General features: G+C 37.9%; 2 protein-coding genes and 1 long non-coding RNA gene across 3 annotated transcripts; 1 reads left to right on the plus strand and 2 right to left on the minus strand.

The window, feature by feature from the left end:
- Positions 1-4012: 4012 nt before the first annotated feature.
- Positions 4013-5670, minus strand: LOC141627790 (uncharacterized). The gene is made up of 2 exons (XM_074441011.1): positions 4591-5670; positions 4013-4306 (listed from the first exon to the last, which is right to left on the minus strand). Exon 1 carries the CDS (start codon positions 5626-5628, stop codon positions 4645-4647), a length of 984 nt encoding a protein of 327 aa, XP_074297112.1. The 5' UTR covers positions 5629-5670; the 3' UTR covers positions 4013-4306; positions 4591-4644.
- Positions 5671-9482: 3812 nt separating this feature from the next.
- Positions 9483-20304, plus strand: LOC141626263 (uncharacterized). The gene is made up of 4 exons (XR_012535870.1): positions 9483-9593; positions 9849-9916; positions 19763-19900; positions 20114-20304. It is a non-coding gene; the product is annotated as an uncharacterized LOC141626263 (long non-coding RNA).
- A 30506-nt stretch (positions 20305-50810) lies between these two features.
- LOC141627754 (uncharacterized) lies at positions 50811-51341 on the minus strand. The gene is made up of 2 exons (XM_074440976.1): positions 51189-51341; positions 50811-51044 (listed from the first exon to the last, which is right to left on the minus strand). The coding sequence occupies exons 1-2, from the start codon at positions 51339-51341 to the stop codon at positions 50811-50813; spliced, it is 387 nt and encodes a 128-aa protein (XP_074297077.1).
- Between the last annotated feature and the right edge of the window lie 20748 nt (positions 51342-72089).

Consider the following 72089-nt stretch of genomic DNA (forward strand, 5'->3'; position numbering starts at 1 on the left):
CAGATGGTATATTTCTATATCAAGAGAAATATGCAACTGATATGTTGAAAAAATTCAACATGTCCAACTGTGAAGCTGCAACTACACCTATGAATGTCAATGAAAAGTTACAGCGTGAAGACGGAACCGGCCCTGCAGATGGAAAATTATACAGTAGCATTGGTTGAGGTTTGAACTACCTCACTCATACTAGACAGGATATTTCTTTTCCGGTTAGTGTGGTATCGCGGTATATGCATAAACCGACAAAGCAACATCTTGGGGCAGCGAAAAGAATTCTTCGTTATGTGGCTGGAATTTTGAATGCAGGCATATGGTACACTAAAGTGTCAGACAGTAACTTCAAGTTAGACGGGTACAGTGATAGTGATCATGCTGGTTCCTTAGATGATCGTAAAAGTACTTCGGGCAATGTCTTTAGTCTCGGTTCAGGCGCGATAACCTGGAGTTCTAAGAAGCAAGAAACAGTTGCACTGTCCTCATCTGAAGCAGAGTATGCTGCTATATCTTCAGCGTCTCGTCAAGCTCTATGGCTCCAAAAATTGCTTCTTGACTTCCATGTTGAAAGAAATGAAGCTACTGTGATTTATTGTGACAATATGTCAGCGATTGCAATGGCAAAAAATCCCGCATTCCATGGAAGAACAAAGCACATTGATGTCCAATGCCACTTTATACGTCAGCTAGTAAGTGACAAAAAAATTGAGCTGATATTTTGTGGCACTAATGAACAGGTAGCTGATGTTTTTACGAAGTCGCTTCCGCAAGCTAAGCACCAATTCTTCATATCTCAACTAGGTATGACAGATTTGAATCAAGGGGTCGAATCATATAAGAGTAAACAGAGGAAAGTGAAATATTGTATTGATGTGAATTATCAAACTACATAGACAAGTCTATTGATAGTAAATAGACCACAACTTACTTGACTAAAAATAAGGAACAACTACCCACTTCTTAGGCCACTAAACCATGATTATTATTGACTCATGACTCCTACAATTACTCCAACAACACTATGACCATAACTAACAATAAGTACATGTTCCTAAACAATAGTAGGACACTTTGAATTATTTCTCAACAGTTTGTAAATACACCTACAGGTAAGACATGCCTAATCACACATTGAAAGTACCGTCATTAATGGAGATGAAGATGAAGAAACTGAAATATTATTTTACTAGTTTGTAGTTTACCGCGAGAGGATTCTAACCGCACAAAAATCACGCAAAACAGTAGAGAGATAAAGGAGAACTGATAGAATGCGGAATTGTGTTACCTCCTCATTAATCGATAAGCATATTTATAAATACAATCAGCTATGGGCCTAATCTATATAGACGGCCCTAATACCCCCCCTCAAACTGGAGCATGAAGATCAAGAATGCCCAGTTTGCGGAGGAGAATCAAAAAACGAGAAGAAACTAAAGATTTCGTAAATATGTCAGGCAATTGGTTCTCAGTCGAGACATGGTGCGGCCGAATAAGGCCATCACAAATAGCGTCACGAATGAAGTGACAGTCGATCTCGATATGCTTCGTTCTTTCATGAAAAACGGGATTCTGAGCCAGCTGTATAGCAGAAGAACTGTCGGAGAAAACATCGATAGGAGATGAGAAGGATATACCAAGACTTGTTAGTAAGCCCTTCACCCACTTGATTTCGCATAAAATGGTAGCCATTGCACGGTACTCCGCTTCAGCTGAGGAAAGAGAGACCGTATGCTGTTGTTTTGTCTTCCAAGAGATCGGTGATGCCCCAAGAAAGACTACCCAGCCAGATACGGACTTGCGTGTTGTTAAACAACCACCCCAATCGGAGTCACACCATCCACTAACTACCAGTTTGCTATCGGCCCTCAACAAAATCCCTTGACCCGGACTCCCTTTTAGATAACGAACTACCCGAAGTGTGGCATCTAAATGCTCCTTGCGCGGTGCACTCAAAAAACGAGATAGGACATGCACAACATAGGATAGATCCGGTCGCGTAACAGCAAGGTATACTAAACGGCCAACAAGACGACGATACGCCTCAATGTCGTCCAAAACAGCCCCCTTAGCAGCCCCTAGAGTATGATTGACTTCAAGAGGAGTAGACACGGGCTTAGCACCCAACAAACCAGTCTCGGAAATAATATCAAGGGCGTATTTCCGTTGACTCAAGAAAATGCCCTCCGAATTTCGGGCAACCTCAATACCAAGAAAGTACTTCAACACTCCCAAATCCTTCATGTGGAAGCACTTCCCTAGATAATTTTTAAAAGCCGAAATAGCAGCGGAGTCATTGCCCGCAATAACCAGGTCATCCACGTAAACCAAAACATGAAGACAGACATTATCACGGACATAGCTAAAAAGAGAGTAGTCATAATAGGATTGACTGAACCCGTAATTCCGCAGGGAGGCAGCCAATTTAGCAAACCAACATCGGGGGGCTTGCTTAAGCCCATAAAGAGATTTTCGGAGACGACATACCTTGCCTTCGCGACCTGTCCCAAAGCCCGGGGGAAGTTTCATATACACCTCTTCGTCAAGATCACCATGAAGGAAGGCATTGTGCACATCCATCTGATGAAGTTCCCAGTTTTTGATAACTGCAACTGCCAATAGAGAACGAACCGTAACCATTTTAATGACGGGTGCAAAAGTGTCACCGTAATCGATCCCTTCAACCTGATGATTACCAAAAATTACCAAGCGGGCTTTATATCTTTCAATGGTACCGTCTGAGTTGTATTTGATTTTATACACCCAACGGCAACCCAAAGCTTTCTTACCATCAGGGAGATCAGCAAGCTCCCAAGTAGCATTATCTTCAAGAGCTGCGATTTCATCTCGCATGGCCTTACACCAATCGGGACTAGAAAGAGCAGCGCGAAAATTGGGTGGTTCAACACCCGTAGTAATAGCTGCAAGAAAAGCTCGATGGCGCAAAGAAAAATGATGAGAAGACAAGTAATTAGCCATAGCATAGGGAGTACCTGAGGAACGAGGAGAGTCGGGAGAAGAGTCGGAATCGGAGGACGCAGCAGCGGTGGTACCAACAACATATCCTCGAAGACGGGTGGAAGGAATTTTGGGCCGCTTGCCACGACCCATGTCAGCCGTGGTGGAACCCGTACTCGCGGTATCCCCGGCAGTAGCATTTGGACTTGGACCCGTGGCAGCCATATCCGACCCAGAATCAGCAGGGGTCGAACCCACTGTGTCGGACCCATTTGGAGCACCCGAATCAGAGGCTTCTTCTAAGCTCATGTCAACGGTAGAGGAAGTAGGACCAGGAGGCTCAATGTCAAGTTCAGATACGGAATTTGTCGGAGAATGCGTAGCATCCGGAATGTAGGGAAAACTATTCTCATAAAAATATACATCCCGACTGACAAAAATTTCCCGAGTAGCTAAATCAAGTACCTTCCAACCTTTTTTATTTTGCGGATAGCCAAGAAATAAACATTTACGGCTTCGTTTAGCAAACTTATCCCCTTTGGTATTTAAATTATGAGCAAAACATAAGCAACCGAATATCCGAATTTGTTGGTAATTCGGAGCAGTCCCAAATAAATGTTCATAGGGAGTCTTATTTTGTAACAAAGGGGAGGGTGTACGATTAATTAAATAGGCCGCAGTAAGTATACATTCACCCCAAAAATCGATTGGCAGATGAGCTTGAAACATCAAAGCACGGGCGACATTCAAAATATGTCGGTGTTTCCTTTCGACACGACCATTTTGCTGAGGTGTTCCGACACAAGAAGTGCGAAACAAAATTCCATGTTGTCGAAAAAAATCAGCCATATTAAAAAATTTCGTCCCATTATCTGATTGTACATGCTTTACTATAGCTGAGAATTGAGTTTTAACCATAGCAAAGAAGCTTAAAAACATATCTGTAACCTCTTTTTTGTCAAGAAGCAAATAAACCCAGATAAATCCAGAAATAGTCATCAACAATAGTCGAAAAATATCGGGCACCACATGAAGACGGTGACCTATAGGGACCCCATAAGTCACAATGAATTAATTCAAAAATTGTCGAGGCTCTATTATTATTTGAAGCAAAACTACTACGGCAATGTTTCGCCTCATGACAGATATCACAAACAATGTCTGAATTGGAACGGGAATCACTAACAAATGGCAAGAAATTAACTACTTTGGCAGATGGGTGGCCAAGACGTCGATGCCACATGTCGAAAGAATCAGCGCTCACCCGGTTTATTGTTGGTTTAACCACCGCTCCCAGCAAATAAAGTCCATCCTGCTGCTCACCGACTCCAATCCTCGTCCTCAAAGAACGGTCCTGAATATGACAAGAAATATTAGTAAAACTAACAACACAATCTGTCACAGCTACCAACTGAGATACCGATAAGAGATTACAAGTAAGACTGGGCACATATAAAACATTGCGCAAAACAAGAAACTCATTTAAACGGACCGTCCCAGCTATATTAGCCGAGACCTTGTGGCCATTTGGAAGCGTAACCGGATAGGGAGGGATTGGATGCGGGTCGGCCAACCATGAGTCATCTCCGGTTACATGGTGTGAGGCTCCTGTATCAATAATCCAATGAGGAGACATACCACTGAGTCGATCTTGTGTCGGAATAGAAGAGGAGCTGCTGTCCCCTAGGAAATTCACGCGCCCCCCTGTGAGCGAGAAGAAGATGCGCGCTTTGCCTTCATTGCTTCAAGGGTGCGGGGACGATCGCCCCACCAATCCGGAAAGTTCTGAGTTTTTATAAAACAATTAGTCACTTCGTGACCCGTGGCATTACAGTAAGAGCAGCGAATTTTGTGTCGTTCCTGTCGTTCAGCGTCTCTCAATGCACGCCAATCAATAGCATTCGGCGGGTTAGTGACCGCAGCAGTGGGTTTTTGAACGGCAAAGGCCATAACATCCGGGACTTCGGCCGTGACAGAGGGCCCAGCTAGAAGTCGTTCTTCCTGTAGGACTGCGTGATACACGCGACTCAAAGACGGCAGAGGATCGAGGGCTAGCTGATGGTTTTGAATGGGTCCATAAAGTGATTTGTCTAAACCCATGAGAAACTGATGAAGCCGCTCCGTGTCTTGCCGGACAAGAGCCGCCTTAGTGACGCCACAAGGACAGCCGGTAGTAGGGCACGAAAAAGGTGGTTCAAGGGCTCCTATAGCATCCCATAAAGTTTTTAAATTTCCATAATAGGTGGTAACAGACATACCTTTCGTCTGACGACATTCATGTAACTGAGTTTTGAGATTATGAATTTTTGCGCCATCAACGACGGCAAATTGATCAGAAATTTCGGACCATAGAAGTCGAGCATCTTCGGTGTCGGAGACACTGTCCCGAATCGATGGATCAATCGAGTTTAGGATCCATTGAACGACGGTGCAGTGTACAACCTCCCATTGACTAAGCATGAATTCATCTGTGGGCTTGGCAATCGAACCATCGCAAAAACCGTATTTGCGTCTTGATTTCAAAGATCGACGCATTGAACGACTCCATTCATCATAATTGTCGCTACGGAGTTTGACATGGGTGATCGACTGACCCGGCCCTTCTTGATTGACGAGAGAAAAAGGGGAAAGTGAATCGATTTTGGTGGGTGGAGGGTTGACGTCATCACCGGCCATGGCGGCCGTCGAGATGATTTTCGTGGTGTGTTTTTTTTTTTTTTTTTTTTTTTTAGGGTTGTGAGAGATCGTAACCTAAACCTGATACCATGATAGAATGCGGAATTGTGTTACCTCCTCATTAATCGATAAGCATATTTATAAATACAATCAGCTATGGGCCTAATCTATATAGACGGCCCTAATAAGAACGGTTGTATCAAAAATGAGACGCGTGAATGGCAAAGAGAAAGAGAAGCAACAATGTTATGTTGGGTTGGTGCAAATCGCTAGTTGGGGTAGCGATTTGGCTAAGTTTTGCAAAAAAATAAAAAAAAACGATGACGTGGACCCATTGGGAGGAAATAGTTTGAAATGGGCCCTAACGCGTGAATTAGTTTGGTTTTAAACCCTATATTGAGAAAAAATTCAAGTTTGTACCTTATTCTTCTTCTTGCCTTCTCCTTAATTTACTGGACAACCATTTTTTGGTCTGAGCAGCATACCATTAACACGAGCATTGTTACTCTGTGACCAAATGTAGTAGTGGCAAGCATTCAGTATAAGAGCTGTAATCTTCCATTGAATACTCGTGCTTCCAGTTGTAGCCATTACATTGACAGTAGCAGCATTCCTGCCAAGCTAATCTCTACATTCGAATATTTTTACAAGTCAGCGCTCTCGAAATCTACTTACTGAATCTGTTTGTTCATGTTTGGGCAATATCTATACAATTGAACCATGCTTATTGTCCTTATTTGATTTTTATTCTCCTTAGGTTTTTTCTTATTTTGTATACTCTTTATTTATGCTATTGTACTTGAGATGATGTCGTTGATGCTGAGTTTAATTGCCTTGAATTTTACTATTTTCACCTTCTTATGATGAATTTTACCTTCTTATAATCATTTTACTCATCTGTTATTCTTATTGCCTTCTTAGTGTAGTGTCGACGTGTAGTGAATAGCGAACTCAAGCAGCTTCTTCGACCCGTGACTTATTTTTGCCTTTATTCATTATGATAGATTTATATGTTGAGTACTAACGTTATTGAGTTTTATTTGACCTGATAGTACAACAATTCTCGATTTTTTATGATCTTGAAAATGTTGTTTCCATATTCTGCTTTATGTAGTTAGGTTAACAATTTGGAATTTGATCTCTTACTTAGGGGCTATGAATGATGCATGTCACTAAATGCTAGTGTATGGTGTTGGTGTGTATGCTTTGTACTGGAAAGGCTATGCAAATTTCTTTTGCTTTCTCCTTGTTTTAGAATATTCAAATTAACATTTTGTCAATGAAAAGCTCTGTAGGGTGCTTGTGTTGAGAATGGTCTTGATTCAATTGTTAAAGCGTTGCAATGTGATCCAAATAGGAAATTTGTCTTTGCCAAAAAGGTTATCTACTTAGCTCTTGAAAAATAACTCCGCACTACTAGAAAAAATACCTAAGAGACCATTGGAAAGTAGCCAAAGAAACCAACCTAGAGATGGTCTCAAGGTCAAAGGTCTCTTAGGTTAAGAAACCATCTTAAAAAACTGGTTTCTTTTGAGTAAATGTTAAGACCACTTATAATAGGTAGATGGTTTCTTTGGTATAGGATAAGAAACCATGTAAGCTTGAAAAAAGGTTTCTTAGGTTAAAAATAGACACCTTTTAAAGGAGATAGATGGTTTCTTTTCCCAAGATATAAAACCATGTTACTAAGATATATGGTTTCTTTGTCTCTAATAATTAACAAAAAAACAAACTCGATAAAAGCATTAATCTTATGTAGATTTTTCAGTATTAAGAATAATGAGAAAACATTCACACCAATTATCATATATCTAAAATCATCTTTCATTCACATGATGTTTTACAACATTCTATCAAATAATATATATACAAAATACATAAACACTCAGCTAGTCACCTTCGCCAAATTTAATTTGGCCAATCTACGCTCTGATATATAGTCTATTTGATTTTATAGTCTACAACATCCTAATATTACTATAATACAAGGTAGTCAAACCGCTATAACATTTGCTCACCATAGTTCACCAGTCACTTGAAACCGAGTCCCATATAACATAACTCCAAAGCAATCGTCCAAATTGTTGTACTCACGCTCCCTCCGTGTATTGGGTTTTTGGGTTTCTTTATCTCAACTTGTCGGTAGATCACGACTTTACTCCTTGGAATGTCGTAACTTCAAATCCATACATGTAACCTGATTATAAAAAGTTATGATTAACAAAGTTTAGAAATGTGACATAACAAAAATATAATTCTGCACTAATAAGCAACTCTCACAATTTATGGCATGAGAAAAATGGAGAGGGAGCAATCTCACCTTTATCTGCAGTAGTAAGTAGATCTAACCATCTATGACAACAAAATCTAGATGAAGATATATTAGATCAATATATAAACAGAATCAAAAGGAGTAAGTTACTTCACCTTTATGTAGCATTGAACTCCTTTTATAAACTCCAAATTGTAACAAGCTGAATATAACCAAAAAAAAAAACAAATGACTAAAAGTCACTTGAGTGTATCATTATTGCTAGAAAAAGAACTCCATTAAAAATGAATTGAATTTGAATGTTTAACTAATAAGAAAGTAGAACAGAAGACTTGGTAGCCATCAAGCATATGATCCAAGGAATAAATTATTGCACATGCTATACTTCTGTGTTCATTTGCCAATAAATTATTGCCCATTTTGACAATCCAACATTACAACATTTTGCCTTGGATCCAAATTCATGAAACGCATGGCACTGCTGAGCAAACAGAATCAAATATTATAAATAATGAATCACTTCCAATATCTGGCATTGTTTACTATTCTTATTACACCATGCTTCCCCGAATGTATGTTCATTTTACCTGGACACATTACTTGAATCACACTTAATGGTAGACCCAGAAATGCCATTAAGAGACATCAATTATTAACAACCAAGTAATCATATAAGTGACGAGAAAAAAAGAGAACTGAAAATGAAATTAACAAAAATTAAAATTAGGGTTTGAGTAATTGGGGATTTCAGTCAAAGAACCCAAAGAATCAATCCATTAAAACTTACAATTAGAGAAAACGACTAGTAATTTACTGCTAATAAGTCAAATAGAGATTGTGTAACTCACCGATCTGATTTTACAAATAAAAGTTGAGATCTGAGATGTGGGGAAAACCCTTGTAATTGATTGAACTGTGGCTGAGCGCCTGTGGCCTAATTAAGAGTATACCGGTGATAGATGAAAGGGCTACTCACAAAGTCAGCGACGACCGACGAGTTTATGGTCGGCGGCTGCTTGTGGTACTCAGGAGATGGAAGTTGTGAGATGAGTAAGGAGTAAGGAGTTTATAGTTTTCAGAAGGAAGTAAGGAGTAAGGACTGAGGAATATGAAAGACGGAGATGTGGTTTACCGGTTTAGTTTTAAATACTAAATTATATTTTTATCTAAAGAACCTTTTTTTTTAAGTAGATGGTTTCTTTGATATTAATAAGAAATCATTTACCTTTGAAAAATGGTTTCTTAGAGAAAAGAAACCATCTAAGTATTTACTTGGTTATTTATTAATGATCTCTTATCTATATATTCTAGTAGTGCCGGATAATAGGAATTTGGTGTTTAACCATTGCGATGTGTCTGAATAATGTATCAAAAAAACATGGGTTTAACACTTTAAACTGAAGCTTTGATATGTGTTCCTTAATGGACTATTTCTGGATGTGATTTAATATAATTGATGCAGGAGACAATGTCAGTCGATATATGCTTAACGATTGTTATGAGTTTGTTTAGTTATTTTCAGGTTATTTTAGTGTTCTAATTTCTGCGTATCTAGGTTTTTTATGAGTTTCTTTAGTTATTTTGGATTCCACAGAGATTGCCATGCAGCCGACGTAGACGCTCACCCACCACAGTCCCTCCATTCCTTTGTCTTTCTTCCATCTGTGACTTCTTCATCTTTTCCATTTCAAAGGTATTTACCTTAATTTTATCAACATTTTTCTAGTAAATTTCAACAATTCAACTTGGAATTTATGTTGTTAGATACGCATTATTTTTTACTCTATAATGGAGGCTGGAAAGTTAGGGTTGTTGGTAATTAAGTTGTGACGACTCTTAGAGCTTGCGCTTGATAATTTAAGGTCTCTTGGCTGTAAATTTATGCCTTAGGCTCCTTAAACGATCCATGTCATAGCATTTTAAAATTTTGCTTAATTGTTTTATGTAGGAGACTCAAGAACTAACTTGCTGAAAATGGGTGTGAGACAAAGGGCGACAAAATCGCTTCTATACGAGGTACTTTTTCTGCTCTTTTGCTTTCATATTTGTTTATGGTTCACAAATCAACACAAATGATATCATGTTTATATGTGGTGGATCATTTGTTGACTAATGAACATATACGCTTTAGCTTCCAGTTGTCAGTTGTCCCCTTTGATGCTGTTCGGTATGATAGATGAACCATTTCAACCAAAACCTTAAGGTGATGGTTGTGGCCCAACTATTATAAATATTCCTATTACGGTATTCGACAGTTCTATTAAAGCTTGTCCTATACTAATTTGTTCCATCAAAAGCCATTCATATATGGTTGTACTGCTTAAGCCTTAAGGTAGTTCAGTATTTACCTCTACTATCCCTAAAATTAAAACAAAGTTCAGTATTCTTGGTGCCATAGTAAGGATTTTAAACCCCATACTCGAATTTTGTACCTTTTTGGCATCGTATTGATATCAAAACCCTTGATTTCTCATTTGTTGTTTATGACTAATGTAATTTGAGAAAAAAGGTGAATACTAGATAAAATTGGTTAATTAACTTTGTGAATGTTGTGAATACTGCAATTTCGTTCTAGTTCTGAGTATTGTTGGTAAAGGAGAGAGTAAATAATATAAAGAGATAATTATTTTATATTTGATGCATATTACAAGTAAATTAGAGGCCTTTATATAGCCTTACATATGACATTTTAACGTAGAAACTAAATATATAAAATAAATACTTCTACGTTTCTATCATAAACTAAATAACTTATTCTCAACATTAACACACTAACTCATAATATCAATAACTCACCTTTATACTAACGCATTATTATTGTAATAACTTATTTTGAAGCATTATTCAACACACCCCCTTGCTTCAAAGCTTGCAAACACCCATCTGTGATCGGAAATCGTCAACTTTTGCTATTGAAAGTGACTTCGTTAGGATATCTGCTACTTGTTGATTTGTTCCACAAAACTTGAGCTCGATCATTCCTTTTGCAACCATGTCACGAATGAAATGATGACGAATATCAATGTGCTTAGTCCTGCTGTGAAAAACGGCATTCTTTGTCAGTGATATTGTCGCTTTATTGTCACAGTAAATAGTTGTAGGAGACTTTTGCTCATGAAGAAGATCTTTTAGCAACCGTCTAAGGCAAATAGCTTGACATGTAGCTGAAGAAATTGCCGCATATTCTGCTTCAGATGAGGATAAAGCTACCGTCTCTTGCTTCTTTAAACTCCATGAAATAGCTCCCGAACCAAGAGTAAAAACATAACCCGAAGTGCTTTTTCGATCATCAAGACAACCGGCCCAATCACTATCTGTGTATCCAACTAACTTGAAATCTGATACTTTCGAATAGAAAATTCCATATTCGGTAGTGCCGGCTACATACTTCAAAATTCTTCTATCTGCTCCAAGATGTTGTTTTGACGGATTATGCATAAACCTGGAAACCAAGCTCACTGAATATGCAATATCAGGCCTAGTGTGACTTAAGTAGTTTAAACCACCTACCATTTGTCGATAGTATCTGACATTAACATCACCAGTGTCATCATTTGATGACAATTTCTCATTTATATTCATTGGAGTGTTTGATGTTTTGCAACCCAACAAATAAAACCTTAACCAAGTCTACTGCATATTTCTCTTGAGATATAAAAATGCCATTTTCATCTTGCTTCACTTCCAAACCAAGAAAATAATGTAACAATCCCAAATCCGACATCTCAAATTTATTCATCATAGAAGATTTGAACTCAGCAACAATTGAGTCCGACGATCCCATGTAGATCATATCATCAACATATAGACATACCACCAAAAACTCACTACCACATTTTTTCAAATAAAGAGTCGGCTCATTTTCGCTCCTTGTAAATCCAGACTCATGGAAATAAGAGTCGATTTTATTATACCATGCGCGCGGAGCTTGTTTAAGACCATACAAAGCCTTTCTCAACTTGTAGACTTTGTCTTCTTCTCCATTTTTCACAAAACCTTCCGGTTGGTACACATATACTTCCTCATTCAATTCTCCATTTAAAAAAGCTGACTTCACATCAAACTGAAAAACAGGCCAATTAAGTTGCGCAGCTAAGGCCAAGAAAGTTCTCACTGTTTCAAAGCGAGCCACGGGTGAGAATGTTTCATCAAAGTCAACTCCATATTGCTGTGCATATCCTTTAACAACTAACCGTGCTTTGTGCTTTTGTACACTTCCATCTGCATTATACTTTGTTCTAAACACCCATTTCAGCCCTATAACATTCTTCCCTTCGGGTGGATTTACCAACTCCCAAGTAGCATTTTTCTCAATGGATTTCATCTCCTCGTGCATTGCATCCTGCCATTTTTTACTTTCTGCAGCATCATCATAAGTAAGAGGATCTGAGGCATATAAAGCAAAATTACAATTTTCGTACACATCTCGAAGTGATCTAAAACGCCTAGGAGGTGTCTCTTCGGACGAGCTTGAAGATGAACTCGTAGGAGATGAATTATTTAATGGTGAGCTGGGCGGTGTTTGAATTGTGCTAGCAGAAGGATTTGAAATTGGTGAATTATGGCTAGAGCCACCACCATTTTCCAGTGAAGAAGAAGAATTCTCAGGCTCCTCAATTGTTGCTTTTGGCATTTCATCATCTTCGGGAAATAGAACCGATCTATCATCATTACTGTTCCATGGCCAGCTAGCATCTTCATTAAACACCACATCTCTACTTATAATAATCTTGCCACTAACAGGATCATATAACCTATATGCTTTAGATTTCATACTATAACCAATAAACACACATTTCTCGGATTTTTCCTCAAGCTTGTGGCGATAGGATTTTATTAAAGCATAGGCTACACAACCAAAAACTCTTAAATGACTTACCCGAGGCTTAGAACCTCGCCATGCTTCATAAGGTGTTTTGTTAAGAACTGCTTTTGTGGGTGATAAATTTAGAAGATAGACTGATGTAGCAACTGCTTCTGCGCAGAACTTATTTGGAAGTCAAGTTTCGCCTTTAACATACTTCGCCATTTCAACAACGAGACGATTTTTCCGTTCAACAATGCCATTTTGTTGCGGAGTGCGTGGTGCAGTAAGCTCCCTACGAATACCATGCTCTTCACAAAAGTTATCAAACTCTTGCGAGCAAAACTCACCTCCCCTGTCTGTACGGAGTATCTTTATGACCTTTCCTGACTGTTTTTCTACAAGCACTTTGAACTTTTTGAATACTTCAAAAGAATTAGATTTTGAGGTTAAGAAATATACCCAACTCATTCGGCTGTAGTCATCAGTAAACAACAAGAAATAATAACTTCCATTCATAGATGGAGTTTTCATTGGTCCACACAAATCTGCGTGCACTAGTTCAAGGCATTTAGACGCTCTCCACGATTGCCCAACAGGAAATGAACTTCTGCTATGCTTCCCAAGGACACACCCTTCACAAAATTCTAGGTCAAGAACCTCGGCAACCCTAAGACCATGTCTTTCCTTTTTAGGAGTTTTAATCCATTTTCATGCAAGTGACCATATCGTAAGTGCCATAAATCAGACTCACATAACTTCTTAGCCATAAAAACCTTCTTTTCAAAACAATTTATGTCTAACTAAACATCTTATTTTGGGTCATACTAATAGTAACTACAAGCCTGTTTGCCGGATTTCTTATCCAATATTGTGCAGCTATCATCATCAAATAAGACCTTATACCCACTAGACATCAACTGTCCCACACTCAATAAATTATGAGCTAAACTAGGCACAAACAACACATTATGAATTAATTTCTTCTTGCCAGAGCTAGTGGAAAGAGTAATTGTACCTTTACCTTCGACTTGTACTACCTTGTCATCACCAAGGCGTACTTCTGATTTTTGTGAGGTGTCTAAATCCATGAACAAAGACTGTGAACCAGACATATGGTTTGAACAACCACTATCAACAAACCAGACATCATCCGAGACTGCATTGTCATGAAAGTGTGTCATAAAAAGAGTTTCCACCTCTTCTTTTTCCGCAAAATTTGCTTGATTTTGTTTTTGATTTTGTGCCTTTATCCAACAATTTGCTTCTTTGTGACCGAATTTTTTACAATGATGACATTGAATGGACGACTTTTGCCCATGTTGTCGCTGCCCAAAATATTGGCCACGGCCTCTGCCACCGCCACGACCTCGACTACGGAAACCACCTCTACCATTTCCACGTCCACCAAAATTATTATTGTCATTTTCTTTTGAAGACTCTCCCTTCACCTGAAATGCCTTTTCTTCATTCTTTTCTTTTGAACGATTTAATCGTTCTTCATGAGCTTGCAAAGAACTCATTAATTCATCAAAAGAATAAGTTGACATATCATGAGCTTCTTCAATTGCAGCGACAATAGAATCAAATCTAGAAGTAAGATTTCTCAAAATTTTTGGAACCACTGTTTTGTTTGAAATATCTTCCCCATAAGACTTCATTTTATTCACAATTGTACTAGCTCTAGATAGGTAATCCTGCACGGACTCATTATTTTGCATATTTAAAGTTTCAAAATCGCGGCGTAGCGTTTGAAGCTTAACAGCAATTACCTTATCCGAGCCTTTGAATTCAGTTTTTAAAATTTGCCATGCCTCCTTCGAAGTTGCTGCTGATGCAATTCTGGAGAAAATATTTTCATGAACAGATGATTGAAGAAATAGGAGCGCTTTTGCATCTTTTTTCCTATTTTCTTTCAATCTTTGTTGCTCGACATCCGAGTCGTCAAAACCATCTTCAACTAAATCCCATAGCTCTTGAGATTTAAACAAAGTTCTCATTTTAATCGACCAAAACTCATATTTATCCCCATCAAAACTGGGAATTAGTGGTTGAGAACTGGTGGAGACTCCATTAGTGGCCATGACACTCTAAAAAATTATTTTATGGGAAAACTCCGTATATTTCACTCACTAATTTTTTATTTGATCTTACCTGATTTAGACAGAGAGGAGCTGCGTTGCTCTTAAAATTTCTCTCTTGTCTATAGTACTCTTGATACCAAACTTGTTGGTAAAGGAGAGAGTAAATAATATAAAGAGATAATTGTTTTATATTTGATGCATATTACAAGTAAATTAGAGGCCTTTATATAGCCTTACATATGACATTTTAACGTAGAAACTAAATATATAAAATAAATACTTCTACGTTTCTATCATAAACTAAATAACTTATTCTCAACATTAACACACTAACTCATAATATCAATAACTCACCTTTATACTAACGCATTATTATTGTAATAACTTATTTTGAAGCATTATTCAACACACCCCCCTGCATTAAAGCTTGCAAACACCCATCTGTGATCGGAAATCGTCAACTTTTGCTATTGAAAGTGACTTCGTTAGGATATCTGCTACTTGTTGATTTGTTCCACAAAACTTGAGCTCGATCATTCCTTTTGCAACCATGTCACGAATGAAATGATGACGAATATCAATGTGCTTAGTCCTGCTGTGAAAAACGGCATTCTTTGTCAGTGATATTGCCGCTTTATTGTCACAGTAAATAGTTGTAGGAGACTTTTGCTCATGAAGAAGATCTTTTAGCAACCGTCTAAGGCAAATAGCTTGACATGTAGCTGAAGAAATTGCCGCATATTCTGCTTCAGATGAGGATAAAGCTACCGTCTCTTGCTTCTTTGAACTCCATGAAATAGCTCCCGAACCAAGAGTAAAAACATAAACCGAAGTGCTTTTTCGATCATCAAGACAACCGGCCCAATCACTATCTGTGTATCCAACTAACTTGAAATCTGATACTTTCGAATAGAAAATTCCATATTCGGTAGTACCCATTTTACATACTTCAAAATTCTTCTAATCGCTCCAAGATGTTGTTTTGACGGATTATGCATAAACCTGGAAACCAAGCTCACTGAATATGCAATATCAGGCCTAGTGTGACTTAAGTAGTTTAAACCACCTACCATTTGTCGATAGTATCTGACATTAACATCACCAGTGTCATCATTTGATGACAATTTCTCATTTATATTCATTGGAGTGCTTGATGTTTTGCAACCCAACAAATAAAACCTTAACCAAGTCTACTGCATATTTCTCTTGAGATATAAAAATGCCATTTTCATCTTGCTTCACTTCCAAACCAAGAAAATAATGTAACAATCCCAAATCCGACATCTCAAATTTATTCATCATAGAAGAATTGAACTCAGCAACAATTGAGTCCGACGATCCCATGTAGATCATATCATCAACATATAGACATACCACCAAAAACTCACTACCACATTTTCTCAAATAAAGAGTCGGCTCATTTTCGCTCCTTGTAAATCCAGACTCATGGAAATAAGAGTCGATTTTATTATACCATGCGCGCGGAGCTTGTTTAAGACCATACAAAGCCTTTCTCAACTTGTAGACTTTGTCTTCTTCTCCATTTTTCACAAAACCTTCCGGTTGGTACACATATACTTCCTCATTTAATTCTCCATTTAAAAAAGCTGACTTCACATCAAACTGAAAAACAGGCCAATTAAGTTGCGCAGCTAAGGCCAAGAAAGTTCTCACCGTTTCAAAGCGAGCCACGGGTGAGAATGTTTCATCAAAGTCAACTCCATATTGCTGTGCATATCCTTTAACAACTAACCGTGCTTTGTGCTTTTGTACACTTCCATCTGCATTATACTTTGTTCTAAACACCCATTTCAAATTTATAACATTCTTCCCTTCGGGTGGATTTACCAACTCCCAAGTAGCATTTTTCTCAATGGATTTCATCTCCTCGTGCATTGCATCCTGCCATTTTTTACTTTCTGCAAAGATCATCATAAGTAAGAGGATCTGAGGCATATAAAACAAAATTACAATTTTCGTACACATCTCGAAGTGATCTAAAACGCCTAGGAGGTGTCTCTTCAGACGAGCTTGAAGATGCACTCGTAGGAGATGAATTATTTAATGGTGAGCTGGGCGGTGTTTGAATTGTGCTAGCAGAAGGATTTGAAATTGGTGAATTATGGCTAGAGCCACCACCATTTTCCAAAGAAGAAGAAGAATTCTCAGGCTCCTCAATTGTTGCTTTTGGCATTTCATCATCTTCGGAAATAGAACCGATCTATCATCATTACTTGTTCCATGGCCACTAGCATCTTCATTAAACACCACATCTCTACTTATAATAATCTTGCCACTAACAGGATCATATAACCTATATGCTTTAGATTTCATACTATAACCAATAAACACACATTTCTCGGATTTTTCCTCAAGCTTGTGGCGATAGGATTTTATTAAAGCATAGGCTACACAACCAAAAACTCTTAAATGACTTACCCGAGGCTTAGAACCTCGCCATGCTTCATAAGGTGTTTTGTTAAGAACTGCTTTTGTGGGTGATAAATTTAGAAGATAGACTGATGTAGCAATCGCCTCACTTGAGAACTTATTTGGAAGTCGTTTTCGCCTTTAACATACTTCAGCCATTTCAACAACGATCGATTTTTCCGTTCAAAGAATGCCATTTTGTTGCGGAGTGCGTGGTGCGATAAGCTCCCTACGAATACCATGCTCTTCACAAAAGTTATCAAACTCTTGCGAGCAAAACTCACCTCCCCTGTCTGTACGGAGTATCTTTATGACCTTTCCTGACTGTTTTTCTACAAGCACTTTGAACTTTTTGAATACTTCAAAAGAATTAGATTTTGAGGTTAAGAAATATACCCAACTCATTCGGCTGTAGTCATCAGTAAACAACAAGAAATAATAACTTCCATTCATAGATGGAGTTTTCATTGGTCCACACAAATCTGCGTGCACTAGTTCAAGGCATTTAGACGCTCTCCACGATTGCCCAACAGAAATGAACCTGTTATGCTTCCCAAGGACACACCCTTCACAAAATTCTAGGTCAGCAACCTCTGGCAACCCTAAGACCATGTCTTTCCTTTTTAGGAGTTTTAATCCATTTTCATGCAAGTGACCATATCGTAAGTGCCATAAATCAGACTCACATAACTTCTTAGCCATAAAAACCTTCTTTTCAAAACAATTTATGTCTAACGGAAACATCTTATTTTGGGTCATACTAATAGTAACTACGGTTTGCCGGATTTCTTATCCAATATTGTGCAAACTATCATCATCAAATAAGACCTTATACCCACTAGACATCAACTGTCCCACACTCAATAAATTATGAGCTAAACTAGGCACAAACAACACATTATGAATTAATTTCTTCTTGCCAGAGCTAGTGGAAAGAGTAATTGTACCTTTACCTTCGACTTGTACTACCTTGTCATCACCAAGGCGTACTTGATTTTGTGAGGTGTCTAAATCCATGAACAAAGATCGTGAACTGGACATATGGTTTGAACAACCACTATCAACAAACCAGACATCATCCGAGACTGCATTGTCATGAAAGTGTGTCATAAAAAGAGTTTCCACCTCTTCTTTTTCCGCAAAATTTGCTTGATTTTGTTTTTGATTTTGTGCCTTTATCCAACAATTTGCTTCTTTGTGACCGAATTTTTTACAATGATGACATTGAATGGACGACTTTTGCCCATGTTGTCGCTGCCCAAAATATTGGCCACGGCTTCGCCACCGCGACGACCTCGATCGCGGAAACCACCTCTACCATTTCCACGTCCACCAAAATTATTATTGTCATTTTCTTTTGAAGACTCTCCCTTCACCTGAAATGCCTTTTCTTCATTCTTTTCTTTTGAACGATTTAATCGTTCTTCATGAGCTTGCAAAGAACTCATTAATTCATCAAAAGAATAAGTTGACATATCATGAGCTTCTTCAATTGCAGCGACAATAGAATCAAATCTAGAAGTAAGATTTCTCAAAATTTTTGGAACCACTGTTTTGTTTGAAATATCTTCCCCATAAGACTTCATTTTATTCACAATTGTACTAGCTCTAGATAGGTAATCCTGCACGGACTCATTATTTTGCATATTTAAAGTTTCAAAATCGCGGCGTAGCGTTTGAAGCTTAACAACATTACCTTATCCGAGCCTTTGAATTCAGTTTTAAAATTTGCCATGCCTCCTTCAAGTTCTTTGTTGATGCAATTGCGAGAAAATATTTTCATGAACAGATGATTGAAGAAATAGGAGCGCTTTTGCATCTTTTTTCCTATTTTCTTTCAATCTTTGTTGCTCGACATCCGAGTCGTCAAAACCATCTTCAACTAAATCCCATAGCTCTTGAGATTTAAACAAAGTTCTCATTTTAATCGACCAAAACTCATATTTATCCCCATCAAAACTGGGAATTAGTGGTTGAGAACTGGTGGAGACTCCATTAGTGGCCATGACACTCTAAAAAATTATTTTATGGGAAAACTCCGTATATTTCACTCACTATTTTTTTATTTGATCTTACCTGATTTAGACAGAGAGGAGCTGCGTTGCTCTTAAAATTTCTCTCTTGTCTATAGTGCTCTTGATACCAAACTTGTTGGTAAAGGAGAGAGTAAATAATATAAAGAGATAATTGTTTTATATTTGATGCATATTACAAGTAAATTAGAGGCCTTTATATAGCCTTACATATGACATTTTAACGTAGAAACTAAATATATAAAATAAATACTTCTACGTTTCTATCATAAACTAAATAACTTATTCTCAACATTAACACACTAACTCATAATATCAATAACTCACCTTTATACTAACGCATTATTATTGTAATAACTTATTTTGAAGCATTATTCAACAAGTATTAGTGCAATTGAACATCTCAATGTCGACCGTGTTGTGAATTATAATAGTGTTTTTATTAGGTTTAAGCAAATTTTCGCAACGTTGTTATGTTTTCTGAAGTGTTTAAAACATTTGACATGTACAGTTGAGTGAGCTTTAGAATGGGTTTGAGGTGGCGAAGATGAAAGTGCAGAAAGTATCGAAGCACAGCAGAAAATAAAAGAGACCCTAGATGCTCAAGCAGCTGTAGTTCTCGCTCTAATTATACTACTTTCATTGATTCGTAAGTTCTCACTTTTATTGTGATTTCGTCATTCAGTAAACATGCATTGTTTATGTATTTATGTATATGTTCAGTAGTTGTGATGCAAAGGTCAAAAACCTGAAGGATTGAAAATTGAGGGAGAAGAGAAGTAAATTAAAGGATTGTATTTTCTTTTTGTTTGATTTATTTTTGTTAGAATTTGTTTTGTTTGATTTTGTTGTGCATGAACAGGTGAAATGGCCAAGCGGCTGAGATGGTTTTACTACTACGCGTGTGGTCGGCCTAGATGGTGTTGGTCCTAGGCATCTAGAGTATTTAAGTTTTAGATTGCATTTGTATTATTTTTGAATCATGTATGTGTTTTATTTATATTTGATGTATTATGGAAGAATCTATTTGAGAGTTAAGTTAAAATCATTTTGTTTCTATTACATTTTGTAAAAATAAAATAAAAAAATCTAATGCTATTTGCGGCGTTTTAAATAACTTTGCTATTTGCGGCCCCCTTATTTGCTGCTACATCAAAAACGCCGCAAAAGGCCCCTTTTTTGGCGCAGCAAATAAATATTTTGTACTAGTATATATTCACAATAACTGAGGAGGAAAACCCTACCTGGAATGCAATCACCAAAATCAACACAAGCAGCGGATCAAAAGCGTTCCTCTACGAAATCACCCCCTATCAACATATAATCATACAATTACAATCTATCATCAACAATACTCCCAAACACCCCCAATTCACCCAATTTAGGGTTGAACCAAAACTAACGAATTAACATAAAAACGGTAGAAGGATCTTACCCACAATATGACGGTCTCAACGGTAAAAAGAACTCCGAAATCCGACTACTCTAGCCCTTGGCTTTGATAGCAATGAGAGAAAAAGAATCGACGTTGATTTGCTTTCTTTGTAGAAAGTTTAGATTTTAGGTAAAAGGTAAAAAGAACTTACGTAGGTAGTTTATATATCATTTCACACATTGCTATCAAAACCCGATGAAACCAGTATAAAACCCGACTTACTCGATCCAGCAACTGAGGTACTCGATCGAGTACCGCCTACTCGATCGAGTTGCCCTCACTCGATTGAGTATCTATCAGGCAGAACACTCTCCAGAATGTAAAACTAACTTACTTGATAGAGTAAGCCTTACTCGAGATGTGACTCCTATTTACGCACATTTAGTCCCCTAACTAGCCTAGTTCCCATACTTTTTACTATGTATTAGGGTTGTTTCTTATCTTTAGCCTCCTTCTATGCATATTCTATGAGTTTTGGTGTTCTTTGTAAGAGAAGAGCACTAATCATGCCCTAATAAAGTGAAGCGGAGCTAAATTGATAACATATAACGATCAAGCACCGAAGAGGGAGCTAATACCTAAGGCACAAGTCAATAAAGCAAAGAAATAGGCAATGACAGGCGACTCCCACGACCCCTCAATGATCCCCACGGATCTTGAGGCAGTCACAAGAAGAGAAGACTAAGCTGATCCATGATCCGGGCGTCCCGAGCTCAAGTCGGGCGTCCCGAGCTCTAGACGGGCGTCCCTGGACCAGGACGAGCGGATTCCCTTACATCACGAGCATGCCTCAAGAGCAGGTCGTGGGGTTCCTCCTGGGACTTGCAAGGCTCTAATCTTCTTTTAAATGGTCTAATCGTCATTTAAGCCCTTAGTTAACCTAATCCTTGTACTACTATATATACTCCATTTGTAATAATCAAGGCACTAGGCTTCCTTAGTTTAGATTAAGCTTTCTTAGATTAGATTAGGAGTAGATTAATCTTAATCATTCCACAAATTGTACTTTAATCGTTCCTTAATTATTGTTCAAGATTTCTTATTAGGTAATTGAAGATTATTGGGTTATTATTTGGAGAATTGACAACTCTTCATCAATCAATCAAGTTTTCTTCTATTATTCTTTCCTTTACATTTGTTCATCTTAAGATTGGTATAATTCCTTTACTCTTTACTTTATTGCTTATTGTTTTACTCTTCTATCATGTTTATACTTGTTAAGATGATTGACACCATTGTTAACATGTTTTCCATGATAATGATTGAGTAGTTTCCTAATTAGGGATTAGTGGGGGATTATGGGAGTTAATCATGGGAAAGATTTATGCTTAATGAGTTCATATGAATGCTTGCTTATTGTTTTTCCAACTTATGCACATATTGATGCGTGTCTTTTATATGATGTTTTATACCTCATTTAACACGCATTTTTGAGCTCATTTTAGTAGTTTATGCTATTATTCTCCCTATTTCCGTCTACTTTCGTGTTTTTGTACATTATTGTAGAAATGTAAAGAATTCAACGGAAATTGAGCTAAATCCGTTCCCGAGTATCTTGCATTGCATTTTGACGTGGAGTATTCACTTAAGGAACGATCTTGGTGCGCATTTCAAGGCCCGAAAGACAAATCCACGAGATCATAGAAGTCAAGTACCAGCTAGAGCGGTCGATCGACCACTACCTTCAGTCGATCGACCAAATCACGGGTTCCAGAGGCTACTATACACTGCTAGTCAGTCGATCGACCGCCCTTCTTAGTCGATCGACCACATCGCTGCTTCAGACGAGAATTAAAAGATCGAGGAACTTAAAGCCCATTGTGTTTAGGTTTTAATAATAAGTGTTATGTATATTTGCTATATAACGTAACCTAGTTTCTAGAGATTTTCATTCAGAAATTTACCTAGTTTTACATTCAGTTTAGTTTATAAAATAATTAGGGTCGGAAATATTGTTTTGGGAAAGGATTTTCGTTCGAGCTTTTAATCATCCTTCTGCAAATTTCGGTATTCCTTCTGTTCTACTTCAGTTTATTTTTATCGCATTGATAGTATAGAAATCGCTAGCTAGTTTCCCAAAGCCGATTTTGTTGTTTTCTGTTGTCTATTTGTTCAATCGTCTTAATCATGAATTCGATAGTAAATTACGTCAATTTCATTGTTGTTATCATCTCTAGTATGAGTAGCTAAATTGCTTGTGCTAGGATGTAGGGGAATTATAGTGTAGGCAGCGTAGAATAATGCGGACTGAATCGCGTGTCAGTCGATCGACTGACATACTTGGTCGATCGACTGACCTCGTGGGGTTTTACTTTCGTTTTAATTGTTTTAAGTTCTTTATTCGACAAATCGAGTGCACACGACTAGTTGAATATTTAGGATATGACTGACCCATTAGATCGAGAGATAGGGACAGTTGTTAGATCACCAATTAAAATGACTAAACTATGCTGAGATCGAAAGATACGTAAAGTTTAGATTATAAGTCACTTTTCAGGACGAGAGTCAGTATTAGTGATATTAGGGACTTATAGCGAGATCGAAAGATGCTATTTGTTAAGAGTGGACCGAGAGGACCTCTTGTTTCCCGCCTCATGTGTTTGATTTAGACCGACTTAGTTTGCTTTGCCCAAACTATAGTGAACCGACCATCCTAGTACCCTTTCTTTTATCTGTTTTATCCGTTTATTTAGTTTATTGTCTTTTATTGCTTTTAGTATAGACCCAATCAATTCAACCCTCACTTTCGTTACCTTAGACTAAGTTAGACAATTAGAAATTACATTCGCCTCCTTGTGGTTCGACCCTGTTACCACTAGCCTAGGTTAGTTTTAATAGGAAAATATAAATCTTATTTTTGGTACCTACAACGACGGGTATCAAATTTTGGCGCCGTTGCCGGGGAGGCAATTGTTCTAATTTTTAGTTGTTTTTATTTAGTCTTTCTTAGTTTAAGGGACACCTGTTCCTTAAACTTTTCTTATATTCTTTTTGTAGTTTCTTCTTATGCGCAGATCACAGGGTGGTGAACTAGTACCGTTCAATCCTGAGATTGAGAAATCCTTGCGCGAGTTGAGACGATCACAAAGGGTATTACCGACAGAGGAAGAGCTGAGTACTCTGTCATGCTACTACGAGAACGCTCTGTTCGAGGAAGATCCACCTACATCTCCTGCTTCTATTTCTTCAGCTGAGACAGTCACTTCTCCAGAAATTCCAGTCATGGCTGAAGAAGCAACTATAGCAAGTCATTCTGAGCCGACAGCCGAAAACCTTTACAAGGGATTCGAATTACCTGGAGCTGATAGGAAATTCGAACCAAAGCCTTTCTATATCAACCTAGTTGAGAGGAACCGATTCGGGAGCTGCAAATGAAGATGCAGCCAAGCATATGGAGATATTTATCGATTCTTGCTTTATACCCCCGCCGACCGGTGTGACCCAGGACCAGATAAAGGAGACTATGTTTATATTCTCACTCCGTGATGCTGCAAGGGAGTGGTACAGAGACCTGGACCGAGCCGCTCATGGGATCACCGACTGGAACTCCTTAGCCCTGGCATTTTATAAAAAGTACTTCTCTGCCTCAAAGACTAACGCCATTAGAGCTCAGATCACGAGCTTTAAACAAGGGCCGGATGAGAACTTTCATGAAGCATGGGTTCGTTTCAAGAAGCTGGTGCGAACCATACTGCACCATGGGTTCGAAAAATGGAGTCTTTGCAATCAGTTCTATAGCGGGCTGTATGATTACCAGAGGGCTATTTTGGATGCTGCAGCCAATGGCCGATTTGCTGAAAATATGGGAGAGACTAAGGGATGTAAGATCATTGATGACTTAGCCACCCACAAGGCTGAGTATGGGAATTCCCAAGGGAATCAAAGGAGGAGTGCTGAATCTCCTTCTGTAGCTGCACTTGAAGCTCTCACTGCAAGATTTGACAAGTATGAACTAGGAGGAGCTTCAAAAGGAGGTATTTACCAAGTAAATGCTGTGTCAGACGGTCCTTTCGTCTGCAGAAGGTGTGGAGCTGAGGGACATGTCTCAGAGAATTGTCCCAGTCCTTTCGAGTCTTGTGCTGCCTTTCAACACTATAGGCAGACAAACACCTACTATGAGCCTAATGTTCATCCCAACTTGAGGTGGAGTAGCCAGAATGTCCTAAATCCAACACCACCTCCGCAGCAGCAGCAGCAGCAACAAGCCTATGTACCCCCTCATCATAAGCAACAACAATATCAAAAACCTCCCTATGTGCCGCAGCAGCAACAATCTCAAAATTCCGAGTTTGCTGAGTTGAAGAATATGTTGCAAAAGGAGTCCCAAGCTAGAGAGGCTGGAATGAAACTTTTAGAAACCCAAATTGCTCAGTTGGCTAGCAAGAGTACCACTCGAGCTCCGGGACACTTACCGACTCAAACTGACCAGAAAGAGACCCTAAATGCCATAACTTTGAGGAGTGGGTCTACCCTGGAGGGGCCTGCTATGGTCGAGGATGCCACTGTAAAAGATGAGGCGAAACCGAGTCAGAATAAAGTCAAATTTAGTAATACAAAGAAAAAGTCGTCTACAGGGGTATATCGGTCGATCGGGATCGATATACCCGATCGATCGATCGAAGTGCGGTTACTGAGCTTAAGGATCGTAGATCTCAGTCGATTGACTGAGCAAGGTGGTCGACCGACTGAGGCCACTGCTGATATTGAGAAATTTCGTCCTCCAATGCCCAATAATTTGAGAGACCACTTATTTCGGGGTACGACAACTCCGAAAGTATTGGGGCAAGACCCGAGTGCTGATGGGTCCGTCCCGATTTCGAAGTTCGACCCAATGTCGGTCAATGGCTCACATTTGAGACGGTCTGAAGAGGGTTCAAGCTTCGATAAAGAGAATGTGGTGGACTTTCAGCCTAAGTCCAGGGATGCCTGTAACACCCTCATATTCAGAGGAGCCTTAACCAGGCCTTCCTTAGCATATAAGGGCGCTACCATCTCGGTTGCCCGAGAACAGTAATAATCAAACGTCAATAAAAGAACTATAATATTGTATTACAAGTGATTTAAACCAACAAGCTATATAAAAGATACAACTCAGGGACTACTCGCTATGATTATCGAATCTCGTGAAGACTCATCCCCACCTGGACTCCAGCTATCAACAACATCAACACCTGCTAAGACCGACTGCTCACCATAAGGGATCACGGCAGACACATAACAAACAAACAACCATACAAGGTCAGTACTGAGATACGACACGACAATAACAACTACAATTATCAACACAATACGATGCTGGCAGTCTCACACACACAATCACGATAATCCAACCAACCTCTGTCACTGACTGTCCACTGGACCAGTCCTGCCAGTGGGGGACCGCAGCCGTACCCACCAAATCCCCGCTCATCATGCCGAGCGATAACCCTGTCCATTAATGTGCACATCCCCTTCCGTGGCGGGTTCCACGAAGGGCGAAACTAGGGCGTGAAGCCACTCCCGCAAGTGACCCCACTCAGCCGAGGCCACGCCTCACGAATCATAGACAACGATCACAACCACAATCACAATACAATTACTACATCAACGACCACAATACCACTACAACGACCGACACACTAGACCATCTACAGAAACTGAGTAGGCGAACCTACCTTTAAGCAACCGCAACCAATCCATGCCGACAGACAACCTGTCCAGGGACCAAGCAAGCCTATAACCACAACACAATTCTATATTACTAACAAGCAACCCTAACTATAAAGAACAAGGACACGGATGATGATTATGACATACCTATTAGAGAGGAAACTCAGCAAGAGACCGCTACCCGACCCAAGAGGCGCTCCCCTAAAGCACAAGGATCATCAAAAGGCTTCCATGGAGGTTTTGAGGTGAAGGGAAGGGAAAGAGGCGACTGAAGGATAGGAGGAAAGTGGCGGAAGTGATTTGCAGATTTAACAAAACGCGATATAAAACCCTCGCTGAAAACTCGGTACTCGATCGAGTACCCAACATACTCGATCGAGTAGCCCCCTACTCGATCGAGTAACCTAACTACTCGATCGATTGGCCTCTACTCTATCGAGTACCACCCTTAACACGAACCCAAAGATGGTTTTGGCACACTTTTCTAAGACTATTCCCGCTCCCAAGGTCAGTCAATGCTGGTCAAAGGGTCCCTAAAAGGACGGGTATTACAGTCTTTCCCCCTTAAAAAGAACTTCGTCCCCGAAGTTCAACTCACCTCTCGCGCTCAAGACACGGAAAGAACACGACCTCACCAATCTTCCCGCTCAAACCATTACCCCTTGGAAATACCATCCCCCCCCATGTCATCATCATCACCGTCTACACTTTATACCTATCTACTCTTACCACTATTATGCAAGCATTATCACCGTTACTTGTCACTCTACATGTATGCATCAATTCCTACTAATGATTATGTATCAAACATCGACTTTGCCATATGAGCCAACACAAACAACCATCGGTCGTCATGTGACAACAATTTGTCAACCCAAAACGTATCTTATATCAACCTCATACTGCACAATTAACATCACCGTGTTACTCGATTCATTCTATCATTTTCACTACAACGCATGAATTACTCCACAAACGAGGTAACCCATTGCACTTCATACAAGTAAAGTAACCAAGGTACTAGAAAATTTTACAATTAAACAACAAAACCTTATAAGCAACCAGAACATAATTTCGAAATCAGCCTTTTATTTCGCGATGATTTTCGTGACATTACTCTTCCCCTCTAAAAAGGAACTTCGTCCCCGAAGTTCACCACCAAAATTACTACACATATTACCTATTACTTGCATCATAACATTAAAGAAAACTATATTACTTGTTATGGACATTACTCGCTAACTATATACTCGTTAAATTAGAAATCATACACAAGCCACCGAAATAACTAGCCGCTGTCTAGAAGGCACGTTAAAATGGTATGCACAAATGTATGAGAAATGTAATTCCGGTAATGAGATAAGAACAAGGCGGATGCAACATTTAAGCAAAAGAATCTATCACCGGTTCATTAGCTGATATAAATATGCGTAGAGAACTGAAGCACGACTCCCAACATAGAGAATTAACGGTTCAACGATGTTACTAAGCACTAACAACCACGTTAAATATGAAACTTGCAATTATAAAACAATTGAACATTTTTAATTTTCGAAAACCTCCTGTAACAGTGCTACTCGATCGAGTATGTAGCGGTACTCGATCGAGTGCCATGCTACTCGATCGAGTGTCCTGGCTACTCGATCGAGTAGCCTACAGGTCAGAATGCTTTCTATCCCTCCTTCCTGCAGCTACTCGATAGAGTACGGGGTACTCTGTCGAGTACCTACAAAGCCAAGGTGTCCTATAAAACCTGTCGTATCCCACATCCGTAAACATAGTCGTCATATAACTTGAGTCGGGATGATTTCCCGACCCCCAACACAATCCTGCAACGTAGTTAAGTGACAAATCTGGCCTTATGGCCAACAATACAAGTCCAAAATCAAAGTCTCAACAAAAACAACCATCAAAGTCTAACCATCCTACCAATACTACTAAAAAACAAAGATAATAACAAGGAGTATCACTCCTGCTGCTGCTGCTGCTGCTCAAACATCATCTCATCATCACCACCGCCGCCAGAAGTACCTGCTCCCGATGTCCCAATCCCCGCATCCACTCCTGCTCCTGCCCCTGGGCCCACGTACCATGGGGTCTAGCCACCGTAGGCAAAGGACTGAGGTGTCCCCCACGCCGACTGATCCATCCCGTAGGAATGGAAAACCCTTGAGTAGTCCCCAACTCCACTCCACCACACCGGATGCGGTCCCTCTGTCCCTATCCCCTGAGCGTACGCCATCTCGTGCATGTTCCGGAGTGTCAAGGTAGATGACACTCTCTCCGCCAGGTAGCTGGATCGCGTCTCCGGGGTGTCGAGGTAAGGGTAGCATGGGAAAGGCTGCTGCTGCTGTAATGCCTCCGACCGTGGCCTAGTCTCTGAGGTCCTCTCCCTCACTCGACGGGGTCCTCTCCCCAACCTAGGTCTCTCCACTGCCACGACCGATGCATTCTCGCCCTTTGTCGGCTCCGGCATCACCTTGAGAATGGTGTCGTCGATAAGGTAGGTCTGCAGCTGGCGGGGTCTATCTTCCTCTTCCTCCTCCTCCTCATCATCAGAGTCCACCGTCACTACCGTCGGCTCCAAGGGCCCCGTCGGTGGGAGGTGCTGAGGAGCTGGAATTTTCATCCAACTCATGCCCTACACCCTCCACGCTAGGCTACCGTCAGCCAAGGTCCTCAACCATTTCAGGTCGACATAGTAGTTACGATCCATGGTAGGCACTGGGGTAGCTAGAGGCACGTACTCCGAAGACGCCTCAAAAGAGGTTAGCTTTTCAGCTAACCGAGTGGCGATAGCGCCACAACTCAGGTACCGGGAAGAGAAAGAAGCCATCAAGGCAAGGGCAGCACAAACCATAGAAGGAGCATTAAAGACCACTTTCCTGGCCCGCTCCGGGTTGAGGTAAGACATCAGAAGTAAGACCTCAGGATTATTCAGTTTACTTATATCTTTTCTGTCATAGAGGAGGTTCGAAAGAGAACGGAGAAAGACCCTCAAGGTAACATGCTGAACGTCATTAATCAGCATGTTGCTCGAGGTGGGAGCTTGCTTCCCAGTCAAGCAAGGCATTAGGCGGCAGACGCCGCACTCAGCTGGGATGTCGGTGATAGAATCCTTGGGAGGTTTGGCCAACCCAAGGTGAGAGGCAACCAAATCCATAGTCAACGAAAGCTGGTGTTCATCAATCTAAACTCAATATCCGCCCATTGGTCATAGCTAAAGGAGCTCATGAACTCCAAAGTAAGAAAAGGGTAAGTATGTTTCCTCAGCCTATACAAACCCGTAAAACCCAAGGTCTCGAATATGCGACGGACATCCGTCTCTATCTCAAAATCCTCCAACACAGTAGTGTCTATACACCTCGTGGGTCTCATTTTGCGTTTTTGTAAGGCTACAAAACGCTCCCTCTGCTTGAAATCAACAAAAACAACCGAAGGGTATTCGGGAACTGCGGGTACCACAGGTCTACTCCATTCCCCCATCTCAGGTGGATTACCCCTCCCCCGTTTGCTTTGGCGGGTTCCAAGGTTCAGTCTCGGCATCTGCTTTAGGCATATGTTCAAACAACTTGTATAAACATGCAAACATTTACTTCATGTAATTTGAATTCAACATACTCAGTTAGGCACACCAATTTACCAACAACTTTCAGCATGTGAAGCACATAATTTATGCCGTTAACTTTGAGTATTAAGCTAAGTACCCACGTTCACCAGCAGTTTCAAAAATTTTGACATATAGTTTCAGTTTGTAGTCACTCATAAGCCGTAATTATGAAAATTTGACATGTGAACACATTTACTCAGCAAATTCGAACATCCTAGTATGACTCTAAGGTTGTTCCAACACACTACTAAACACATGTGAGGCAAGCATACAAGTTCGCGGAGAAGTAATTTAGGACATATGACCATCATCTTCAATATTAGAAAAAGAAATTAACCCAGGTAAGTTGTCGACGGTCTCTACAAAATGTGACTATTTCGACTGCTCGCATCATTTATCCTCATTATTATCAAATTGGAGTTCAACCTTTAATTAAGCATTCACATACAATGTCAAATTCCACATGTAAATCACGAATTTCCACTTAAGGCACTTTTAAAACGGAATTTTAAGGCAACTTTTTAAGGTGAAAATCGTCAAAATTCTTTCTCCCACATGATATAAACAATGTATGATACTTAATTCCATCATCTAATCAATGTAAATCAATCAAAATCAATTTCAATTTTGTAAACCCTAGAATTTTCGGCCCCCTAATTACAAATTTCTAATCTAATTTACAGCATTTAATCACCAACAAACACGAAAAGTGGGCATGTGAATCATATTTCAACCATTAAAAGCAACAATATAACCATACAAATCGGAAATTTCAGATTACATAACCATCCTCAACAAGTTTAAAGCATAAAAACATAGAAATAGAGAAGAAATCATACCTTAATTAAGTGATAAAGTAAAGGAACGAAAATAAGCAAGGAAATTAACCCCAAGAATCACTACTAACCCAAGAGTATGAGAAGATTTGAGAGGAAATAAGGATTTGAGAGAAGCTTAGGTTTAGGTGTTTCGAAATATAGGGGAAGAAGGTTGAGAAATAGAAATATTAAGGGTTTTAGAAAACCCGTAGGATTCGCTGTACAGTAACCTACTCGATCGAGTGCCTGAGGTACTCGATCGAGTACCACCCTACTCGATCGAGTAGGAGCTAAATCGTCGAGTATCTGCAGGGATTTTCTCACATCCCGACATCATAGCTTCCTAATTAGATCGAGTGAGGTCTACTCGGTCCAGTAAACACCCGCACTCAGTCAAGTATAGTCAAGTACTCGGTCAAAAGTACGAAGTAAATCAAAGATACCTGCAAAACAACACCGCGTGTCGATTCCAAACTAAGTTCAGAATTCGGCACTAATTATCACCTTCGATCACGTTTTACAATCATTAGTCACGCACAACGTATCGCCTTACTAACAAGGCGTATGCCACCTTACGCTACACAACTACCCAACTCGGTTCACCTGCTACCGAATGTTCCATAAACATATTCACGTCATCATATTGTACTTGAACTTACTATACATCTTACTACTAAACTCATATTCACTCCAATTTGAAGCATATAATTCACCTCAATTCTTTCTTTCACTTATCACATAAATACACACTTTTCAAACAATTGTTCAATCATGTCTTACATTCTATCCTAAGCAATTCATCTTGCACTAATCAAATATTACGCAGCGGAAAAATTTCAACTGATTAGCAAAGCATATACACATTGCCATATGCTATGATTCGGATTATTACTCAACTATACTATAACTATCATCATAGTCATTACGGTAGGATTTATAAACTCGCTTACAACTTCCGTCATCATTAACTTTTAGCAAACACCTACATGTTCACTCTTCATGTCACGACATTCGATTCCACATTTTCACGCATCTCTATCACGTAAACCTTCGTCACATATCTCATAACCATCCTATAAGCTTGCTAATCATTCAAAGAACTTCAATAATCTCATCGACAATTACCCTACACGGCCCAAATTCTACCATCACACCCCTACTAACTTCTAACAAAGACCTAACCGGAGGTAGCTCCGGCACGGTTAACATACATATCACACATAGACGTAAGGACTCTACATTCCCACACCATGTGACTGGCTTAAGCGTCATGGGGCCGAGATTTTGAAATGAGGGCGCCTACTCACCCAAAATCTAGCATCAGCTGGGGCTCCCATTACACATACACCAGGTTTATTTTATTAGACTCCCTACGTTCATTATGTTCATTTGTTACAGGTTCCAAAATCGTCGCTCTGATACCACTTTGTAACACCCCCATATTCAGAGGAGCCTTAACCAGGCCTTCCTTAGCATATAAGGGCGCTACCATCTCGGTTGCCCGAGGACAGTAATAATCAAACGTCAATAAAAGAACTATAATATTGTATTACAAGTGATTTAAACCAACAAGCTATATAAAAGATACAACTCAGAGACTACTCGCTATGACTATCGAATCTCGTGAAGACTCATCCCTGCCTGGACTCGAGCTATCAACAACATCAACACCTGCTAAGACCGACTGCTCACCATAAGGGATCACGGCAGACACATAACAAACAAATAACCATACAAGGTCAGTACTGAGATACGACACGACAATAACAACTACAATTATCAACACAATACGATGCTGTCAGTCTCACACACACAATCACGATAATCCAACCAACCACTGTCACTGACTGTCCACTGGACCAGTCCTGCCAGTGGGGGACCGCAGCCGTACCCACCAAATCCCCGCTCATCATGCCGAGCGATAACCCTGTCCATTAATGTGCACATCCCCTTCCATGGCGGGTTCCACGAAGGGCGAAACTAGGGCGTGAAGCCACTCCCGCAAGTGACCCCACTCAGCCGAGGCCACGCCTCACGAATCATAGACAACGATCACAACCACAATCACAATACAATTACTACATCAACGACCACAATACCACTACAACGACCGACACACTAGACCATCTACAGAAACTGAGTAGGCGAACCTACCTTTAAGCAACCGCAACAAATCCATGCCGACAGATAACCTGTCCAGCGACCAAGCAAGCCTATAACCACAACACAATTCTATATTACTAATAAGTAACCCTAACTATGAAGAACAAGGACACGGATGATGATTATGACATACCTATTAGAGAGGAATCTCAGCAAGAGACCACTACCCGACCCAAGAGGCGCTCCCCTAAAGCACAAGGATCATCAAACGGCTTCCATGGAGGTTTTGAGGTGAAGGGAAGGGAAAGAGGCGACTGAAGGATAGGAGGAAAGTGGCGGAAGTGATTTGCGGATTTAACAAAACGCGATATAAAACCCTCGCTGAAAACTCGGTACTCGATCGAGTACCCAACATACTCGATCGAGTAGCCCCCTACTCGATCGAGTAACCTAGCTACTCGATCGAGTGGCCTCTACTCTATCGAGTACCACCCTTAACACGCACCCAAAGATGGTTTTGGCACACTTTTCGAAGACTATTCCCGCTCCCAAGGTCAGTCAATACTGGTCAAAGGGTCCCTAAAAGGACGGGTATTACAATGCCGGCATGCGTGATTTAGAGGAAAGGGCTAAGCTGCTTCTTACAGCCCCGTATCCAGAGAGACTAGTGCCGACAAAGGAACAGGTATCTTTCAGTAAATTTGAAAATGTTGTTCGTAGTCTTAACGTACAAGTGCCTTTCCTTGAATTAGTGAATCAAGTGCCCGCTTATATGAAGTTCATGAAGCAATTGCTTTCTAAAAAGAGGTCACTTGAAACCGTGCATGCGGTTGCACTAACTGAGGAAACTTGCTCTTACTTGACTCACACTGCACCCCATAAGCTAGAGGACCCGGGTAGCTTTTCCGTTCCTTGTAATATAGGTACCTTCTTTATTGAGAAGGCATTATGTGACCTAGGAGCTAGCATTAGCGTCATGCCCTTAAGTCTTGCTAGGAAGCTAAAATTGACTAGGTTTGCAGTCACAGACATGACAGTTCAGATGGCTGACCGATCTGCGGTCCAGCCTATAGGCGTCCTAGAAGACATCCCTGTGCAAATAGGGAAGTTTTTCTTCCCCGTAGACTTTGTAGTCCTAGATATGCCTGAGGATGCCCACATACCTATCATTCTAGGTAGGCCATTTCTGCACACTGCTGGTGCAGTTATTGATGTTGGTTCTGGGACCCTGACCTTCAAAGTGGGGAAGCATTCTATTGTCTTCGCCCAAACAGCTAGGAAGAAGGACCCTATGTGGCCTGTCACCTGTAATACGGTTTCTGAAAAGAAATCATACTTTGTGCTTCCTGATATGCCTGTCTCTACTCCTATTCCTGTCATAACCCCTCCGCCCCAGATTGGGAGAAAATTGGAGGAAGATTTGTCTATCTCTGATATTGCAGGAGCTGGTTTGGGGAAGGAAGAGCCGCAAGTCACTCCAGCTGTGAAGAAGCCGATCATTCAAAGAGGAGGTCTTGGTTGCCTTAGCTATGGCACTGATGAGAATGTTGATGACGAGCCGGTCAAAGTGAGAGAGTCCGATTTAGATTCTGATGAGTCCGAAGAGATCATTGACTGGGGAGATATAGAAGTTGTTGATCCGTTGAGTTCGGCGGATGTTGAAGCTGAGAAGGGTGCGGCCTAGAAGATGAGCATCGTTGAGGCTACCTCTAGTAGCCAGAAGCCAACGAAGTGGGCCATACCATGGCCATTCTTGATCAACTATTAGTTGATCAAATGCTTTATCAAACATTTACTTTATTGCTTTTACGACTATTTACCGTATTTTGTGTGCGCGAGACTTCGCATTTATTTTTGTTGCTTAGGATTTTTAAGTACTTTAGACTTTGGTTTGGGTTTTACGCAATTTTGGGCGCGTATTATTGTGCACTTGCAGGTTTTTAGACCCTATTAGCTCAAGTAATTGAGCAAATACGAAGAAATCAGAAAGTTACAGTAGCTTTCCCAGTCGATCGACTGCCTTCCATGGTCGATCGACTGAGTTGCGCATCTCAGGAGTTTCTGTTCCTGTTCACTTTGGTCGATCGACTGCCATCTGTGGTCGATCGACCACTACCGCTACTGTACCTGTTCAGGACCTTTCCCCTACTGTGTTGGGTCGTTTTGCGGGATTAAGAGAGTTTTCTACTCTATTTTATTTCCCGACTCATTTCTGATTTCTTCCATTTTCGTAGCTTTGCACATAATTACCGCTCCTTCATTGCTTTCTCGGTTTTATGCGTGGTTCTTTGTTTGTTTTTTCAGGTATTTATTGGTAGCATTGCTGGCTACTGAAACCTCCTAGGTCACGCTGGTTTGGGGAGGTTTCCTTTGCTACGCTTAAAGTCTTGTGAGTTTCTAAGTCTTTACTTCATGTTTTATTTATTTAATTTTCTCGCAAATTCCCGTTTATCTTTTCTTCATTACATGATTTTGCACAATGGGGACATTGTGCGATTTGGTTTGGGGAAGGGTTTTGCGTCGCATATCATTTGCTTGCATTCACGTTTACATTTTGTTTTGCATTGCTTTTTCATTTCATATATATATACAAAAATCCAAAAAAAAAATGATTGAAAAATTTCAAAAATTCAAAAAATGCACGTTTATTTTAGCATATAGGTCGGGTCGGAACGTTAGTATTTCAATGATGACATTGCATTTGCACCTGTTTTTGCCTAAGCCTTGCTTGATTAACATGTTATTAGTAGAATCATATAAGTGCATACCTACGAGTTTTAAACTGTTTCTTTAACTTGAGACTTGACTTAGAATTTTGGCAAGCTACATCATATTTCTAAGATTTAGAGCCTATAACTGGTGACATATATGACCAGTTTATCTAGGATGTGAGTAGTATTCCTTATGAGGCATGTTACGTAAATGTGCATAAATATGAACTTAATCTGCTTAATACCTGTATGCATTCGGTTTGTGGTTTTTCGACACATGTGGTAGAGGTTTCCCCTTATTCATTTTACCCATGAACTCCACAATGCCAAAAATATCCTTTTTGTCCTATTTACTACATCCTACATTTAGCCTGTCCTTTGTCAAGCTAGTAGTCTATGTTCTTTGGATTGTTACTTAGTTTTTGGTAGCATTTGCTCTTATATGAGATTTTGTTGGGAAGATGAAATGAAGGAGGAAAGAAGTTGAAAGGAAAGAAAAAGAAAAAGAAACAAAAAGAAAAAAATGATTCGAAAAAATGAAAAAAAAAGAGTTCTTTATCACATTCAATGATCGATCATTGCAATTAAATCGATCGACTGAGGTTCGAAAGAAAAGAAGAAATCAATTCTCATAGTTCATAACCCTTATCTTTTGGCGATTTTTGCTCCCATGTTGCATTAGTATCTTATGGGGAGTTAGTTGATTACTTTTATATCGGGAGATTGTGAGATTTGTGCTTGCTATAGCACCGTTTCGTTTGATTTTGAGCAAGAAGAAGGATGTTGCCATATGGTTCCGTTTTGGTACTAGCTTGATCACTTGTGCCTCCACTTTTCCATAAATGTTTTGCCTCTTCTTACCCATACCTCACATATCCACATATATACCTCGGCATGTGTCATGGTCTTTTGTTGGTTGGAATGCATATGTACGGTTGTAGAGATTGTTTTCATATTATATTGCAGGCATGTTCTTATAGGTCATAGTTAGGTGAGAGTCTGTACAAAATGAATTATTTCTATCCTCTTATATATTCACCTGTGCTTATGTGTGATATGAGCGACCCGTGAGAGTCCAATTTGATAAGTCTCTATAGTTGACAGTTCAGCAATTTTCTAACGACTTTATAACTCGTTTGCATGATTCACATTACTGATTGATTATTAGTTGTTGCATTAAAATGGTTTAGACTTTACATGTTGTAATTCACTCTGAGATTGAACTCGTTCCAATAGGTTTTAGGATCGAGTTTAGTTCTTGCTTGGGGACAAGCAAGGGTTTGGTTTGGGGAAGTTTGATGCGTGTCTTTTATATGATGTTTTATACCTCATTTTACACGCATTTTAGAGCTCATTTTAGTAGCTTATGCTATTATTATCCCTATTTCCGTCTACTTTCGTGTTTTTGTACATTATTGTAGAAATGTGAAGAATTCATCGGAAATTGAGCTAAATCCGTTCCCGAGTATCTTGCATTGCATTTTGACGTGGAGTATTCACTTAAGGAACGAGCTTGGTGCGCATTTCAAGGCCCGAAAGACAAATCCACGAGATCATAGAAGTCAAGTACCAGCTAGAGCAGTCGATCGACCACTACCTTCAGTCGATCGACCAAATCATGGGATCCAGAGGCTACTGTACACTGCTAGTCAGTCGATCGGCCGCCCTTCTTAGTCGATCGCCACATCGCTGCTTCAGACGAGAATTAAAAGATCGAGGAACTTAAAGCCCATTGTGTTTAGGTTTTAATAATAAGTGTTACGTATATTTGCTATATAATGTAACCTAGTTTCCAGAGATTTTCATTCAGAAATTTACCTAGTTTTACATTCAGTTTAGTTTATAAAATAATTAGGGTTCAGAAATATTGTTTTGGGAAAGGATTTTCGTTCGAGCTTTTAATCATCCTTCTGCAAATTTCGGTATTCCTTCTGTTGTACTTCAGTTTATTTTTATCGCATTGATAGTATAGAAATCGCTAGCTAGTTTCCCAAAGCCGATTTTGTTATTTTATGTTGTCTATTTGTTCAATCGTCTTAATCATGAATTCGATAGTAAATTACGTCAATTTCATTGTTGTTATCATCTCTAGTATGAGTAGCTAAATTGATTGTGCTAGGATGTAGGGGAATTATAGTGTAGGCGGCGTAGAATAATGCGGGATCGATCAAGCGTGTCGGTCGATCGATGACATACTTGGTCGATCGACTGACCTGGTAGGGTTTTACTTTCGTTTTAATTGTTTTAAGTTCTTTATTCGACAAATCAAGTGCACACGACTAGTTGAATATTTAGGATATGACTGACCCATTAGATCGAGAGATAGGGACAGTTATTAGATCACCAATTAAAATGACTAAACTATGCTGAGATCGAAAGATAGGTAAAGTTTAGATTATAAGTCACTTTTCAGGACGAGAGTCAGTATTAGTGATATTAGGGACTTATAGCGAGATCGAAAGATGCTATTTGTTAAGAGTGGACCGAGAGGACCTCTTGTTTTCCGCCTCATGTGTTTGATTTAGACCGACTTAGTTTGCTGCCGCCGAAACTATAGTGAACCGACCATCCTAGTACCCCTTCTTTTATCTGTTTTATCCGTTTATTTAGTTTATTGTCTTTTATTGCTTTTAGTATAGACCCAATCAATTCAACCCCCACTTTCGTTACCTTAGACTAAGTTAGACAATTAGAAATTACATTCGCCTCCTTGTGGTTCGACCCTGTTACCACTAGCCTAGGTTAGTTTAAATAGGAAAATATAAATCTTATTTTTGGTACATACAACGACGGGTATCACATATCATGTTTGATGAAATGCTTGATTGACAACCTAGCATGTTTCTCTTATCCTTTCAACAAGAATTGTAAGACATAAACCAACTCAAGGCTTGTTAGACCATGCATATAGTTGATTAGGAATAATTAAGTCGATTGTAGGTGTTGTAAAGTCTTGACCGACTCAGCTCCTGGACCCAAACCTTCCTAGGACTTATTTATGTTATTTCACCATGAATAGGGAAAACCAAGTCGACTTGTAGGTGTTGTAAAGTCTTGACCAACTCGGCTCCGAGACCTAAGTTTCCCCTAAAAATCGTAAGATATACACTAAATTGATTCCAACAATAATAATTGTTTGCATCTAAGAAACTTGTTTGTTTGATCTCATCATGATTCCCTTATGATCCCTTAATTCCCGAGTATTTTTTATCATTTGTTTACACTCTTGTTTCTATTTACTTTTCTTGTTTACATTTCCTTATTATAGCTTAGGACATAACTTCAACCCAAATCAATTGTGACACTAGCATAAATTGAGATAGATAGACTTATAACCCAAAGCACACTATCCCGTGGATCGACCTCGACTTAACCACTTACTAGTTGTTTGTTGAGAATATAAATGTGTTTGATTGAGTGAACAATGACTCGCTCACATCAAAATGGCGCCGTTGCCGCGGACGGTGTTATGTGATTAAATTCTTACTTGTTCGTCTATTTTAATTGTGCTTTAACCTTGAGGAACTTGTTCCTCAAGGTCATTTTTACAGTTTTATTGTAGTTTCCATGTTTGTAGTTGTATCTTTATCTTGGCTATGATGATGACCCAAGGCTTGGTATATGGAGTATGTGGTGGATCTTTTGAGTATGACTATGGGTATGAAAAGTTTGAGGAGCAAGTAAACATAAACCTACCTTACAATTCATACAATAAAAATCCTAACTACTACCTCAAATTTTCCCACCAAAATCCCCACATCCAATATCCACAACAACCATCCACCCAAGACTCACTTTACAACCAATTCCAAATGCCATAATATGACCACTTTCACACCCCCACACAACAAGAAGATGACCCAAACTTTGACATTCAAAATATGGTTCTCCAAATGATGGGAGACCAACAAAACTTCTTCAAACAAGTGCTAGAAGAAAGGCAAAATAGGGACAATGTTCTTCAAAGCATTGCTACCTATGGTGAGGAGTTAGCAATTCGAATTCCCCAAATGAAGGTAACCCAAGCAACCACTCCTCACCAATTATTGAGCATTGACCATGAATGTGAATTTGAGGTAATGACCTTTGATGAAGAAGATGTAAAGTGGGAATAGCCAATCTCCTTGAGCTCTTGTGAGTATGAAAATGTGGTATTTGATGAAGAAGACATGAGATTGAGTAAGCCAAATACTCTTAGCCTTTGTGAGTATGAGGGTGTGTCAATTGATATGAACATTGAGGTGTTGGAGAAAGAGTTAATGAGGAGGAGTGAAGCCCCCATTTTATGATTCGTATGGAGATAGCGATTATGACAAGCCTATGGATGAGGATTATGCGGAATATGTGTCTTGCAATGACTTACGGAATGAAGAAGAGGAATAGAGTTGTGAGATTACCTCACTTGAGGAACCCATCCTTGAGAAGTTAGAGGTATGCTTCCATGGAGAAGATGAATGTCTCTTTCCTATTAACTATGAAGACATTTTTACACCCACAATGGAACCTATGAATGTTGGAAATAATATGATAAACCTTCTCCAAGAGGTCAAATTGTTATATAAAAGGTACTTGGTGGAGAAGCTCAAGAACAAAGCTATGAATGAGCTTACTTGTGGAGACTTGGCCCCCACAATGTCAATTCCTAAGCTACCCCATCATCAATACTCTGAGAATTCTCCTTCTATTCTTGAAGAATTGATAAATCCAAATGCTATCATCATCACCATATTTGAGGGAGACGGGAGAGAATGGAAGCATCTCGATGACAAGAATTCTAAGCTTGCTAGTTTGAAGAGCCAAAAAGTCTATGATGAAAAGGCCAAAGTGAAGAAGCCCCTTTGGAGGATTGGCTCTATTCTATTTTGAAGTGGCAAAGGTCCTACTTATGCTTATTTGAGGCCTATTCAAAAGCGTTTGATCGCCTACTAAGATCATTAAGCTCCATGGACAATGAAATTTGTCATTTGACTTAGTTTGGTGGAGTCCTATCTCAAACCACCATTTGTAATATACTTGCATTTAGTGTAATCTTGCATGAATTCATCGCATGAGAGATGAAAAGGAGGGATCTCATATTTTGATTGAGCATCTTGAAGGAAAATGATGAAAATGAGAAGATAGAAAATGCAAAGAAATGAAGAAAATGAAGGTTTCGAGCTTTGGGCCAATTCTTGCATCAATCCGTGGGGACCGAGGCCAACTCGCGCAAGTTGACGACCAAAAGAAAGAAAAAAATTCTTTCTGCCTGAGAATCCGGGCAGATTCTTGTGAAAACAGGCGTCCCAAGCCTCAACTCGAGCAGGTCAAAACTGACTCAAGCGAGTTGACCTTGAAACTCATATTTTCTTTCATTTGGCTCGTGACATGGCTATATATGCATCCTATCTACCATCTTCATCTTCTACAATATACAAACCATTGAGATCATGATTGTAAGAACCCTTTTTTTCCCTATTTCTCATGTATAGTTGCATTTATGTAGTTACCTCATGATTAAAACCCCCTTTCTTCCAACATTAGCAATATTTTTTAAATTCGGTTTGGGGAGGTTCAACCATGAAGTGACATACATGATAGTCAATCATATAGTATAGCTTGCATTGTAATATATCTCACATGATTCATGTAGTTAGTTGTAAATATACTTGAGTTCATGCATAGTCACTAATGACCCAACCTCATTTCTCCTACACTAGAAATAATGCTTAAATCGGTTTGGAGAGGTTTGATCATAGGTGACCATAGTTTACTAGAAAACTTGCATCATTTAGTGTAGTGTAGATTGCATTCATTTGTTATATAGGTCATATAGAATTGCATTTACTTAGAGCATGTATTCACTCATATCATTGCATTTACATTTGATCTTTAATTTCCATAAACCCAAAAATCCAAAAACATGTATTTCTCTTTCATTCCTACTCCTACATGTACATTGAGGACAATGTCCAAAATAAAGTGGGGGATGCGAATTTATATTTATTTATATTCCAAAATACAAAAAAAAATGAAAAATTTCGAAAAATCCCAAAAATATGTTCTTTAATTTTAGAGTAAATTATAAATAACTCCCTTATATAATCGAGTTTTTTGAAATAACTCCCTTTTATAATTTTTTGTTCAAATAACTCACTTTTAAAACATGTTTTTATACAAATCAATGCCTCTTCACCGGATTGAGACTTATTTATGAATTTTTCGGTCAAAAATTCGTTTTTTCCGTCATTTTTCACTGATATGAGATGTTAAATTACGATTCTGCCCGTTTACTCACTATGTTGTTCTTTAAAATAAGCCAAACGACAAATTTATGCTTGATTCTTCTTCGTTCGGACTGCATGATTTGAGTGTATTATATTTAAGAGAGATTTGGAATTGTTCACATGTAATGAAAACGTAGTAGCGATGTAGGGATTACGTTATAAGAAGGGTAAATCAATCCACTTATAAAAAATAAATTTAGTTTCGGTGAAGAGGCATTGATTAGTTGAAAAACAAGTTTTATAAGAGAGTTATTTGGATAAAAAATTATAAAAGAGAGTTATTTCATAAAAGATGATTATATAAGGGAGTTATTTGTAATTTACTCTTAATTTTATAAAAACACAATCCATAAAAATTTAAAAATTTCAAAAACCAAAAACATGTTCTTTTATTTAGTATTGTAGAATTGTATATACTTGTGTTTTTCTCACATAGATACAACACTACATTTGAGGCATTGACAAAAGAATGTGAAGATTGCTTGGTATGATCGTTCTAATCCCTATTTCGTTTCCTTTTTTTTTCAGATGAGGAGGATGGGCTTATATCTCAAGGAGGATGTGGTGTATTTTGTTGTTGCGATTTGTGTATCTATGTATTGTTAGGAGTTGCATCTAGATTATATGGCATTTTAGTTGATAGAAGCATATGCATTAGAGTTGTATATATGTTAGTTGCATCATGGCATGTAGTTTGCATGGTTAGAAATATTTTGTGAAAATTCCTATTTGGGAAGCTTGACAAGTGTATATAAGGCCCTTGTAGATAATTTTTCTCCTTGAGACTTTGTTTGCTAGAATACTCTCAAGACACCCTAGGATGTGTCATATTAGTATCTTTTAACCCATGGACTAAGGCCTAGTCAAGAATACCTTGTGCTGTGATAACTCCTTGGCTACCATTTATTCCAAGGTGACCTTTGAAGCCATGCAACCGTTCTTACACTTCTATCATCATATTTTGTCAACAAAAAGGGAACGGGCATAAAAATGTCAAATTGAGTTCAAGTACCAAATCAAAATCAAATGTTTGCAAAAAATTGCATCAATGAAAAGAGGAGCAAAAATAGACTTCTATACTTTAATAGAAGTACCCTTGCTACAAATGGGGTTACTTTGAAAAATGTTCAAAAAATGCAAAATGGAAATTGCCAAGTATCAAAATGCCAAACATAAAAAATGGCATGGAATGTTCTTAATCGTCAAATGCTACAAAAATGGAGGGAAAAATAAACCCAAAAGCAAACAACTATCGTGAAACTCAAAATATCTTGATCCCTTTTATCCATAGATGATCCTATTTTTGTTGCATGGTGGAGAGGGGATGACCCTTCTTCTTGTCTAGGCAAGAGGGGGAATTCCGCGAATCTACAATATTTCTAACACTATAAGGAGTTACTCTTGACGAAAGAATTTAGCGATTGTGGACAAGAGTACCCTAGTTTAACACAACTTGGAGGTGACTTATTTGTATCCTCTTAGACTTAGTGACTTTGAGAAATAATATCTATGATGGAGTGTGTACCCTTAGATTGCTTCCCTTTTAGATGACTTCAGCCACTTAGACGAGAAAAGTGGCTATTCTTTTCTAGATGCATCCATTACTTGTTTTACGTGCTTAATGCTTGGATGTATCGCCATTTTGGCAAGCCCCACCTTGCCTTGCAAGAAGGCATCTTACCTCATAGATGTCTTGTTGTGAGTTGAAGGGGCAGAGTGAGACCCACTAATTGTCTCACATCGACTATATTATTATTAGGATAGTTTAAATAAAGGTCTAGTTCTAGTTACCCCTTTACTCGGGACGAGTAAATGTTCGGTTTGTAGATATTTGATGTGACTCCTATTTAAGCAGATTTAGTCTCTTAGCTAGCCTAGTTCCTATGCTTTTTACTATGTATTAGGGTCGTTTCTTGTCTTTAGCCTCCTTCTATATATATTCTATGAGGTATGGTGTTCATTGTAGGAGAAGAGCACTAATCATGCCTTAATAGAGTGAAGCGGAGCTAAATTAATAACATATAAGTATCAGGCATTAAAGAGGGAGATAATACCTAAGGCCCAAGTCAATAAGGCAAAGAAATCGGCAATGACAAGCGACTCCCATGACCCCTCAATGATCCCCACGGATCTTGAGGAAGTCATAAGAAGAGAAGGCTAAGCTGACCCATGATCCGGGCGTTCCGAGCTCAAGTCAGGCATCCCAACGCTCAAGACGGGCGTCCCAGGACCGGGATGAGCGGATTCCCTTACTGCACGAGCATGCCTCAAGAGCAGGTCGTGGGGTTCCTCCTGGGACTTGCAAGGCTCTAATCTTCTTTTAAAGGGTCTAAGCGTCATTTAAGCCCTTAGTTAACCTAATCCTTGTACTACTATATATACTCCGTTTGTAATAATCAAGGGACTAGGCTTCCTTAGTTTAGATTAAGCTTTCTTTGATTAGATTAGGAGTAGATTAGAATAGATTAATCTTAATCATTCCACAAATTGCACTTTAATCCTTCCTCAATTATTTTTCAACATTTCTTATTGGGTAATTGAAGATTATTAGGTTATTATTTGGAGAATTGACAACTCTTCATCAATCAATCAAGTTCTCTTCTATTATTTTTTTCCTTTCCATTTGTTCAACTTAAGATTGGTATAATTCCTTTACTCTTTACTTTATTGCTTATTGTTTTACTCTTCTATCATGTTTATACTTGTTAAAACACCATTGTTAACATGTTTTTCATGATAATGAGTGATTAGTTTCCTAACTAGGGATTAGTGGGGGATTAGGGGAGTTAATCATGGGGACGATTTATGCTTAATGAGTTCATATGAATGCTTGCTTATTGTTTTTCCAACTTATTCACATGTCATGTTTGATGAAATGCTTGATTGACAACCTTGCATGTTTCTCTTATCCTTTCAGCTAGACGTATAAGACATAAACCAACTAAAGACTTGTTAGACCATGCATATAGTTGATTAGGAACAATTAAGTCGATTGTAGGTGTTGTAAAGTCTTGACCGACTTGGCTCCGAGACCCAAACCTTCCTAGGACTCATTTATGTTATCTCACTATGAAGATGGAAAACCAAGTCCACTTGTAGGTGTTATAAAGTCTTGACCGACTCGGCTCCGAGACTTTAGTTTCCCCTAGAAATCGTAAGATATACACTAACTTATTCCAACAATAATAATTGTTTGCCTCTATGAAACTTGTTTGTTTGATATCACCATGATTTCCCTATGATCCCTTGATTCCCTAGTATTGTTTATCATTTGTTTACACCCTTGTTTCTATTTACTTGTCTTGTTTACATTTCCTTGTTGTAGCTTAGAACACAACCCCCCAAATCAATTATGACACTAGCATAAATTGAGATAGATAGACTTAGAATCCAAAGTACACCGTCCCGTGGATCGACCTCGACTTAACCACTTACTAGTTGTTTTTCGAGAATATAAATGTGTTTTAATGAGTGAACAATGACTCGCTCACATCAACTCGATAGAGTACCCAAAATCTCATAAATCCGTAGTATTACAATGATTTCCTCAGGCTCGCAAACTTGAGCGGGCATTCTATAACAATGACTCTTCTAGACTCTGATTCTATCACAACGATCAGCGGGTAGGCCCATATTTATGGGTTGCGAATAAATCTGACCGTCTTCTACTACTTCCGATTCTGCACCGCCAAGGTCACAGTGCCGAGCAGGGGACTGTGCCGTTGGAATGGGAAAATGACTTTGTGGATTGGGCTGAAGGTGAAAGAGACATATATAGTGATATTGTCTCTGAATTCCAAAGGATGGGGTAACAAAAAATATACTCCCTCCATTCAACTCCACACTACACATTTGCTTTTTTATGTTTGTCAACGCTTGTTTTTTGCAATAAATATCTTTAGCTACGTATTTTCAAAAATTATAAAAGTTAGATATTTTTAATGTACTCCTAAAGACCTATATCATTATAATAATTTATTTGGTGGATTGCCTTTAAGTGTAAGGAGCACCGTACTCCCGGAGGACATAAAAAATTTTCTGGTGATATTGTCTCTGAATTCCAGAGGATAGGGTAACAAAAAAACGTAACAAAAAACATAAATAATTAAACTTTAATTCAAAGAACCACCATAATCCAAATACAACTTATAATGCTAGAGAAAAATTAAAGACCTAATTATTAGAATCTGTTGAAGTATTAGGATACTCATCATAAATTTCGGTATAGAGCAAGTCGTAGATCGGCCCTTCATTATTACCGGGCAGCGCATGTGGAATGGCCTCTTTCTCTCATGACATAAACGCGGTGTCAAGAATGTGATGCCTCCTGTAATGTCTCAGCAGATGATGATCAAGAATAGTCGCAACCCATAGATAAGGGCCTTGTTGTCTATCATCCGAATAGAATTCCTATTTTCCCGCATCTTCCCGCGCAAATCTAGCCCCTAATTTTTTTACATGGCGAAAACTATCATGGAAGTTGGCTTCATCAAACTCGATAAACCGAAGCCTCCAAAACCTTACTTATTTGTCGACACAGGGTACACTTTTTTAACCGCGGTGAAACCGAAGTCATGAAGCATTTGCGTCAACCACCCAAAATCAGGGTTTAAACCCTTTTCATTCTCATCATAATGAACCGGGATATTATGGAGAATGAAAATAAAAGGCTGTGCGTAACGAGAACGCGATTGTAGCTCCGATACACCAGCCATATTTTATTTAGAGAGACATTAAAGAGTAAATGTTTGACAATTTAGATTTTGACCTAAAACATTATGAAGCCATATTTATAGAATTATTTTGGTCAAATTGAATATTATTGATCAATTTCAATATTTATTAAAGTTCTGATAAAGTTTTGCATGCAGTGGTCAAATTGAGAAATCTAATCAAATAGTGACAACGGTTGAATTGAAAAACCATTCTTTCATAATAGCAAATGATAACGGTTACAAGAAACCCGCAGCTATAATATAACAACGGGTACCACAAACTGTTGTTGGTGTTAATTAAGTAACGGTTTTCGAAATGCCATTTTCTTAAACAGGTAACGGTTTTCTAACAACCGTTGATAAAAATGATTCTATAACGAGTTTTTGGAAACCGTTAAACGTTTTTTATAACGGTTTGTTAAGCAGCCTTTGTCACATTATAATAACAACGGTTTTCAAGGGAAACCGTTTTTCTTATGAGCGCGGTCTAGGTTTCCGCCAATATTTGGAAAACGGTAATCTAAGTGTCATTATTATATGCATTAAACCGTTGTGATATGCTCGTTATTGATGTCCAGATTTGGCGTAGTATACCTTGAAAGCAAAATCATCAATCACGACAATTAAAATAGTTAGAATTGCTCCTCTTGAAAGCCTTCTCCTAAATTACACAATAATTATTCACAATTACTAACTAATCTCGCAATCCAATCAATATTTAATCTAACAATCCACCACCAATACCCCCAAAACCACGGTCAACACATGACTAACCCGCCACCCACATACGGTGGTCAATTCCACGGTCAACCACGCACGCCTAAGTCAATTGACGGTCAACTCCTCTCGGTCAACGGGTGGTGGAGGGTCACGGTCAAGGGTGGTCAACGGCATTAAAATCTGAACAACTAATTATAAGACTGTTTTAAAAAAATTTTGCCATTAGATCTTAAGATGAAAAGATGAATGAATAACTGGTTTCTAATCTTCATTTTCTCTCTCTCTCTCTCTCTCTCTCTCTCTCTCTCTCTCTCTCAGATTTATGTGAGCTTTGTAAAGCAAATAGGAGTTATGTGTGGGTATATAGGAGTTTATATAGTATTGGTAGTTGTAGGAAGTTTCTGGTAAACCCTCTATTAGTATTTACTAGTGTGTTGCCCGTGCGTTGCATGGATTTTAAAATAATTGACTAAATGTATAATGTGTAAGGACGTTTTAACCTTTATTGTGTAAAGAGGATTGTAAAAAAAAAATTTATGCTAACATAATTTTATTAACGATCATTATTGCTTCAACTTGTGATTTTATTAGCTAGACTGATTGACACTTCGATGACAAATGTTTTCCTTTAGATAATAGTCTTGAGAGGTTTTTTTTGATAAAAAATGATAATTCATTTGTATTTTAATTCACATTACATACAATATGTACACATTTTCTCTCTCTTGATCTATGAAGAAAAAGTATGATAAATGACCAATGTATATGCGATATAACCTTAGGCCTTAGATCACTTCTTTTCGACATGTCCTCCACCTCACTTCAACCACGCATTTATATGATGTACTCAATTATTGTCAATGACTTTTGAAACGTTTCTGACAATGAATTAATTTTGAGCTCTTTTTTTCATCATCAAAATATTCTTATTTCTCATTTTCCGTTTAACGTTGTTCTTACTGCTATATCACCTCTTGTTACTCATTTTAAAGTTTATCCCTAGGCCTCTCTTATTTTAAACAGTGCTCTTACTCTCACGTCACCCTTCTTTTTGGGCTCAACTTTAAATGGTTAGGTTCTGCTCGTACCTAGAACCGTATTTCTCTTTTCTTGTGACTTGCATGGTTGGTTATATTCCCACATAATGTTACCCTCTTCTCTCAGGGTTTGCCTATTTCGCTTTCTTGTGGCATATGTCAACATCATTTTAAGAGCATCATTCACATACTGTGGGATTGTCCCTCGCTTTTTAATGTAGAGGGTTCTTGTCAGCTCTCGCTTACTTTTTATGTACTCCTTTAATTTGCTGAGCTCCACCAGCCTAGATTACAAAACCTCAATCACTCCAACTCTCTTGATTTACAATGATCTTTTATCCTTAATCATGTGCCTTTGGTCAACTCAGTGTTAGAGATTTGGGTCCGTAATGGCTTTCTTCTACTCGTTGTCATTGCTTTTCTTAGTCTCTTGCCAATATTCTTAGAAGAAAACGCCCTCAAACACAATTCAACTGAATCTATTGGCCCCTCCAGATCATGCGTTTGATGTTCTTTGTTTTTGGCAATGGCACTTGGAACGTTTCTGACAATGATTTTATTATTTGTGCTCTTTTTTTCATTATCAAAATATTCTTGTTACACATTTTCCTTTAAACTTCATTCTAACTGTGATATCATCTCTCGGTGCTCCTTCAAAACCTAACAATATCACCTTAAACTTCTTGTCTTGGCCCTACCTTAAATAATTTTAGGGTCTAATAGTACCCAACACCGTATGTCTCTTTTTGTGGCTTACTTGATTTGGTGGGGGTATACTCCACATAAAGTTACCCTCTCTTCTCGGAGTGTTGTCTATTTCGCCTTCTTGTGACATGTGTAACCACCATTCTAAGAGCACCATCCATATTTTCATAACCCTTTCTATAATTCTAATAATTATACTCCAGAGTCCCAGCTAAAAGAAGTGGAAAACACCGACACAGACTTGCCTATAACACATTTTCCGGCCTAACACTAAGTCTCCCTTAAGACGACACTTTTGGTCTTAAGCATAAGATGGGTGAAGTACATACAAATTGTGTATAAAAGAATGCATAGGGAAAAATAATATATTTGACTTATATACACAAATGGTATTGTACCCGACCTGATAACAAAAGACTTTTTCTTAGTATTATTTGCTATTTCAAAAATTGACACATATTTATTTACGTGGTATATAATTTGCTAGCCAGATAACGAAAAAACAAAAAAAAAAATAGAAGGGTTTATATTTTCTTTATTGAAAAAGAGCCAGTTGAACACAATACTTAGATCATATTTAGATTAGAAGTCAGGACCTTGTAGTCTTGTAGGTGTATTTGGGAGAAAAAAATTGCCAAAATGGATATATACTAATGTTATGTTTTAATGTTGGAGCTCTAACCAAATTAGGAGGATAATATAATTTAAAATGAATATGATCATATAATTTAAACCAGTTAAAACATTAACATTATGTTGTACTCTCTAGATTATAAACATTTGAGTCTAACTCAAGTTATTCAAATAGTATTTCTAATTATCTTTCTCTGGAGGTAGTGTAGTAGATTGATAGTAATTTCAATTCTAAGCCGAAATAGCAGCTACGTAAAGATATGTACATTGACAATACTAAAATATGTTGAGTTGAGAAATTATTTTATATTTTTCTTAAAAAAAAGTTACCCTAATTTTGTATACCATATAAAAAAATACCATGAAAATTGTAGCTGTATATTTGATTTCGGCAAGCTTTCATGTGAACTCACTTAACTGGCTTTGAATATAATATACGGAGGAAATAAAGTTATTAATCAAAGAAAATTAGTAAAATATAAGCAGATAGAGTAAAAATACGGCTGTAATTTGAAGGAGCTAACCCAAATGAAATATCACAGAAGTTTACTAATTCTAGTAGAAATGGTAAAAATAAATAATTAATTAGCTAAAGTCTACTAATTTTAGTAGAAAATTGAAAATTAGTTATCTTAAAATAAAGTTTTCTATTTCTAATAGAAATGTTGAAATATTATTTATTAATTAGAGTGTTTTAAAAAACTTGGAGACTACCTCGTCGCTCGAAAAAAGCCTCAAATATATATTTATATTAATTGATTATTTAGTATTATTATTATTATTTGAAGTATGTAGTACCCACTAGCCAGGCAAGCCCGACGACTAGCCGTACCAAAATAACTCCTCCTTCCCACCAGTGGCAGCTCACCACCACCCCTTGCCTGCCCGCCAGGCTACTCGCCATCACCAGTGGCGGCTCGCCACCCCTGCTACCTCCCACTTTCCACCAACATGGTTTACTCCTTTTTTTTAAGAAAGAAGTTCATGTCTTCCCTCCTTAAAAAGAACTTCATCCCGAAGTTCACCACACTAGTAACACACAAGCCTCACCAAGACCAAAAATCAATTCAAGTAAATGGTCTTTAAGTCTAAATAATTGTCATGGTATTATATTCTACTCCCCTAAAAGAAAAGGTTACATCCCCGTAACCAACCTTGCCTTAGTAAAAAAGATGGGGATACTTCTCTCTTATTGCAACTTCAGCTTCCCAAGTAGCTTCGTCAACATTATGATTAGTCCACAATACCTTAACCAAAACAGTCTCACCATTCCTTGTCTTTCTCACCTTTCTATTCAATATCTCTTTAGGATCCTTGACATAGGACAACTGTTCATCCACCTCAACTGTCTTAGCTGCTAGCACATGTGAAGGATCACTCACACATCTCCTTAACTGTGAGATATAAAAAACATTATGGACTCTGTCTAAAGCTGGAGGTAGTGCGAGACGATACGCTACTTCTCCAACCCTACCCAGAATCTCACTAGGCCCCATATACTTCTAACTTAATTTTCCCCTCTTCCGAAATCACATCACCCCTTTCATTGGTGACACCGTAAGCAACACCTTGTCCCCCACAACAAAATCAGTATCACCTCTTTTCAAATCTGTATAGCTTTTCTGTCTGTATTGAGCAGCTCTCATCTTCTGGCGAATTACATGAACTTGTTCAACCATCTCCTGAATCATCTCTGGCCCCAAAGTAACCGCATCAGATTTGTCATTCCAGCACACAGGCCTCCTGCACATTCCTCCAATTGCTTCTTAATCTCCTTCAACTCCTTAGGTCTCATCCTATAAGGTGCTTTAGAAATAGGTCCCGTCCCAGATTTCAAGTCAATGCCAAAATCAATGTCCCTTTTTGGTAGTAACCCTGGAATCTCATCTAGAAACACGTCTTCGAACTCTATTGTGACGTCAATTTCGTCCGCCCCTGACACCCCTTTGCTCGTATCTCTTACATGACAAAGAAATAACTGACCTCCCATCCTCACGCATGATTTTAAGGTAACATTTTAAATAAGTCTCATCTTAGGTTTCACCATAAATCCCTTATAAGACACTCTTGCTCCCTTGGGTCCTCTCAAGTTAACTTTCTTTTGATAACAATGTATAAAAGCTCTATATTTTCCCAACTAATCCAGTCCCAAGATCATCTCAAAGCCTCCCAAAGGAAATTTAATTAAGTCGGTAAGAAAATCCACCTCCCCAGCTTTAATGGTCACATCTTCATATACACGGTCACAAAGTATGGGTTCCCCAGTAGGTATGTCAATTAAATCTTTAATGACATCATATTGCTTCAAATATAATACTCTAACATGCTCACGAGATATAAATGAATGGGTAGCCCCCGAGTAAAACAAAACAAAAGTAGGTTTAGAGTTGACAAGAAAGGTACCTGTAACCACATGAGCATTCTCCTCAGCAGCTTCCTTTCCCATCATAAATAATTTACCAGTGCTCTTGGCCCCACTCTGCATTGCCTTATTTGATGCTGCCACACTTCTTGCCAAACTTTGATGAATGCCTCCATTATTTTGCCTCTACTAAGATCCATTCATATTGCTTTGATTGGTGTAGTTAATGAAACAGTTCTTGTTTGCGTAGTTGTTGACACTCCTCTGATTAATCTAACCCCCAGATCTCTGGTTACTCCTATAACTTGGCGCAGGTGTGCGAAAAACTTACCCTTGGCTCCTATTTCCATATCCTCCATTCTGATTACCGATAAAAACTCTGAAAGTGATGGCTTTGTGGCCTATCCTTCCACACCTGAAACTGCTCACTCCACTAGGCGCGTTAATGCTTGACCGAGCACCCCCATGGTTGATACCACCTATAATGCCGCGCCACTTGAAGTGTAGTACCAAAACGGATTGTTGTTCAGCTTCTTGTTTCCTCCAGTGCCCTCACTAGCGGACTCCATCTTTCTCTTCTCGCCCTTTTGCCTTCTTTTCCTCCTTAATCATATTCACTATTCTCTCAGCATGCCCCGCTCTCTGGTATACATCATCCATACTAGTTGGCACCCCAGTAGCTAGTCTCTTCTTAATGGTAGTGGATATACCCTTCTCAAATTTCACAGCTAGAATTCGTTCCCATAGTTCAGGTCAGCTACATACTTTGACAGATTCATGAATTTGTTGTTGTACTCTTCTACGATCATCTCGTCAGTCATCTAAAAGAAATCAAATTGAGATCTAATCTTACTCCTGACGTGCTCAGGAACAAAGGTATCCCTGAGTATACTCTTAAAGGTCCTCCAGGGTATGAAAGGCTCATCACATAACTTAATGGCTTCCTTCATTCTCTCCTTGTTTCTGTTCCACCATATACCTGCATTTCCTCTTAAATAAAACACAGCTTGGTGAACTCGCAACTCCTTGGGACAGGCTATCAGATCAAATATGTTATCAAACACCCTACACCATTCGCTTAGTAGTGCAAGTTCTCATGTGCCCTCATACTTAGCCGGATTATATTTGGCAATGGCTGCTTTAACCTTAGACAGATTCATCTCTTATCTTTTGCCCTTTAAGGCTTCAGTCAAAGCCTCATTCATCTTCAGCAGCCTCTTTATCTCCTCAGCTGACATTGTAGTAGGGATGGATTTCTTTGGTGCCATTTAGTCTATTTAAGAAGTAAACGAGAAAACATAATGTAACACCCCCATTTATCAAGGGGCCTTTAGCAAGACATACGTCAATAAATAAGAGTGTTACCATCTCAGTTTCCTAAGGTAGCAAGTACAAAGACAAACATAGCTTAAGGTACTTTAAAAAAAATATTGTTGAACTGAATAACTTAAGAGGTTTTACTATAACTCAACTGAACTTGTTTAAAATAACTTAAATTACAAAGCAGCGGAAACAAAATAAATAAGGTTCTTAAGACACTAAGTGATAACTAGACTTTGGAAGGTCATCTCGTCCCAAGCTCTCCAAAAGGTATCTAGCTCATCTCAAAATCCAACCTGTTCGTTTAGTCTGCTCCCCACTTAACCGGAAATATTAAATGGTTCATAACAGTACGCCATTAATTAAAGCAGGTATCAATTTTATTTTTGACAGGACAAAAAACAAACGTCATCCAACGGTTGAGTATAAAACTAAACAACAATACATAGTAACGAATAGACCTGCAATGCATAACAATAGTACGAAAAACAACCAACACATCCAAGACACACGGCCTACATACCGCACACCGCACACCTAACACCACACTCCCCTTGCTCCAAAATCACCTACACCACACGCACCATTGTGCGTGGGCCTTCAGGACCACGGCCAAACCCCTAACACCACCGTGCCTAGCCTCTCAATCAACATCAGGACCACGGATCTTCAGCACCCCGTGCCTGGCCTACTAATTCATATCACCCCATACGCCCTTTAACAATTCCACACTATATTACAAATTAACAACAGCAAAAAATATAACACCCAACTTCAAATGTAATCAATAGAATTACCAACAGCATTACAATATGATAATTTCATTAACTTTCTCATGATATGACAAAACACACAACCTCTTTTATATTTCATCTAACTCAACAACAAGACAAATAACATAACTTTTAATTCAAAGATAATAGGTGAGTAGTTTCCTACCACTACGCCAAATAAGTCCATCAATAACGGTCAGATAATGCAATTACCGTTTTTAAATCGAAACACGGAACCGTTATTGCAACGACGGTTGTTAACTATATACCATGGTTGTACAAACAAGCGACCGTTATATAATATTAATAACGGATCTATAATACCGTTATGACAACTCAAGAACCGTTATAAAACTATTGTTAAATATGTTTATGGCAACGGGTTTACTTTTAAGAAACCGTTATTAAATCTTAATAACAATTTCAAATCCGTTGTCGTAGTTTACTATTAACAATGGTTTAGTGGTACCACAACCATTGTTAAATAATATATATGATAACGGTTCATTTCGTTATCTTACTTAATTGAATGTCAAAATTTAACAACGGCTTTATTACATGCAAAACCGTTGTTATATTTATTTATTGACAATGGTATGTAACCGTTATCTATTTTTATTGATGAAACTTTGACAACAGTTCTGTTTAAATAAACCGTTGTAAAAGTTTTGAATTCGACAATGGTTATTGTTTGTTATCTTATATTTTTTTGTGGTTTGAATGGGAGGGAAAATATGTCAACGGTTATATATCTAAATAAAACCGTTGTCAAATAATTATTTACAACGGGTTGTTTTTAATCGTTATCGTTTTTAATTATTATTTTTTTGTAAAAAAATTGTTTTCGCTTTCTCTAGCAGCTGCTGAAATGCTATTTTTTCAGCAGCGTTTCTAGCTAAACGCTGCTGAAATGCTATTTTTTCAGCAGCTACTGAAAAATAGCATTCCAGCAGCCGTGCACTGCAAAAATTCAATCCTGCATCAAAATATTACATCCCATGATCAATTAAAAAACCAACTTCCTAAAAAAAAAAGCCAATACACAACTTCCTCAAAAAAATCAAAAGAAGCCAATACACAACGACTCTCTATATACACACGTACATAAAGCATGAGCAAACTCTTGAGACTCCACTAATGAAACAACATAATTGGCCCACATATTTCTCAATTTGGTGATGTCCTCTGGCGAATATTTTAGGGCTTTGATGAGCATTAGTGGAAACTACAATTCAAAATATACATAATCAAGATAGACAGAATACATGGAAGTATACAGAACTGAATTCAATTTACGTCAGAAATAGTTTTTAAATCACACTAACCCGTATCGGAATGGTAGAATAATTTCCGTTGATAACCTCCCACATGGACAGACAAACGTAAAAGGTGTATTGTTTGTCGTCTTGTGCTTTAGGAGACTATTATATAAATCACACACAAATCAGCTGAATTAGATAATTAACCTCTCGCATAAACATAAAGTAAATGATACGATTAATTATTAAGAATACACTTACTAATGGCGTGATAAAATTGGGATCAGTGTTGCTTTCATATTTCCCAAGTGGACATAATCTTCTTTTTGCTTCAAAAACACTAATTCATAAATATACACACATGCCATTATTATTTGCATATATATGGCTCAAGTCATACAATAACAAATGACATTATTGAAGGTTGTAAACTTACTCAGTTATCATCTTTACTATACTGTTAGAGGGTTTGCCTTTGCGAGAGTCAATCCAGTACACTGTTTTTGTTTCCACTTTGATTACCAGTAGTACCCAATGCTTCCTATTCAATTTGGGACATTGGACTGTTAATTAGTTCATTTACACGCATGTAAGCAAGTTAATAATAAATTTATAGAATTGTGACTCATTATAATAATTACGTACTATACATACATATTCTCATTGTAGGGGGCAAGCCATAGGTTTTTGATCGACATCAACCGACGAGCGATACTATTTATTTGTTCTTCGTATGAAATTATGTGCACAGAGAATGCCTTAAGACTCAAGAATCCGTAGGCGTGAATTGGGAACTTCCTCTCAGCGATCTGATTAGTCAGGTACCTAATACGTCACATGGAACGAAGAATGTAATTGTAATTGATAATTTAAACAAACATCATTATTCGTAAATGGAAATGACAAAATAGTTTTATTAATAAAACTTACTTCATCCAAATCTAAATGTGAACAACATCTAAATTGTCAAGGTCGACAAATTTCATCAGTTGCTTCGGGTCCAGTATGGCTATATCAGCCACGCCCATAATTTCTTCTTCAATGTTAATCATGACTACATCCTCTCTAGGTGACTTCTTTACAGCCAGGTTGTACAAAGCCTTCAGCGAAGTAGTTTTCATTTTTTTCATATATGCACATGATTCATAATAAGAAGCATAAGCAGGCTTGATTGTAACAAAAGTAGCTAGCTTATATTGTATGTCGTGTGGTTTTGTTTTTAGGGAAGACGTAGTCCTTTCGGTGACTTTGTCCATTGTCGTAGTAGTAATTGCTTTAGCTGCCGCCATGGCTTTGCTTATCTTCTGTAAATGTAAAGAATAAAGTATTTACGATATGTTAATATTCGTACCCTAATATATTTAAAGAACAAGTAATAATGAACGGCTGCATATAGGTACCTCTGAGATGACAACATTGATGAGGTTGTCAGGCTATTGCATATAAGAACATAGGGCTTCATTCAAATAAGTGACCTCCTCATTAGTAAATGGTACTTTTACTTCCCCATACTCGTCTTTCTATAATTGGGACACTTCCACTTTCCTGCATTTGTCACGAAGGGGTATACCATGAACCTTAACTTGTTGAATACGGTCATAAGCGAACATGTATCCCCTCGCAACAACAACTTTTTGTTTCCCCTGTTGATACGTGCCTAATGTATAGTCTTTTTGGCCTATTTTAGCACGTATTTCTATGCATTTATCTACTATTTTTATAGTATTTTGCCCCGAATTAGCTACTTTGGTGTATTTTATCCTTTTTATAGGAATGATCGCGAAAGTGGTGGAACCATGCTCCTTTTCGTCCTTTTTGCATGCATTTAGAGGAGACGGGATTGTCCCAGAGTGAGATGTTGCACCTGGAAGCGTCGTTGCACGCATTACGAGGCACTTGGGTGAAGACGTGAGCTGAATTGAAGACCCAAGTGGTCTATCGAGCTGATTGGTGGTCTATCGAGCAGTTTATAGGACGATCGAGTGGTCCCTAAGCTCCCCAAGGCTCGATCGAACTATTCCTTACTCGATCGAGTAAGATGCACATGATCCAGGCCTCGATCGAGTGACCTGTTGGTCGATCGAGGGCCTTCTGTTGAGACATTGGTCGATCGAGTGGTGTTGCCTACTCGATCGAGAGGATTTCGACTTCGTGGGCTTAATCAGTCCGTGTTTTATATTTCCGCATAAACACTTAGGGGTTTTGGCTATTTAACCTATGTTTTACTAGGTTATTAGTCATTCATTCGGACTATTCCTTTGACTATCTCTTTTACTATCTTTCACATTAGAACTACTGCTACTTTCCTACGTTACTTTTTCTCCTTCTCTTTGTTGCTTGCGTTTTGGGATTATTTCACTCGGACTCGGTTGTTCTTTACGCCGGAATCGCTTAGATTGTAATCTCCTTTCTTCTCTTAATAATAATTAACCTTTTGTTGCATTGTTTTCTTGTTATTGTTATCATTCTTTCTGCCCTAATTTATATTATTGCATTTTATTGTTATTTCGTCATGTCTTCTGCTGGAATCTTGTTTGCTGCTAGTTCCATTAATAATATGAGTAGCTAAACCCTTTCATGTTGGGATTAGGGGATCTGCGGTAGAATAATGACGACGCAGTGAATGAATTAGACGAATTGACATAAGAGACTCTGTCACTATAGCAATATAACTGTAATTCTCGACCTAGTTGAGTGCACGCTTCTATGTCACCCATTAATCTGCTACAATTAATCCTGGATCGAAAGATTGGACTAAATAGGCCTGCTATAAACAGGAGACTACCCTAATGAGGACGAAAGTTAAGTTAGTGGTATTTTAGGGTGGGAAGTGGACCGCAAGGACCTTCTAATATCCGTCTCGCATTAGTTAAATCCCCCGAGTCATTTACGCTAAGTTGTTGTACTACCGTAGTGAACCGAGTTCCCGACATGTCCCCCTCTTATTGATAGTTTTAAATCATTTTCCCGCTTATCTCTGTTCTTCTCTTTATTTCTCTTCCTTCAACTCCGTAGTTAGAACCAAAAATTCAATCAACCCCAATTGTTACCATAGGATTAGAAATAGATAGTCAGTAGTTGCATTACCTCCCGAGGATTTGATACTCACGCCTCTACTACATTTTTAGTTGAGACCGTTAGGTTTATTTTTGACAGTGCGCGACGGACGTGTCAAATTTTGGCGCTCGTTGCTTTAGGACGAGTAGCTATCTTGGTCTACTCACTTCCCCAGTTTTAAAATTTGGTTTGGGGAAGTTCGTGTTTTGTATGTTCTCTTACTCTTTTTATTTCGTCTCCTTTATTTTTCTTTTATTGGTTGTATACTCCCGTCCCCCATTTTTCTTTGGTGTATCTTTGGAGGACAACGAGGGCGTTGTCCATTTTGGTTTGGGGAGGGTATTGCATCCTTTTGAGTCTGCATCTGCATTTGTTTTGCATTCACGTTTAATTTTTCAGTTTGCATTTGTTGTTTATTTTCAAAAAATCAAAAATCCAAAAAAATTAGAAAATTTCAAAAAACTCAAAAATATTCACGTTTAATTTTGCATATAGGTTGAGTCGGAACGGTAGATTTCCGTGATGAAATTGCACTTAACTTGTCATACCACTTGAGCCTTGCACTTTATTGATGGTTTTTAGCTTTGTCAATACGCATAGTCTACAATTTCTTTCAAATAATAGCTGATCGTTTAGACTTGACCTGATAAATTGGCAAACTACTTAAAAATTCTGAGTTTTAGAGCTATAATTGGTGCCATTCATGACCAGTTCATTAGGAATTTTGAGAGTAGTACTCCTTGCATAGCATGTTCGTCTCATTTGCACATTTATGACATTCAATTTCTCGTCAAATGCACATATTCGGGTCTGCGGTTGGTGTCACATGCAGGGAGGGTCTTGCAAATTCCCCCTTCTTTACATCTTTCACCCATTTAGCTCCACATTGACCAAAACTTGCCTTTTTGACCCATTAGCTACATTCCAAACTAAGCTTGCCTAGTCAAGCTAGTTAGTCTGTCCTTTTGTGGTATGTTTTCCGTTGCAGTTTGGTCCGTAATTCCCGTTTGGAGTTGGTGTTTGTATTAAGGAAGGAGGAAGAGAAAAAAAAAAGTATTGAAAAAAAGAAAAAAAAACAGAGAAACGTGAAAGAAAAGAAGAAAAGAAAAAAAAGAAAATGAAAAAAACATGATGAGATTCACGTACAAAAGAAGAAAAAAAAGAGGAAAAAAGTTGTGAAAAAGTTGGACCCTCTTGTCAGAGTTGAGAAGATGTTCGAAGATGTACAATCGACAAGAGGGTTGGTTGTTCCAGTTAGTTGTCTCAGACGGTGTTTAAAAAAGGGAACTTTGTGACCGTCTAGCTCCTCCACTCTTATTCTATATTTTTTGAGGAGATTGTGCTTTCAGTCTAGTGAGTTTTGTGCCAAGTGAAGGGCACCTGTGTTAGTCTTTCAGTCAGTTTGAGATCCGGATGGTTTATTATGGTCCTGTTAGGAACTAGCTTGACGCTTTTACCTCCACATTTCCATAACTTGTTTTGCCTTTTCTCACCTGAACCTCACTATTCCCATATTAATTGCAAATCCTCGGCTGTGACGGACATTATTTGGTTGGAGTGTGTGCATTAGCACTTGAATTGTCTTTCATTTTTGTTGCATGCATGCTATGTAGGTCGCAGTTAGGCGAGTGACTGTCTTTTCTTCTCTCTTTTACATATTAAATTTGCCCTTTGCTTCATGAGAGAAGAGTGACCACGTGAGAGTCCAGTTTTGTTGGTCTTGCAAGGTCGATAGGTCATCTTTATTTATGAACAGCTTATAATTCGTTTGCGTATTGACTGCCTAGCTTTAACTATTGATTTCTATTGCATTAAATTGGTTCAAGTAGACAAGTTAAGCTAGCTCTGAGTTATCATTTCCGTTCCATTAGTTTTGTTTTGAGTTTACTCGAGGGCGAGTAAAGGTTTGGTTTGGGGAGATTTGATACGTGCCTAATGTATAGTCTTTTTGGCCTATTTTAGCACGTATTTCTATGCATTTATCTACTATTTTTATAGTATTTTGCCCCGAATTGGCTACTTTGGTGTATTTTGTCCTTTTTATAGGAATGATCGCGAAAGTGGTGGAACCATGCTCCTTTTCGTCCTTTTTGCATGCATTTAGAGGAGACGGGATTGTCCCAGAGTGAGATGTTGCACCTGGAAGCGTCGTTGCACGCATTACGAGGCACTTGGGTGAAGACGTGAGCTGAATTGAAGACCCAAGTGGTCTATCGAGCTGATTGGTGGTCTATCGAGCTGTTTATAGGACGATCGAGTGGTCCCTAAGCTCCCCAAGGCTCGATCGAACTATTCCTTACTCGATCGAGTAAGATGCACATGATCCGTGGCCTCGATCGAGTGACCTGTTGGTCGATCGAGGGCCCTCTGTTGAGACATTGGTCGATCGAGTGGTGTTGCCTACTCGATCGAGAGGATTTCGACTTGTGGGCTTAATCGACGTGTTTTATATTTCCGCATAAACACTTAGGGGTTTTGGCTATTTAACCTATGTTTTACTAGGTTATTAGTCATTCATTCGGACTATTCCTTTGACTATCTCTTTTACTATCTTTCACATTAGAACTACTCGCTACTTTCCTACGTTACTTTTTCTCCTTCTCTTGTTGCTTGCGTTTTGGGATTATTTCACTCGGACTCGGTTGTTCTTTACGCCGGAATCGCTTAGATTGTAATCTCCTTTCTTCTCTTAATAATAATTAACCTTTTGTTGCATTGTTTTCTTGTTATTGTTATCATTCTTTCTGCCCTAATTTATATTATTGCATTTTATTGTTATTTCGTCATGTCTTCTCACTGGAATCTTGTTTCTTTGCTAGTTCCATTAATAATATGAGTAGCTAAACCCTTTCATGTTGGGATTAGGGGATCTGCGGTAGAATAATGACGACGCAGTTGAATGAATTAGACGAATTGACATAAGAGACTCTGTCACTATAGCAATATAACTGTAATTCTCGACCTAGTTGAGTGCACGCTTCTATGTCACCCATTAATCTGGCTACAATTAATCCTGGATCGAAAGATTGGACTAAATAGGCCTGCTATAAACAGTAGACTACCCTAATGAGGACGAAAGTTAAGTTAGTGTATTTTAGGGTGGGAAGTGGACCGAAAGGACCTTCTAATATCCGTCTCGCATTAGTTCGTCTGAGTCATTTACTGCTAAGTTGTTGTACTACCGTAGTGAACCGAGTTCCCGACATGTCCCCCTCTTATTGATAGTTTTAAATCATTTTCCTGCTTATCTGTTCTTCTCTTTATTTCTCTTCCTTCAACTCCGTAGTTAGAACCAAAAATTCAATCAACCCCAATTGTTACCATAGGATTAGAAATAGATAGCTGTAGTTGCATTACCTCCCTGAGGATTCGATACTCGACTGCCTCTACTACATTTTTAGTTGAGACCGTTAGGTTTATTTTTGACAGGTACGCGACAGACGTGTCACCTGTAAATAAAACAGACGACAAGCCACCTTGCAATCGCCCTTCGTGACAGCTTTAATTAATTAGTACACATACATTCACTACCTTTAATAAATTTCATAAGTAAAAAACGTGTATGATATGAATAATTATAAACTAACAGCTATTACCTTTTTCAGTGTTGAGAAGTACGTCTGATCATCAACTACCTCAACCTCATCCTGTGTCACGGCCTTCCTGGCTTCCTCTTCCTCTTCAACTGCCTGATATCGATCCTTAGCTCCCACCACAGTCTCCTTTGCCATTTCCTTTTCCCTTGCCATATCCTCCTCGGCCTCCTTCTGTACATTAACTCTTGTCCATATAACACGTATTGATTTTCCAAATCATATAACACATTGTGTATAAGACATAAATATTATTACCTCTTTTTCCTCCTCCTCCTCCTTCTTCTTCTCCTCCTCCTCCTCCTCCTCCTCCTCCTCCTCCTCCTCCTCCTCCTCTGCTTCCTTTATGACTTCTGGAACCATATCAAACTCTTCTTCTGATGGCTTTTCCCGATAAAATTACTTATCTACTTGACACGTGAGTAGATAATTAATAAGTTTAATTTCTATGCGATGTATATGCATTTCAAAAGATTACACGGAGTATATAGATAGGTAATACAAAGTTGAGACAAGGCATTATAAGGCACAAAGAGGACATGCAGTTGTATACAGAAGTCCATTAAATAAAATTTTATATAAAATTTTAGCACTAATGAAGAATTTTAACCTGTTTTTACAACTCCCAAATGACATTCAATATAAAATCGCAAAGAAGGTAAAGTAGAATTCCGCACACGACTCAATAATATTACTATGCACATAAATTGTTAATTTTAAAAAAAATGGAGATCATATTTTTGTTACTACCGGTTATCAATGCATTATTTTTTACTTGCTTTAATGAATTTGATTATGTGGTTCTAAAGATTGGAAGAATATTTGTATGAAGAAGACGATTAGGAACAAGATTTGGACTAAATCAACACGTCATGAGATGAAAGATCTTACCAAGTGAAGACGAAATTGTACTGGGAGTTTATTCATATGAAGAGAATTTGATGGACTTTATAGTTTTATAGTTAAAATATTTTTGTCTCTTTTATTTTCAAGTGAACTATTTATTATGGATTTGTTATACTGTACAAAAAAATTCTCCATGTTTTGGTATTATTATATTATAGCAACAATATTCACTTTTTAATTCAATGTAGTTATCTTATCATTATCAATCCTTATTGTATTTTCTTAATAATAAATTGGATAGTTGTATTATATAAATAAAATCTTTAGTATAAATATAAAAGTAATAATAATTGACATAAATACTTATAAAGTTCAATCAAATAACATATAAAAACAGGCCGTGCGAAGCACGGGATACTACCTAGTATATATATATATATATATATATATATATATATATATATATATATATATATATATATATATATATTCCAATAATTTTTTTATTTTATTTTAAGAGATAAAGTTTCTATGAAAGAAAAGTTATCCTTTTAGATTAATATTTACAAATTCTGTTATTTTTTTAGATTAATATTCCCAATAATTTTTTTATTTTAAGAGATAAAGATTCCATTAAACAAAAGTTATCTTTTTAGATTAATATTTACGAATTCTGTTATTTTTTTAGATCAATATTATTATTATTATTATTATTATTATTATTATTATAATTAGAGTGTTTCAAAAAACATGGAGTCTCTAGAATTGCCTGAAAAAAGCTTCTTATATATATATATATATATATTGATTCTAACACAATTCAGAAAAAGACAATTCTGTTATTATTTTTTCTTTTTCTAGGTGAAATGTGAATATATATATATATATATATATATATATATATATATATATATATATATATATATATTAAAATGATAGGAACATTACATCACCCCAATCTTAGCTTTAATGGAAAGGCTAAGACAAATACAATCAAAAGAGCATACTATCTACTAATGCTAACAATCCAACTCCTATCCACCATAGACTTAACATGTGCTATCTTAGGTATAATTCTAGCCAACACAGACTCTTTAATTCGACTCAATATTACACCAGGATGCATCACAACACCTTCAATCCTACAACTATTCCGAGCAAGCCATATGTAGTAAATCAGTCGAGCAATGCTTGCCATAGTAACCTGCTTCTTAAGCAAAGACCGGCATCTCCAAGTTGAACACCATTCAATAGGTTCCCTTCCCATCATGCAGAAGCCAAGCCAGTTCTGAACTAGAATCAAACACTGCCTGCTGAACTCACAATCAAAAAATAAATGCGAGTGATCCTCAGTATATCCATCACACAAGGTCACAGAGAGCATCAGAGATAATACCACGCCTAAGAAGTCTATCTTTAGTGACCAGACGTCTGAGAGCATACATCCAGATGATAAAAGAATGCTTTGGAACGTTGAATTTGTTCCAAACCACATGTACCCAGGTTACCTTAGATATGGTCCCCTGAAGCCATTTATAGCATGCCTGTACAGAGTACTCACCACCCATCCATGAATCATTATTATAGCCTCCCTTAAACAACTTTTTGACCTTACAAAGTTGTCTCCAGGACCAGCTAGTATTAATAGAAGGTTGGTAATCCCACCAGGAGCTATTTTTGATATAAACTGCATTGGCCCACATAATCCAAAGATGGTCTTCCTTGTTAGCTATCCACTAAGTATACTTTGCCAACATAGCTTTATTCCAATCCCCACTATGAATGATGTCCAGACCACCTTCCTCCTTACTCCTACAACAAATCTCCCAAGCAACAGCTGGTTGTTTATAGTGCTCAGTACCAGCCCAAAGAAAATTCCTGCAAATCCCATCAATTCTTTTAATAACTTTAGCAGGGATAACAGAAAATTCTGTTATTATTATCCTATTATACTATCAAACAACACTTTCATAAAATTAATAGAGAACTAAATATTACGGGTAAAAGATCAGTGTAATCAAATACCTCTCAGAAAAGAGAAGAATATAAAGGATCAATTGAGCTGAGTGTTCCATCAGGGTTCATCATTGTGTTTAATATCAACCCTCTGTGAAATGGATTTCTGCAATAAGTTCGATAAATACTATAAGCAACAGTAATATTACACGTATAGTGAAAACCACACCTTAATTTTTTTCCCTCAATTGAAATATATCTGAAATGGCCAATTTCTCAAACCATAACTCAGTAAATCTGCAATAGAACCCTAAATTCAACCGCAAGCAGCCCATAGAATCATAATTTAACAATACATCATAAAAAGCCCTAATTCAACTAACTTACGATAAAGTAAAAGTGAAATCATCTAAATACTCCAGCAAACTAAAATTACACAGTAACACAAGAAAACCTCTAAATATTCCACATAAAAATCAAATAAATGAACTATTTCTAATACGTGATGAAATAAACATTTAGTTGGACAATCTCATACCTAAAAGATATCAACAAGGTACGCAAATCAGATAGCATTCACCGAGAAATCATAAATCACAAAATCAAATGCCCCACAACCCGAATTCGATCAACTCTAATTGGAAACCATAAACCCTAACTCGATATCCCTATGAGCATCATGTAAAACTAATTATACAAAGAATCATAAAAACTTTGAATTCTACATGAAAAATCCCTCCAAATCCCCGATTCAATCATAAACCCTAATTATATATCATACATATTTAACCCTAAATTTGTCTACCCACTTAAATTTTCATACAAATAGATATTAATATGACTTGACTAACAATAAACCACTTTAAATAAGCATCAACTAGCAATAGTAATTTCGATATTGAAAACACGACCGTAGAGGTGCAAACATACATGAGGGAGTGTCAGTGGCGGCGGCCTCATACAATGAAAGACGGAGCAAATGATGGTCGACGGTGGGGAGGGAGCCGAGAGTGATCGTGAGTTGCTCGGTATATGTGTGCATGGGAGGGAGCCGAGAGTGCGTTGGTTGGGTAATGAAGGAGAGAGAGCGAGGGAGTGTTGGGATGAGTCATGAGTGTAGGAGTTATGACTGATATCAGACTATTATCAGGAAGTAGGTAATTTTTTTTTTTTTTTTTTTTAAATAGCTTTCTCATTTGCGGCTTTCTATGGAAAAAATGCCTCATATGTGTTATTTGCGGCGTTTTTTCTTAAAAATGCCTCAAATAAATTTATAATAAAGAAAATAAAATAAAATATTGAATTTTATTTGCTGGGATTAGCCAAAAACGCCGCAAATAAGGAGTCGTAAAATAATATTTTTCTACTAGTGATATCTTAATTGGTTTTGGTATTGTTGATATTGTAATTGGTTGTTGTTGATTGTCTGTGGTTCGCGAGGTGCACCCTCGAATGATTGGAGTCACTTGCGGGAGTGGCTTCACGCCCTTGATTCGACCCTTGTGGTTGCCGTTATAAGGGGGATGTGCACATTAAGGAACATGGGTTATTCTGGAAGGGCTACACACTTTAGTGTGTAGTCAGATGATTGATGATGTGACGGTGTTGGAGGATTGTGACTGTGTACTTGTTGTTGTATTATCTTATATCGTTGTACAGTAACTAAACTCATTTAATTGTTTTGAAAACTGTGGTGATCCATTCGGGGATGGTGAGCAGTGTTTAGCAGGTATGGCTTGGATGCACGTGGGTTAGCTGGGGATGAGTCATCACGCGTCAGATAGTAGTCTTCCGCTGTAGTGTCATGACATTTTATTTACTTTAGTTGGTTTTTGGTTTGGAACACTTGTACCGTATTTCTCAGTTTGGTTTTGATGTAACACTTTAAAATTATTTACTTAAAGTATGTTCTTTGATGGTCTATTTGATATACTTTATCTCGGGCAACCGAGATGGTAGCATTCTCATACATTAGGTGGTCTTGGTAAGGCACCTTGGTTTATTGGGGTGTTAAAAGCATTCCCGCTCCTCACCCCCGCCAAAGTCGGTGAAGGCGCACCGCGCGAAGCCATCATCCGCATCATTGTCCGGGTAGATAGTTTGAACCAAATTCAATCCAGCTAACTGAATCAAACCTATTAACCAGTAAAGGCTAGCCTTTACTTTCCCGTCCTCTGGGTACGAGAGATTGTGAATGATGCACGTAAAGGGTTTAGCGTACATAATTCTACTTGGGGGTCCTACAAGAGGTTCATATGATGCTTCATCCTCATCATCATCAGCGGATGAATAATATGAACCTCTATAATTTGATGAACTTGACGACATAATCGATGTGGAAAATTAATGGAGGACTAGTTTTTTTTTTGTTTTTTTGAAAGAGGGAGGGACTAACTTTCTACTTATAATAATGAAAAAAAGAACGGAAAACATGTATATATATATATATATATATATATATATATATATATATATATATATATATATATATATATATATATATATATATATATATATATATATATGAGTTTGGGTTGTATTAGAAACGATATAATAAGATAATAAAAATTTGAATCGGTATAATAATAATAATATAATAATAATAATAATAATAAGAAGAAGAAGAAGAAGAAAAAGAAGAAGAAGAAGAAGAAGAAGAAGAAGAAGAAGAAGACGACGAAGAAGAAGAAGAAGAAGAAGAAGAAGAAGAAGAAGAAGAAGAAGAAGAAGAAGAAGAAGAAGAAGAAGAAGAATTGGAAAGTGGAAACGGTACAAGTTAAATAAGAATCGGTTCATTGTACCGTGTTAAACACATAATCTAACAACGGTTATCCAGAAAGCCGTTTACCAATGAGTAAAAACACAACGGTTGGACAAAATCCATTTTAAACTAAATTATCAAAAAAAAGTCATCATATTATCAATTTAATTATTTGTGATTTTCCAGTGTTTGTGATTTGACTAATGCATGCCCTGTAATTTTTAATTTTTCTGATTCAAAGTTGCAGTACTGATTGTTTTAACATATGTATAACATAAAATAATAACTGTTCTTTGTTAAGCTGTTCTCATATTACATATATCAACAACAGTTATTTAAAAGCCGTTGTCATATTACACCAATAAACAACGGTTTTTCTTAAAACCGTTGTAAACACAGATCAACTGTGAAAACCGAAAATTTTGTGATTTTACCAATGCATGCCCTATTATTATTGGTCGTTTGACCATTATTCACCTCATACACAACTAATACAAGTTTGAATGTAACGTATGGATGAAATTAGTCTAATTAGTTATAGCTTTATACTATAAATAGCATCACATTTGCAGTAATAATAAGAATCACTTTATTATTACTAACCTATCTACTTCACTTTTTAAATAATATACATATACATACATATCATAAGTAAAATGTCGCCGTCTTTATCATCCGCAGTTGCACCTCCTCACCAATCGGTAACCCGCTATATCAATCCGATTACGTGCATAATTCACAATCTCCCAGTCACACGCGATGCTGCTGGGCAGCCAGCTTCTAAGAGCCTTACCCCATTGAGGGACATCCTTATTGAGATTGGGATTTAAAATGTTAGGGCAATCCACCCGGCTTGGATTTCGAGTCGTGGGTTTCTTAGATATGCTCTGATCGAGTTTCGAGGGGACGGTCTTGACGATTTTCGCCAAGCAAAACAACTCGCTGGAAGGTATGCATCACGTGACCATTAAAGGGGCAAACGTGACTTTTATGCCGATGACACTAAGGATCGTTATGTACACGTTGTGCCTTACTTATGGGTTGCCACTGCTGAGGACGCTCATATGATGATAAGGTTTTTTTGGTAATGTTTTATTACTGTACCGAAATCATGGGAAGACGAAAAAGTGCCTCATTTTGATCACCGTCTTGATGCCGATGTAGTAAGCTTGATTTATAATCAAATTTATCCTGATTACCCACTCCCTAGTCAAACTCTTGTTAGGGTGTTTAATTAATTTACTTAGCAAGCTGTTTGTTTTTGTGGTTTTTATTTTTTAATTTTTTATTGTGTTTCCTTTTTTTCTCTTGTTGTGCTGTTTTTTTTTTTTTTTTTTTTTTTTTTTGCCATTGTATGATATACTTGTTTTAATATATAGTTGTAATCTTAATTACATTCAAATTCTTATTAGCATAGATTTTAAATAAATTGCGAACAGACAAATGAATGAAACAATAATAATGATTTAGGTTACATTAATTAGAATAACATATAAATATTCAATAAAAAATTAAACAATCAAAATAAAAATTTTCAAACTTTAGTAATGAGTTTATAATATAATGACAACGGTTCTCATAAGAACAGTGTTAGAATATAAACACCTCTAAAAATAAATGGAAATTGGAAGATATTAATAATATAATTACAACGGTTCTTATAAGAACCGTGTTAGATTATGCAATTGTTGAATAACATAGATTTTAAATAACCTCTTTCTTTCTTTCTTTCTTTCTCTCTCTTATTACTCAAATTATGTCAAGTGGTAGCTCTTCTTCTTCCTCTATTTCAACAGGGTCATATAATTGCTCAGTTCCGGCAGCATTGCGGACTTCTTGGACTTTGCAAAATCCAGGAAGAAAGTTTCTTACTTGCAAATTCTATAATCCCGAGACTAAAATACGTGGATGCAATTACTTCAAGTGCGTTGATGAACCAATGACTGAGTGGCAGAGGAAGGTTATAAACAGGTTAGTGAATGAGAAAAAGAGCATGGATATCGAGATTACTCAAGTGAGAAGTATACTACATCAACTTGAAGAAGCGAAGCGGGGAAATGACAGTGAAATATTGAAGGAAAAAGAAGAATGCGAGAAGTTAACCATGGATTTCGTATAACTCAAAAATAATGAGGCATAGCTTAAGTTAATTGTCAAATTTCTTTTTCTAATTGTTATTTACCTACTTTATTATGTATGGTGGTATTTTGTACTCTTTATGTGTAAACTTGTAATCCTTTAAATTAATGGAAATAAGCAAGTTTTTCTGAGAAACATATTGTAATTAGCAGTATATACCAAATGATGTTTTATTTCTCGGCGGTAAAATCAAACAAAATGAAATATAAAATACAACGATAATACCTAAACCGTTGTTCGGGACGTGTACAGTTAAAACAGTTCAGGTCGTTATTATCTATATAAAAATGATGCTTTATTTCTTGGCGGTAAAATCAAACAAAATGAAAAGCTTTAAGACAACGGTTATTTCTAATCCGTTGTAGATAATACTAATTAATTACGGTTTCAAACAAAACCGTTGTCTGTTTGGAAACAAAATACAACGGTTTTTCTTATACTGTGTTTATTACTTTCCATTAAACAAGGTCTTGCAAGTGTTGTATTATTCACAAATATATACTCGGAGCTTCCCCTCCTCCACATAATATCCTCAAACACTGAGCCTCTCCTCAACTACCATCCTACCCCATCATTGTCGTAGTCATCATCGTTATCGCCATTGCCGCCGCGAGATCAATCCGGATTCTCCTCTTTAAAGAAGTAATAAACCCTCCTCTATAGAAATTTGTTTGTTATTATAAGTATGCATTGTTATTATTTGTATATTAATTTCTGCCTTAAATATGGTCGAAAAGCGGAAAAGAAAAGATGCAAATGCGTTAGGCGACGACTCAGGTGATGAGAATAATTTGCAACACACTGCGGGTCGAATGCGCCACAGGGTTTCCCTAGAAGCAATAAATTCAAAGATACCTAATCTTTTACAATGGGACAAAGATACAGGGCTGCCATCTGGTGAGAATGCCGGGTATTTTGCGAGTTGGATTGGATGTTGTGTAAGACAGTATGTGCCTCTTGGTACGCCGCGTAATACGGAACCGAGTAAAATACGGAACACCATGCTAATAAACAGAATAAAGGTATGTATATACAATAATAAATGCTTTAGCTGAAATTAAGTTACTACTTCATATGTGTATTAGCCGAAACAAACCAACTATGCTCATCATATATGCAGTTAGCTTACGTTGTCCCTGAAAAGTATGATAAGTACCTTAAAAAAAACAGGGGAAGCCTTAAGTTCTTGAAAGTTAAAGATTGCTGAGAACCACTTGTTCAACAAGGAAACCGGGGAGATGAAAAAAAAACCACCAACAAAGAAGTATCAGTTTGTCAGTCAGGACCTTGGGATAACTATATCGCTTATAGGCAATCTGACAAGTTTAAGGTAACTTAATAAGTAAAGAAGTATACTTAGTTTAGTGTTTGGTCATGCTTACGTTACTCGATACAATTTATTTGATGAAGGCTATGAGTGAGAGGAACAAGGCAAACATTTCAAAGAAAAAGACCGTCTTTTACGGCTCCCGAGGTGGTTATAGATTGATTAAGACAAAACTTGTAAGTACATAATTCTTATAGTATTAGACTTTTAGGTGTTTTAGTCGAATGTTATATATTTTCATAGTAATCATACATATTTTGAGAGGTTATCAATATGATGAATGAATTGAAGGCAAAGCTTGGAAAATTCAGTCGTCACGGCGCTTGGGTGCAAGGTCACACTCCTAGGAATGGAAAGACGGAAACTGAATATGATAAGGACAACAAAGAGAAAATTGTAAGTTTGACTTAATATGTCACTCCTACCACTGGTGGTCGGAGTTATATAATTGTGAGTTTAAATAAATTTAGTTTCTTAATGGTTTTTTGTGTATATAGAGGATCTGAGATAAGGAGATAGAGGAAGGAAAATGGAAGCCTCAGGGACGCGATGACATTATTGCCTAGGGCAATCAGCAAAGAAGAGCATCCAGGTCGTGTGAGAGGGGTATCGACGTATGTTGGTATCACTAAATATTTTGGGAAAACTCCTCGAAGGATGATGAGTGGTGATGATTCAAAGAAGGTAATCATATAAATACTGTATTTGATTCAACAAAACTGATAACTATATATGCTGACATTAATTTCTATTAGACAGTTACAGAAAATGGCCAGGTTGATGTTGAGAATGTTGGAAACTGGGGAAACCAAAGCTTTACCTAATTTTAATCACAAATTATCTGCCTACCATGTTTAAGCTTACACCTACACGACCACACTTCAACTAACACTTGCTTCTCGGTCAAATTCCATTGTTCAAAACTCACCTATTTCATATTGATGATGATATAATTGATACAAAAGAGGCGGTAGGAATGTGCCTTTAGTACTCTAATAGTGTATCTATTTGATGATTTACAAAGTTTCTCAAGTAAATTAAAGAGA

Source organism: Silene latifolia, chromosome Y (assembly GCF_048544455.1).
Source record: "Silene latifolia isolate original U9 population chromosome Y, ASM4854445v1, whole genome shotgun sequence".
Lineage (NCBI taxonomy): Eukaryota > Viridiplantae > Streptophyta > Magnoliopsida > Caryophyllales > Caryophyllaceae > Silene > Silene latifolia.

Excerpts from the sequence above, each read along its gene's own strand:
- LOC141627754 (XM_074440976.1), bottom strand. The coding sequence starts at position 51,341 with ATGATTCAGGAGATGGTTGAACAAGTTCATGTAATTCGCCAGAAGATG. Across the intron at positions 51,045-51,188 it reads CGGTGTCACCAATGAAAGGG|TTAAGGAGATGTGTGAGTGA; the intron begins GTGATGTGATTT and ends TATATCTCACAG.
- LOC141627790 (XM_074441011.1), bottom strand. The coding sequence starts at position 5,628 with ATGGCCGGTGATGACGTCAACCCTCCACCCACCAAAATCGATTCACTT.